Source organism: Castanea sativa, chromosome 8 (genome assembly GCF_040712315.1).
Source record: "Castanea sativa cultivar Marrone di Chiusa Pesio chromosome 8, ASM4071231v1".
NCBI lineage: Eukaryota > Viridiplantae > Streptophyta > Magnoliopsida > Fagales > Fagaceae > Castanea > Castanea sativa.
The window spans coordinates 35,121,734-35,193,071 of record NC_134020.1 but is presented as its reverse complement, the minus strand read 5'-3'; the positions used below and the strand labels follow the sequence as shown (position 1 = coordinate 35,193,071).

Genomic DNA, 71,338 nt, shown 5'->3' with positions numbered 1-71,338 from the left:
TTTGTTTGTAATGTTTGGCTAGTTAACATGTATGACACTAACCAACTATCTTGGCAACGCCCCTCTTAAGGCCAGGCCAATAGAATTGACGTTCCATTTCCTCAATTGTTTCGTCTTGGCCAAAATGACCTGCAAGGCCTCCCGCATGTATCTCTCAAACTAGGAAATCTCTCACTGAAAACCGGGGGATACATAACTTGTTGGCTTTGAACAAATAACCATCTTGAAGGGTATAATCATCTAGGATTGGTCGTGAGGCATTACTTAGGCTAGTGTAAAGCTCCCCAAAATCTGGGCATGACTCATAGTCATCCTTGAGTCGCTCAAACCTAGTAACCTTAACACTCATGATTGATAGCAAAGACACCCTTCGAATTAGTGCATCAGCAGCCTTATTCTCAACTCCCGCCCTATGTTTCACCACAAAGTAGTAGCATTGCAGAAATTCAACCCAACTACCATGCCTAAAATTCAGCTTCTTTTAGGAATGGAGATAGCGCAAAGCTTCATGATCAGAGTAGATAACAAATTCTCGAGACAACAGGTAATGGCGCCATTGCCAAAGAGCTCGAATAATGGCATGAAATTCTTTGTCATATGTGAACTACTTTTGCTTAGCATCATTCAACTTCTTACTAAAATAAGCAATTGGGTGGCGCTCTTGACTAAGTACTCCCCCTATACTAATACCTGAGGCATCACATACAGGTAGACGCATGACAGGTGCCTCAGTAATCTTTTGTTTTACCTCAATGAAAGCCTTAGTAGCAGCCTTTGTCCAAATAAACTCCCCTTGTTTCATGCAGTCAGTGATGGGAGACATAATGGTACTAAACTCTTTGATGAATTGACGATAAAAGGAAGCAAGCCCATGAAAGCTTTGAATTTCATGGATATTTTTGGGCTTAGGCCAATCCACAATCGCTTGAACCTTTTAGAGGTCCGCAGAAACTCCCTCGGAGGATACTATGAAACCTAGGAAGACGACTTTATCGGTAAAGAAAGAGCACTTCTTGAGGTTACCATATAAACTTTCCTTCCTAAGGGTAGTATAAACTTGAGTTAGGTGGTCTAAGTGTTTCTCCCTAGACTTACTATAGATGAGGATGTTATCAAAGTACACAACTAAGAATTTCCCCATAAAAGGCTTAAGCACTTGAGTCATTACTCTCATAAAGGTACTATGAGCATTAGACAATCCAATAGGCATGACCATCCACTCATATAAACCATCTTTCGTCTTGAAGGCAGTTTTCCATTCATCACCAGGACGAACCCTAATTTGATGATAGCCACTTTTCAAGTCTATCTTGGAGAAGATTGTTGCTCCAGCCATCATATCCAACATGGCATCTAACCGAGAGATAGGAAAACGATATTTCACAGTGATCTTGTTGATTGCACAACTATGAACACACATTCTCCAAGTTCCATCTTTTTTTGGAGTTAAAAGTGCAGGGATTGCACAAGGACTTATGTTTTCACGAACAAAACCCTTCTTAAGTAGTTCTTCTACTTGCCTTTGCAACTCAGCATGTTCTGCAAGACTCATCCTATAGTGAGGCAAGTTAGGTAGGGTCGCTCCGGGCACAAAATCTATGGCATGTTGTATGTCATGCATTTGCAGTAAATGATCGGGGAGTTCCTCAGGGAAAACATCCTTAAATTCCTGGAGCACTCACTTCACTTCTTTAGGTTGCTCCTCACGGGTTTCTCCATGAAGTTCCCTGGTAACTAAAAGACAAACACAATGAATTCTTGAACTGCTACCCTTTCAAATGCCTTTGGGCTTATGATGTTCAGGCCTTTCACCTTTGGTGCTTCTGTCTTCTTGCTCATGTTAATTGGCTTGGGTTTCAAAGGATTGAGCACAATCTTCTTACCTTCAAATATAAATGAGCAAGAATTGGATTGCCTATAAAGGGTGACATCCAAATCATAAAGCCAAGGTCTACCTAAGATAATATGCCCTACATCCATGGGAATTACGTCACACCATATTTCAGCCTTGTAGGTGAGGAATTGAAGTGGGACAACACATCTCTCTTTTATGGCTATGGAGAAAGTATCCACCCAAGAAACTTTATATGGGTTAGAGTGTGAGATTAATTTCAAGCCTAGGTGGGAAATAACATTAGAGAACACCGCATTAATGCAACTCCTACTATCTATAATAACCTTGTAAGTTTTGTCTCCACACTTAGTGTAAGTTTGGAAGATGGCACTCCTTCGCCAATCATCAATGTCCCTCTGCGCTACCAAAACACACCTTACCACAATCATTCTAGGGTCACCAAAGTTGTCCTTGGAATCATCAACTTGGGGAGAGATGGCTCTAATGCACACGAGGTAGCTAGGATCATCTTCCTATTCTGCCTCAACATCTTGGATTTCTTCAACATTTGGATCATACACCAGCTCCTTAACATCTTCTACCTTTTCATCATGCTCTTGAATGACAAGGGTCCTAGAGGGACATCTTGCTGTGATATGTCTAACCCCATTGCATTTGAAGCATTGGAGGCGAGAGCCTAATCTTGAAGGCTCGTTGATCACACATTTTTCCTTGTCTTCTTTTTCTATTGGGATGCTATTGGGGTTGACCTTAGGGGGTAGGGTAAGTCTAGATTTGCTACCAAAAGGTTGAGGGTTGGTAGAAACACTCTGGAGCTCAGAATGTCGCCAAAAGATAGATTTGGATGCTAACTCACAATTCTTAGTAAGGTCATATGCTTCTCCTAAGGTAGTGACTCCTCGGGTGATAATCTCGCCTTGTAGGTTAGCATTTAAACCTTTCTTGAACCTATTGAGTGTGACAACCTCTTCCTTGACTATTCGAATTCACCTCTTAAATTCCTTGAATTTCTCTATATATTCAGCCATAGGAGCAGTGCCTTGTTTGAGGCGATCCCGTTCCTCAAGGAGAGAGCTCCTATAAGTTGGAGGAAGATATTTCCTTAAAAGTGCATCATTCATCTCAAGCCAATCAGTAATGAAGGGCTCACGTCGTCGCCTAAGGGTATCCTCAAGGTCTTCCCAAAAAAGGTCGACTCTTCCAATTAACTTCATCCTGGCATACCTCACTTTCTTATTCTTAGCCCAATGGTAATAGGCAAAGAATTTATCCATCTGACGTAACCAATCAGTGAAAACCCATGGGCCTAGGCAGCCATCAAAGGTGGGTGCTTCTATCTTTTCCTTGGACATCCTATCATCATAATCCCTAGGACCATTGTGATTATAGTGATCATGTTCAAAGTTTGGAGCCCTATTAAAGTAACCGTGGTTATTTTGCCTAAGCATGTTATCTCCATCATGGTTAATAGTCTCTCTTTGAGATGCTTCAATTCGCTCTATCCTATTTAGTAAAGCATGAACACTTTTTGCTAAGTCCCCTATGGTTTGCTCTAAGGAAGGCCTAAGCTTAGAAGTGGATTGATGCTCAGGGTTTGACATGATGTGACCACTACGTAGATGCATGCAACACTATATTTATTAATGCAATTAAGATTCCCAAAAATTCAAATAACCAATTCTCAATATAAAATCAAGGTCAAGCAAGAGTACATGTAGAGACTAGATCAAAGAATCAAAGGGATAAATTGCAGTCAAGTAGTGACAGTGTTCACAATATTGAGAGATAACCCAAATAAAAGTCAAATTCCGATAGGCTCCACAATTAATAATGAGAATCAGATATTTCAAAGAAATTGGATTATGTCTTTTTTTTTTTTTGGAATTTTAGAGTGGGTACTGAAAGAATACACAAATAATAAAATAGTTAATTTGAGCACAAAATGGGTAGACCAGTGGGGTATGGTGGGATATGCACATAAAAAAAGTATATAGATAATATTTTTCAATGAGACAAAATTGAACCCACCAATAAGAAAGTAAGAGTTGTACCCTGGTCAGTGGCCAACTTATTGCACTAGATAGTCATGGGCTTGGCTCCTCAAGCAAGTGGATCTGACGTGGTCAGAGTGGACCTGTGGAGAACAATTTAAGGCCCAATACATGCAATGGACACAACAACAATAATTTCTTTCTTTTCCTTCCTTTTGATTTTTTTTTTAATGAAAAATAGCAAAATACAAGGGTCAGACATGATAACTTAAAGGACAATAGAAACTCAAAACAAACAAACTCAAAAGAATGGAAAGGGCTGTCCCTGCAATGAATCTTCGACCTATGTAGGGAACCGAAGCCTGGCGGCGACGCAAAGGAGTCACAGATAGCAGCGGAGCGAAACATGGAGGACCAGTGGCAGCTTGTCTTGAGTTGACTCCAAGTAGCTCTTAGGTGCTGACTCCTAGGGTTTACTTTGTTGTTTATTTGTCTCATCGAAAAATTGTGGTTGTCCTACATCAAAAGTCCTTGCAGTTAACTCCTGCTTTGATTTTGAGTAGAGATTGTTCTGTGAAATCCCAAGGATATTGATAGCAGCATAAAAGGGAAAGGATTGGCTATTCAAATACTTTGTTTTGGAGTAGAGAGAATTAAAATAAGAGACAACGAACATTAGACATAAACTTAAAATTATAAGGACCAAAATGAAACATTTCAAAGCCTGAGGACAATTTTAAATCATGGGGAGAAGATTCAGGACTAAATGTGAAACTAAACCAGTAATATATTGTTTAACCCAAAAGCAGCCTCCTCAACCAAGAAATGAAAGGGAGATGGGGATGAAGAATTACAATGACCAACATGATATATTTTTTTGATAGGAAAGTTAAATGATAATAGTGAAACCAGCACAATATACTAATGCAATAAAGTTATCCATCGCTACAGACAGGAGTTGAAGATGAGCCAAGTCATAAATTTTGAAGTCTACAGTCTGAGAAAATAAGCCTGACCATCATTGAAGACCAAATGGCAATGGAACATTTTCAACACAATGGTGGCTTCACTTAACAACTCCTGATGCACTCTACCTCTTAATAATATTTTATGAAACTAATTAAAGTTCAATGCGTTTTGTATATATGAAGATGTTAAATACAAACTTCTTTAACAATACAAGATGAGTCAAGACTAATAATACAAGTCAAGGGTACTAAAGATTCAAAGTAACAGCACCTTATATAATCAATTGGGTTTTACAACAGGCTACCAGTAGCTAATAATTCTGTGCCTCTGAAAATTTTGATAACATTAACAGGTTTTGTAGAACAAATGCGTAATTCATAATGCATATTAAATTCACTTTTCAAGGAATAAAAAGTCAAATGATCAACTAAAAAAGCAATTCCAGAACTATCAAATAGAATAACTAGATAATCGGTGCAAATGCATAAAACTGGATGAAAATTAATGGCATTCAAATTCATTAAATCAACAGCATATACCTTGCCAACAATAACTAATGATTAGGGTTGCTTGTTCCAGGTCCAGTGGGACTCCATCTGATAGTATATATCTCCTGCAAAACAATTATTCAATGTTTCTGAGAACAATCCAGTCAGAGCTGAAGTGCATATGCTGGGAGGCAAAGACATTGAGATTAAAAAGAGAAACAAAATCTCCACAGTACCTTAGCATGATCCTTTAAGTCATGAACATACCTCTCTTGCTTCATGCTCCATATCTACAACATTGCTATATATTAGTTGAAATTGAAAACAAAAACACACCAAAAAGAAAAAACCAACAGAACGATATATATTTCGGAGTGACAAGAACCAAGATAAGCCAAGAAGAAATGGGATGAAACTGTATGAAACAGGTCAAATTAATTTAAAGATTGAGATACAAATTGAAGATGGCATACACACACACACACACAGATAATGCTAAGAGCAAACATCTACGTCAAGGGAACATAAGATGCAAATCAATGTACTAATAGTACCATAAACAACCCTTGCAGTGACAAAAGTGCAGACACACAAACACGCACATATATAATGTCAACAGTGAAAATCTATGTCAATGGAACATAAGATGCAGGGGGCGGGGTGGGGCGGGGCCGGGGGGGTTGGTGGTCTAATTCTGTGCAGGGGCCCTACAGAGTTTGTCTTTGGAAGAGGATCAGGAAAGGGTGCAACACTTTTTATCGTTTTGTTAACTTTAAGGCGGGAGATGACTCTTCTATAAAATTCTGGCATGACCCTTGGTGTACAGGGCTTCCTTTGAAAGACAACTTTCCTGAACTTTATGGCTTTGCTTGTAACAGGTATGCTTCAGTGGCAGACTTGTTATCTCTTTCAGAGGATAGTTATCATTGGAATGTCAGTTTTGTTAAACCAGCACAAGATTGGGAATTGGAATTGGTTGTCTCCTTTATGGATTGGATCTATTCTGGCCCGAGGAGAAAGAATGTAGTGGATGAGCTTTGCTGGATCCCCTCCTCCAAGCATACTTTTGATGTTAGATCCTTTTATAGGCCTTACATTCTTCTACTCAACTCTCTTTTCCTTGGAAGTCTATATGGAAGCCGAAAGCACCTACAAAGGTTAGTTTCTTTCTTTGGACTGTGGCATTGGGGAGGATTTAAGTAGTATAATTTGAGGAGGTGTAGAGTAATGGTGATCAATTGGTGTTGAATGTATAAGAGAGATGAGGAGACTATTGATCATTTACTTATGCACTGCCCTGTTGCTAGAGAGTTGTGGAATTTGGTGTTTTCTCTATTTGGCGTTCTGTGGGTTATGCCAATGGGGTTGTGGATTATCTAGCAAGCTGGCCAAGTAAGTTTAACAGATATAGATATGCAGCGATTTGGGGCCATGATCCCTCATTGTCCCATGTGGTGTATTTGGTGGGAAATGAATACTTGCACTTTTGAAGGAAGCAAGAGGTTGATTCATGATTTGAAGCTGCTATTCTTCCAGACTTTATCTGAAAGGAAAAATGCCGGTTTTTTCACTTTTAACTCTTTGGCTGATTTACTTGATAGCTGTAATTTTCTTGCTTTATAATTTTGTTTTCTTTGTTGGCCCATAGCACACTGCCTGTGTGCTCTGGTCCCTTCTGTGCTTTTGTTTTTTATTTGATGAAGCAGTAATTACTTATAAAAATAAAAATAAAATATAAGATGTAAATCAATTTCTTAAAAGGAAGGAATAGCATGAACAACCTTTGCAGTGATATCATCAGAGCAAGAGGCCAACAAAGAACCTGTTGGACCCCATTTGACACAGTTAACTTCACCCTGAAATCGCACAAAGTTCATAATTAGCATTAAAAAAAGAAAACCTTACAATGAAATCACTTTATAAGTCAATGCACATAGTTTGATCTAATGCTTTCCAAACATTCAGAAGCCAACAGGTTTTGCTACTTGATAGTCAAAGTGAACAGATTTAGACACAATGAGGCAATTCTAGTAACTACTACCACTAATGTAGGCACTAAGCTGGTAAATACATGTTTTGCTACTTGATTAATCTTAGGGTCGATGCATAAATTTTGAGTAAACTGAAACATTCCTAAAGGTGGAGCTGGCAATTCCCAGCAAAAATCCACACTAAGCCCCAAGGTTGGCCATGAATAGAAAAATATACAAGCAATACTTAGGGAGCAATATGAGCAGTAGAATTCAAGAACAAACCTCATGCCCAGAAAAAGTTTTGATAGGACGGTTTTCTCCAATCTTGCAAACATATGTCATATTGTCTGTGGAACTTGTTGCAAATGAAACATTGTTGCGCCAGTCAACATCAAGTGTTGGACCTAAATGATACAAAAATATTCAAGTTTAAACCCAAACAAAGGAAATTGTTGCACAAGACAAACACTGATGAGTATCAATATTCATTCAAATGTAACAACCTGTATGAAATTCAAATTGTTGTTTCGATTCCTCTGCCTTCACATCCCATACAATTGCAGTTTTATCACAACTGCCTATAAGAAGATAATCACCCTTCTTGTTCCACTTCAGAGAGAATATGGGTCTTTTTATGTTTGCTCAGAGTACTCCTAATTTACCTGAACAATGATAATAACAAAAATCAGTACACCAAATAAATTTGTGCGATGCAATGAAGACTAGCATACAATTACGATTCCAAGTTCCCATATAAATATGACACGCATCACATGAAAGATATCAAACCGACCAAGAAAAAAATTTGCTTAAATATTTGGCCTAGTCCATACATGCAGATATTATATGCTTAGGTTATGTATGTGTGTATGTATGGACATGTATATTTTGGGAAAAGAGATATCCATATAATTATAACAGATTGAGATATTATACATAATATTAACAACACAACAAAACAGGAGAAAATAACATTACATCTGCCCTACTGTAAAAGAGAAAACTGGATCTTTGGAAATGGAATAAAAGTCCCATGCCTGTCCCATGCATCTGCCATTCAGTTTATTTGGACTATGTACAACTTAAAAAAAAAGAAATAAATAAAGGATACAATTGTACTTTTTCCTAGCTTATCTTTTAAGCCAAATAAACCAATGAAAATATGCTATCCCAAACGAACAAAAAAAACACCAAGAATGACTAAAATAACCAAAGCTCAAATTGAGTGTTTTTTTTTTTTTTTGGAGGGGGGTTGAACACAGGACAACCAGAACAAAAGTAAAACAGCAATAAAATAAAAGGATATGACCCAAGAGTTAGCACCTAGGCCTTGCTTGGAGTCAGCACCAAGCGGGAAAACTACTAAGAGTCAGCACCTAGGGTAGACCTAGAGTCAACACCAGACCAAAGAAAGACCAAACGACCATTTTTTCATTCATCAAAATATCAACTATCTCTTCAAGGAGTACAATAGGTTGCTTATAAAGGATTACTAAACCTTAGTTCTAATTGGCTAGGAAACCCTAATTGTCTTATTATGAAAATAACCTTGCTTCCAAATTAAAATATTAATAACCTAATAAACTACTAGGACCTAAAACATAGAAATACAATCGACTTGCAAACATAAATAATACTAAATAAAAATCTTCTTACGTCTCCTGCATCAGGAGTGGTAAGTAAAAATATTATATTAGAAGAAAAAGGAAAAACTATAATCCCCAATGTTCTTTAACAAATCAAAAGAAATCTAAGAAAAAAGAACTTCAATTGAAAATTCTCTAACCATATATCCTATTTACTATAAATAAAATATTCCTCCAACCACACACTAGAAATAACTCAAAAAAAAAGAACTAGTGAAAATTCGCCAACCACATATAATATCTGTGCAAGGAACTCAACTTTGTGTAAATCAAATCTCCACGATGCTTTCGTAATTCACTTATTCTATCCACAATCTTCTCTCACATCCTTTTGAGATACTGATCTTTTAGCAAATAGCAAGTTAGTTTGGTGACCAGGGTATGTCTAAGGTAAGATTTCTAGCACAAACATATATATACATGTGTTTGAGAAATAATTAATTCTTATAATCGGATGTGTAATTTTTGAAGACAACAAAAATTAATTAAGAAATTTATTTATTAAATTATTGATATGGTAAGAAATAATTAAGAAATTTATTTCAACTGAGCTTAAAAAAAAATTTAGGTCCAGGGGTTCAAAATTTTAGTTTAGGAGTGTCAAATTAAAAAAGAAAATTATATATATATATATATATAAATTTATTTTTGGCCCAGCTCAGGGGTTCATTTGAACCCCTGAACTGTTCCTAGAGCCGCCCATGATATGGTATAATTGATATTCATTATCATTTTATAATAAAATTAGTAAACTTAAAGGCATTTTTTGTTTTCTATATAGGAAACCTCTTTTATACCCAACTATTGAATATATATAAAAGCCTATAAGATTAGGCTTGTGATAAAGTATGTAGTGCTCAAGTATTAATAAAATTAGTCCAAACCCGTGTGACGCACGGGAAAATAACTTTGCATAAAGGTATAATTTAATCATGCTTATCTCAAACTACTTTGTTTCAATAGGTTTTTGATCTTCACTATTTTCATCAACAATTGATAAAACATTACTCCTCTTTATTGTTTTTTTTTTTTTTTAAAGATAATTACAACATGCTGTTAACCCTGCAATTCGAACCCTTTCCTTCCTAGACCCCAAGCACTTTGTGCATGGGGAGGTGTCAATTCAGCTATAAGGCCTTTGCCAATCTAATCTAAATATTTTTTAATTATTTCAAAGTTCAGCAATGAAGCCTTCATGAGATCTAATAGAATCATTTTGAAAACCCATGAAATTGTTAAAAATTCAAGAAAGGCAGCTTCAAAAAATTCGTGTTAATTAGTGTACTTTTGTAACTAGGCTTTGACAGTTTCACAAAAGATAGTCACACAATTTCCATCAGAATAAACTTAACCAAAAATAATAATCATAAACTATTCAAAATGGTATTTCTCATGAAAGTAGACGACCAAGTTCTAAATAAAATCTAAATTATGTAATATTTATCAATTAGGCTTTAAGTCTTCCACATGCAAGTAATGCCTGATATCATGCTTCTCTTCTACCCAATTAGATAATGATTGACATATATGCGAGAAGGAAAATAGGTACTTGAACAAAGAGAGAGATGGATTATAAAAATAAAAATAAAATACTCATAAGAAATTGCAACTTCTTCCAGGTAATAAGAGTGAGCTATAGGTGAGGATTATACTAAACTCATAAGAATTTTTTTTCTTTTTTAATATCACCATTTCCAAGCCTCTCCAAGTGCCATCATCAATTGGGAAAAACTGGAGCTTGAGGTTCATATAAGTGAATATCTTTTTATCAAGAAATAGAATTTGCAAGAAAGGTAGGCAAAATGTTCCAACAGGATTACAATCCTTTTGGCCTAGAAATTAGATTGGGACCAAATCATACTGTCAAAACCTTCAGGTGTCTAGAGCTTAAATCCTTTCAGGAATATGGAAAGAACAATTACGTACCGACCTGGAGCATCCAGGTGATGTTCAACCTATTTATCTGTCGCAACCCACTCCAAATGCTGAGCAGCATCTGCAACCAAAAAAATCTCAGAAATTGCAGGTTTTTCCCATTTCTTATATGCAGCTAATAAGGTGACATCTACTAATCATCCATTATAATGGCCATTATGAAATATTAACACTGTGATGTTGCAGACAGCAAGATTAAAGATGGTTGGTCATTGTGGGGCTTTTGTCAATCACAGCAACATGGTGATAAGTATGCATTATCATCACCAAAGGAAACACCTTCATTACCAAACCAAATATAAAATTTCCAAATAATAAAAGAAAAGGCAAAAAACTTTTAAACTAAATAAGCATGTCACATGAATGAAATTATATGCAGCCGACTGCAGCAATAATAGTAGACCAATTTGCGCACAGGAAAATAAGTAATTAACTTACACCTTCAAAAGAAAAACTAATTAACATACTGAGAAAAATAAGTTTTTGTTGAAAATTTTTTCCAAGGATAATTTTCCCCTGAAACACATTGAAGCTCATTTTGCAAACAAATGTCCTTGGGAAAGCTTGCAAGATGCAGTTGTAATGGAAGGAGTAGCCCACTTTATCATTGAAGAAAGGCCAGAGGAAATCAATCCTAATCTGAGATAGAGGCACACAATCCTGATCTAAGGGATCCTTACATGAGGCTACAATTGGAGAAACTATGACCAAAAAAACAACAGCAAAAAATTTTATTTTTATTTTAGGCGACTGATATATATATATATATATATATATATATTAAATAAAGCCCTTGGGAAATGTTATGATATTAGCCAACATGATGCCATAGTGGACATTGTCAACATAGCTAAATTCAGCAATTCTACTCATATTGGAGTGGGGAGAATTATGTCAAATGAATCTTCTTCTCAAATACAAGACAAAGATTTTTCTAGTTCCCAGTTATATAGGTTCTTCTCATCTCATAAATTGAGACCCATAAAAAGAAAAGGTAAAAATCTCATTTAGCTCTGCATAACATAATATGTAAATTCTTCAAATAACATACTAAATACAAAGTTAGTACATTCTTTTGGAGCTAAAAACAACATAAAAAAAGAAGAATTGAGAAAGAAATCTAACAAAACAGAATATGTACGAATGGGGAGAGAATATATGGAACCTTATGAATTTTTTATCATATGGGGAGAATCTTTTTCATCATAAATCTAGCCTAATAGATTAGTTTTGAAACTAACTAAATAAAATGGTTTAGATTGTGAAATAATACTGTATAAAATAACCTGTCTTTAGGTCTGTAACAGGAATAGCTTATTGGAATTCTTGGTTACCTGTTAGGATACTAGCTGTATCAGCTGTATTTACCGAAGCTACCATGTGTTGTATTGTATGCTAGTATTGTTAGCACAGTAATACAGTTAGTTACAGTAATGCAGCTAGTTAGTTAGTTAGCTTTTGGGTGGGAATTGGTTAAGCAGAGATTGCATTGTATATAAGCTGCTAAGATGATCAATTAGAGGTTATCCAGAGAAATTAACCCAAGTTTGTGCCTATCTTCTTCTTTCTTTGCTTAGGAGGTTGGTTACCCTCAAAGTAACTGTGATTTTCTTCCTTAATCCTCATTCCTTCCTTCTCAAATCTCTGAACTACCAGGAACTTAACATTACCCTTATACCGAAGAACCAATCACCAACTGCTCCTATAATGGTCCAGCAGACTAGCACAGATAAGTGTAGATTATACTAACAATGCAAATAGCAGAAATTGGTATATGACACAGTCCTCAAATTTCTTGCATTAAGCAATCACATACTATGTTCACTTTAGCATTGTTAATAATTTAAATTGAACAAAGTATGATAACACAGCATCAAAGCAGAAACAAAAAGCATGACAAAATTTAGATTTATAAGTCAATAAGGCTGAGTTTATAGTTGTATTTTACGCAATCATGGTTCAGATTATTGTATGATCGGGTTAATGGGTTCAGATTGTTGAGTTTTGAAACTATAAAAGCAGAAATTCACGCACCCAACAGCTGATGATGAGTTTTGGTGGTGGGAACTTTGGTTCACGCATTTGTCCAAACAGTTTGAGGAGGACTACCACACACGCAGCTGTTCCAATCATCCATGACCAATTCCGCTATTGTCAACTCCCATACGGTCCTGTTATACCTCCTAACCTCCTCGGGTTGGAGTAAGTTGAATACGGATGCTTTGGTCACTCCCAACTCCGCCTATGTTGGAGGTGGTGGGCTCATTCGTAATTCCAATAGCAATTGGGACTTCTTTCATCCTTATGGCAAAATCTCTTAGGATTGAAAAGCTCAGTATCAATGAATGTGGACGCCGCGGATATAACATCACTTGTTTCCAGTTCAAATTCTATATATAGACTAGCCCTGTCTCTAGTGGCTGACTGCAGGGCTATTCTTCAAGCTTTCCACTAGGTGAAAATCGTGCATTACTTTAGAGAGGCTAACAGAGCTACAGATTCTCTTGCTTCAAGCTTTCCACCGGTTGTGCTTTGCTCCCAAAAATTGCCTTTGAACACGTAGCAGCTCTCCCGGGCCAAAATTGCTTACTCACTCTTAGCAATAATGTTTTTTAAACAATATTACGCTTATTTTTATGCACTTTTTCACCTATAGATATTTTTAAAAATATTAGAAACAGTTGTTTAAATACATATACCAAATGGGCCCATAATTCTTGGAGTACACGTCGCACCACAAGGAGCAAGACAAATTCAAAGATAATATAATCAAACAACAATTTGGGTGAAGAAGAAAAGTATTTTTGCTTAGTGATTGTTAACAAGGATAATAATAAAAACTTATTTAAATTAATAATGTAAATACTATGACATCGGTTGTTTCCTTATGTCGATATGAAATTCTTTATAATATTTAATAAAATATATATTCCATAATTGATTGTTTTTGTACAAATAAAAACTTGTGATTCGGTTGAACTGAGACAATTAAAAAACACATGATAACCTAGATTAATAATGCGGTTAGAATAGTTTTCAGAAAAAACCTATTCACTTTAAAACATAATTTCTATTTGAAACTATTAAAAATTCATCTAAACAATAAGAAAAACATGATTGAACTTATTGAAAGCATGGAAGAACTAATACATCAAAAGAAATCTAACTAAACAATCAAATATGTTATTATCAAAAATTTTAGAAAGAATCACATTAAATATTCATACCGTATAGAAGAGTCTAGATGCTCATTTTGTGACGAGCCCAATAGAGAGGAAGGCCCAAAGTCATGGGCTATAGAAAGTATTGTGGAAATACCATTAAGCGAGTGGCAGGAACAACGAATAGTGGGTCTAACAAGCAAATAAATGAATCCTGAGGAAGTAAGTGGGCCTAAAAAGGCTCGGAAGAAAGTAATCACGAACCCATGGACTGTATAGATTTGGAAAAGCGAGAATGGGCTATAGCTGCTACGGCAGACCAAAAGTAGTGCAAGTAAAGAAAGTAGGGGACTGTGGAAAACCCATAACCCCCAAAGGAAAAGTGAGAAATGCTTGGGCCGAGGAGGCCTAAGAAGTTAGTAAAAGCCCATGGGAGACGTAGAATTGAAAAAGGGCCAAGGACGCCCGAAAGAGTAAATGGGCCAAGGACGCCTAAATGGAAATAAGTGAGACAATAGGAGCCTGCGAGTAGCAAAAGGGCTTAAAGGGATCATTGGGCATTCGAAGAAAGAATAAATAGAAAATGTTCAAAGTGGCCCAACAGGCTTAGGATCAAGAAGGCCTCATGGCAGGCACGACAAAATTGTGTGGCAGGAAACAAGTAACAGGGGCCGGGTATGAAAGGCTTGGAACGGCCCACAAATTAGTATGACCCAATCCTTAGAAGATGCAAGCCACAAAAGAAAGGTCGGGCAAAATAACCCATGCCAAAAGAAACCAAAAATGAGCAGCAGGCTGAGCAGTTTAACGTTCAGACTGCGGCAGACAGGTGAGCAGTAGGCAAGATTTGAACAAAGCACGGAGGTAAGGCACGCGCAAAGCCCAGGCACCACCAGCCTGTACCCAGCCAATACAGGAAATGGTGAGGTCATGGGTCAGAGGTAAGGGGGTATGGTCTAGCGGTGGGGAGGGGGAAAAATCCATTTTTGTGCTTCCCGCTTAAGTTCTTTTGGAAGCGATGTCCTGCTGGAGAGGCATGCGAACCAAAAGAAGCAAGAATGAGTGGGAACCACCAGGTGCATGCCGTAAGGGGTAAAGGGAAGGAGAGTATTCATCCCGTGGCAAGTAGGGATGTCGCAGGGAGTGAGCAAAATAAGAAAGTCTTCTTTGACTGAGGCAGGGTAGCACTGGCTGGGTGACTGACCAGTCAGTGACGGTCGGCAAAGGAGCCAAGGCCAGACAAAAACGGTTAAGGGCTAAAAGGGTAAAAAGCCAAGCGTGGCTGACCTTATATAAGGAGTTCTACAGTGAACGGAGAGGAGGAGGAAAAGAGGGGAGAAAGGGAACCTCTATAAAATAGTAAGAAAAATTATAGAAAACAGGGGATTCGAAGGGGAAAAGAGGGGAGAAAGGGAACCTCTGTAAAATAGTAAGAAAAAATTATAGAAAACAGGGGATTAGAGGGCGCAGAGAGGAAAGGAGAAAAAAGATAAAAGAAAGAGGGAAAGAAAGTAAAAGCAAAAAGAAAACAGAAACAAGAAAGAAACAGAGTGAATGGAGTGATTAGCATGCATCGAATGGATTGATCTTCCTCTCCCCCTCTAACTCATGCTCCCTGTTAACCAAACAAAGAACCTTGATCAGCCAAAGTCACTTAGGCCCGTTCCTTCAAAGCAGCTAATTTCCCCTCCGAGAAATTAGCCGCATTGAGGGAGTGGTTCCCTTTCTTGATGCGAGCTCTATGAAACAGCCCATCGCTGCAGGCTAACGTTTATTTACTTAATGCGCTCTTGACTCTCATCTGACATTTTATTATTCTGATATTGTATTGTAAAGCGGCCACCCTTCATTAAGGCCCACTGACTGTGTTACTTAAATCTCTATTATTTCCTGTCCTCCTTTATCATATTTGCCTGCTGTAACTAACGTGACAGTTCTGCCTGCCGTAAAGATCTGATCACCAAAAGGCATTTTTTGTGCACAAGCCGAACCAGAAAGGTTTGTTCTTGGACCGGTCTCAACTCTTCAACTCAGAAAAAAATCTTGGGCCCAGTCTAGCAGCAGGCAGCCCAGCCTGACATTGCAAAAAAGGCCCACACAAAGAGTTTAGACTGCCATTAGAGAAAGGAAAATACAAGATTTTTTTCTACCAAATTCGTTCTACACCGTCTCCATTCAAGCTCCTAACCTAAAAGTGTCCAAACAAAATAAAACTTTTAATATTTTAATTTTCGTCTAGATTTATAGCAGTAACTTGTGCGTTAATTTTGACCTTCAAAAATTGTGAATTTCGAAAAACTCAAAACTGGAAAGTTGTAGATATTTAAGTCACGGTTCCAACCCATTTGGCCTTGTGTCAATTGGATTTTTGGGGAGAGATATACGCTCAAAATTTTGATCAGTGCTTAAATCTGATTTTTCTTTTTCAGATTCTACCTCTTTGATTTCTTTCCTTATTTGAAGCTTCCAAACATGGGAGATGACCCAAGCACTTCAGTTGCACCTCCTTATACATTTAAGCACGGTTCTTTAGCTCCACTTTACTTCTAGTTTGGCCTCCATTCTCTCACAAACTCTTGTAAACTCATCTTTCTCACATGATTTCTTGAAAGTAGAAAATTGCATACAATGAATGACATCTTATTCAAAAAATTATGCAAAGATAAATAATAGAGACTAATGCAAGTCACAACTTTATTATACAAATCAAGTATAGTTATAAGGAGATAACACCTACATAAATATATAACAAATATACATTTAAAAGCGTTATCAATTGGTGGCAGGGGCTACTTCCCATGTCCCTAACTTCTTTAACTTGGATCTGTGTGAATGGCTAAAAGTAAACTCACAAGTAAAGAAGTTTCCAAAGTGAAGCTACTGCCTTGAAGAATATTCTTTACCTTTGGCATCTGGAGGTTATGGCTCAACAGGAACAATAGTGTGTTTAAGGAGAAAGCCCCTAGCCAAAATACCCTTTGGACATCGATGCACATGGCTACAGCTTTCTACTTCTACATTGGGAAGACATTTTCTAAGAAGTCTAGAGCTGAAGCTACTGTATACTGGGAGAAACCTGAGGTGAATTGGTTTAAGCTCAACACAGATGGGTCATCTACAGGAAAACCGGGGAAGGCAAGTGAGGGGGGCCTTATTCGTGACCTTTGAGGGTACTGAATTTTTAGATTTGCTTGTGGCATAAGGAAGCCACAAGTGTTGTTGCTGACTTATGGGCTCTCCAGGATGAACTTCATAGATGTATGGAGCTAAATATTCAGGCTGTGTAAGTGGAGTTAGACACAAAAGTTGTTTTTTTTGGTTTCCCACAGTGTTCTTCAAAGTTTTCAACCAGAGACTAATTACTGTTCGCACTGGTTGAGCCTACGAAGAGGTAAAGTGTTAGCCTAGGAAATTCTTTTTCAAAATGCAGGTAGCAGAACTCGAACTAGGGAGAACACCCAGTCAAGCCCAGTACAAGCACCTTGAGACCGAGAGCCCAACCAACTCGGCCAACCCCCTGGGCTAGACGCAAAAGCTGTGGTTGATTGGGTTGGTGGCTCAAACTGTCCCAATAATTCCCACTCTTCTCTTATTGCGAACTATAGGTACCTCCTTAATCAGCTGCCCCGTGTGAGGATCAAGCGCAGCTTTAGGGAAGCCAACCAATGTGCTAACACGCTTGCCAAATATAGTGCCCTTGAACTGGAAGATCTATCTATTTTTGACTCCCCACCCAGAAAAATCACTTTACTCTTGTATTTTGATTCTGTCGGTGTACATTTTGCAAGGTCTTGGCCCAACTCTTAGTTTTTATTAATGCATCCTTTTTACCAAAAAAGAAGAAGAGGTGAGCACTTTTGGAGTGATTCCTTGATTAAGTAAGAGAGATAAAAATCTAACTTGAACTTTGAAGAGTTGGTCAATTAGATGAGGATATTATATGGCTGGAAGCATCGCCACTATCAGCCCTAGAGGCATTGTACTTAGATTCTATTTCAATGAAAGAATGAATGATGCTCCTTTCGTTTTCAAAAAATAAAACTTTGAAGCGTCGGTGGTTAATCACCAAGCTGGTATTCTATATTTACTTATTTTATTTCATAGAGCTACCTTCGTAAGGTTATTTTATTTACAGTAAGTTTTTTGTTTTTTGGAAAAGAATTATATTTACAATAAGTGAGGCAAAGATATCTGAAGTTATAAACCTAAATTCTCATAAGAATTGAATGATGTTTACTTGATACCAAATTTTGATTTTTAATTGGACAGATTATGATTTATTTATAAAGGATATTATTTTGAATTTTATATTGCTACGCCGTCCACCTCTAGATTAATGGGAAAGAAAGAGGTGAACCTTTCTTTTCGCTGCTGCTTGTAAGCCAAAGCCATTGAACATGCAGATATTAATACCCAATAAAACCGCTAACGCCCAAGGAAACATAACTGCTTTTTTGAGAGAACAAGGAAACAGAATTTCATTCTTAAATCATGGTAACGTTTGTTTTTTTATCCTATCCTATCCACTTGCCAATAGTAAAAGACACAATAAAAATAAAACAAATTACTTTTTACAATGCACAATAGTGACATCAAAACGACGTCGTGGGAATTGGAAAATTGGAAACTAAACCAAAACAGAACCAAACCAAACCAAACCTCACGTTTAACGTTGTAAAAACCTTAACTGTGGTCTTTTCGTTCAGTAATTCAGTCAGTCCCTTGACTTTCAATAATAACAGTATATAAAACCCTACTCCAAAGTCCTAATTCCTCGCTCGCTCAGATCTCAGATTCACTCCTCACATCACCAACAAAAAAAAAAATGCCGAGTCGACTCGTTCTCCTTCTCTCTCTCACCGCTTTGCTTCTCTTCTCCTCACTCTCTGTAACACTCTCTTCCGAAGCTGTTGAAAATGACATTGATGAAGAAGAAGACCTGAGCTTCCTCGAGGAACCCGAGGACAAAAGCGACGCCGCACACTTCTCAGATCCAGACCATTACGACGAAGACTTCGCCGGCGACGAAGACTTCGAAAACTACGCCGATCTCGACGAGTCGGCTTTCCAGGACGAAGACGAGGGCTACAAGGTCCCCGATGTGGACGAAAAGGACGTCGTCGTTTTGAGGGAAGGGAATTTCAGCGACTTCATCGAGAAGAACCAGTTCGTGATGGTTGAATTCTACGCGCCGTGGTGCGGCCATTGCCAAGCTCTGGCTCCCGAGTACGCCGCCGCCGCGACTGAGCTCAAGGGCGAGAACGTGGTTTTGGCCAAGGTCGATGCGTCTGAAGAGAACGATTTGGCTCAGCAATACGATGTTCAGGGATTTCCTACTGTGTATTTCTTCATAGATGGTGTTCATAAGCCTTATACTGGACAGAGAACAAAGTAATCAAACCCTTTTTCTCTTCCTTATTCTTTTTGAATCAATAGCTTTTATTATCGATCATTGACTTGTTTGTTTGAATTTCAGAGAGTCTATAGTGACATGGATCAAGAAGAAGACTGGACCTGGATTAAACAATATAACAACATTGGAGGATGCTGAGCGCATTTTGACCTCTGAGAGTAAAGTTGTTTTGGGATACCTCAGCTCTTTGGTGGTATGTCTTTTTCAATGTCTTAATTATCTTGATTTTGTCTTTGCTCGATTTGATTGGTTGATCACATATACATATTTGATTGTGCAATGCGGATTCGGAAAGATTACTGCCTGATTTTTGTACAAGTAGATATAAAGCAGCAGTAAGCTTTGTCTTGGTAGAAAACATTAAGCCTATTAGTTTAAATAATAGCTAACTACCGGCGCGGATTCTTGCGAATTTGCTTTCTTAGATGAGTATTGCAACTGGCACCTCCTTTCTTTTTCAGAGTACATGCACAATGATCTATTCTAGATCAATCTTCTTTCAAATAGGTGACAGCTCTTTTCACGATGGCTGATGTGGCCTGTTGTGATTGGTGCATGGTATAAGTAGTGTCGTTGTGTGAAAGTGGTGTTGCACCAATCACAACTTTTCGCCTTAGCAAGTTGTGAAAAATGTTGTAAAAATAGTTGTGTTTGTAGCATTGCTCTTGAATATGTGGTAGATTACTAGCAGGGTTCGATTAGACACAGGACATGGTGGCTCAGCTGCCATGTGGCATTATAAAATAATTTTGGGAAACTCATGGTATGATATGCTTTTTCTTTTCTTTTTTTGGTTATGGAGGCTAAAATCATGTTGCAATAAGCTCTTACAGTTAACTCTTGTATTTGGTTACATTGCCTTTTCTTATGATCCTATGAATAAATGCGACCATCCTAATGATGCAGGGTCCTGATAGTGAGGAGCTTTCAGCTGCTTCAAAGCTTGATGATGATGTCAGCTTTTACCAAACTGTGAATCCTGATGTTGCAAAGCTTTTCCATTTTGATCCTGAAGTTAAACGACCTGCTTTGGTTCTGCTCAAGAAGGAGGTTGAGAAATTGAGCTACTTTGGTTAGTGTCTTCATGTTTATCATATTCATTGCAAATTGAATTTGTGTGGGTGATCTCTTTGACATCTGGTTTTTCATTTTTGCAGATGGTAAATTTGCGAAGTCTGCAATAGCTGAGTTTGTATTTGCAAACAAGCTTCCTTTGGTTAATCTCTTTACTAGGGAAAGTGCCTCTACAATTTTTGAAAGTCCCATTAAGAAACAGGTATATGTGCTCTACAGGTCTTAAGTGTTAATTTTGACACTAGGGTAAAATGTACTTTGGAATCTTTCCGTCGCTCTCTCATAGTTAATTGATTTTAACAATCTTATGCTATCTTGTTGACATATCTGTAAAATTTTTATTCTCAGTTGTTGCTATTTGCTGCATCAAAAGACACAGAGAAGGTTTTGCCAATATTTCAGGAGGCAGCAAAACTATTCAAGGGAAAGGTATAATTATTAACAACAAAAGCCTTTATCTTAATACCGTGTTCATGATTTTAGAGAAAATGCAAGGGAGAATTTTGTGTGACAAGGATCTCAGATCCACTCTTTAGGGGTTCTTCATTAATTATATGATTTAAATATAAAGGACAGTTGGAGTGAATTTATGTTAAGCTTTAATTTTAATTAAAATAATAGCCATTTGTGTAGATTTTTTTAAAAAAAAAAAAAAGAAAAGAAAGAAAAAGAAAAAAGAAATGGATTAAGAAATCCTATCAATTTTGTGGAGGTTGAGTATTGAAAATGATTTGAAGGAATGAACTGGAATCAAAGGATTTGATGGTGAAAGTTAACTCGTTGATGTATGAATAGCATCTGAAGTGATCCTTTCTTTTTCCTGCTAAATTTCAGTCTAGTTAATTACTTCATTGGTTGATTGCAGCTTATCTTTGTGCATGTGGAAATGGATAACGAAGATGTTGGAAAGCCTGTTTCAGAGTATTTTGGTGTCAGTGGAGATGATCCCCAAGTAATCCTTTCCGTACTTTCTTTAAAAAAAAATTTCTCTCCTTATTTCTAATTTTGTTTTATTAAAGTGGTTGCTATTTGTTAGTAGTGCATTGGTTTTGAAACATTTGTTTGTACAGGTTATTGCGTACACAGGAAATGAGGATGCCAAGAAATTTGTGTTTGATGGGGAAGTGGCCTTGGATAAACTTAAGGTTAAAACTCTCTCTCTCTCTCTCTCCCCCTCCCCCCCCCCCCCCTCTCTTGAGATCCCATTCTATATGTATCAATGTTGCTATCTTGTATCTTTTTGCGTGCTTGGAAGAGGCATGGTGTGCTGAACATTGTGAATGTTTGTTCTGCAGGCTTTTGGGGAGGACTTTCTGGAAGACAAGCTAAAACCTTTCTTTAAGTCGGATCCAATTCCTGAGACTGTAAGTTTGTTTTGTTTTTTTTGTTTTTTTTTTTTGTTCCCTTCTCATTTTCCAGATGATTTATTTTTTGCCATTTTGCACTACTCTAACTTAAAAGTTTGATTTCTAATTGACTCAGAATGATGGGGATGTGAAAATAGTGGTCGGGAATAACTTCGATGAAATTGTTTTGGATGAGTCAAAGGATGTTCTCCTTGAGGTATCATCAGAGCTTAAATAACCAATATATAAATTTTTTTTCCTTTATATGGGGCTCATTGTAGTTTATAAATTGCACAACCAGATTTATGCTCCTTGGTGTGGGCATTGCCAATCACTGGAGCCAACATACAACAAGCTCGCCAAACATCTACGTTCCATTGATTCTCTTGTCATAGCCAAGATGGATGGAACAACAAATGAGCATCCCAGGGCAAAGGTAATCCCAAAATCAAATTTTGTGTTGGTCAAGGACTACAGAATGTCAGAATCATTGATTTACATTACCTCAAACTCACCATTTTGAACCTTATTTGCAATTGCCTACTGAAATACTTGGTACTGATGAAAAAAAATAAATACTTGGGACTTGTAGGGACTTCTTTGTTTTAAAATTAAAGCAATAGGCTCTTGTTCCCTGGTGATTTAACAAGCATGTGCATTTAAATCGTCCCAGCTTTAATATGTAAATGCCATGCCATGCAAGGACATTTTTTCAAGTCAAGAGCGTCATGTCTATATTGTGGTCATTGGATGAAAATTCAAGGCCCAAAGGAAGAGAAACTTTGTTGTTAATGGTTGTGCAAATGTTTTTGCAGGCGGATGGGTTCCCCACACTTCTCTTCTTCCCAGCTGGAAACAAGAGCTTTGATCCAGTGAGTGGCGTTCAAAGTTATAATACATATATTTTCTCTGTTTTGCTTGTGTAGATTACATGTGACACACACAAAAATCACACATGTATATACATTCTCCCTTCTTCTTTTTTTTTTTTTTTTTTTGGTGTTATATATAGATCTCTGTAGATATGAAGAATATTTGGTTCCTTTGTGTTGGCAGGTTACTGTAGATACTGATCGCACAGTGGTTGCCTTGTATAAATTCATCAAGAAAAATGCATCAATCCCTTTCAAGCTCCAGAAACCAACGTCAGCACCAAAATCAGAGAGTTCTGATGCCAAAGAGAGCAAAGAAAGCAGCACCAGTGATTTGAAGGACGAATTGTGAGGATGTTTAATGTAATGATGAGTATCTTTTATCTGTCATCAGAGAGTTAGACAAGAAATAGTTGTCAAATAGATGGAGATAGAGTGACTAGAGAAAATATCAGGATTCAATCCTCACCCCCCAAACCCAAAAAAAAAAAAAAAAAGGAAAAGGAAAAATGAATTAATGTTAATTTTTGCACCTGCTATGTATGTTCCGGAGTTCTGACTGAGAATTCAATAAAAAGGTCCTATCTTTAATCATATTTTGATTAGTGTACCAATGTTTTTCATTTGCCCTTAGCTTTTGTAATACCAAAAAAGTACAATACCATACCATGGATTGTATATAGATAATGTTTGTGATGAAATTCTTCAGCCTGGCTGGAAAATTAAGGTCAGAAAAGTGGAGGATCTTGATCCTTGATCCAAAGAACTGACTGAACCCGCTTCATCAAGTCTACCGCTTCTAAACCCAACGATACCACTTCTAAACTCAACAACGAAACCGTCTTTATATTTATCCATACCATCCCAAGTAATTTGGATTGAATTGGTTTTGTTCTCAGGTAATCAAGTTACTGAACCTGATATGATGACCTAGGGAAACCAATAAAACAACTCGTTTCATAATAAAAAAAACCTAGGGAAAATTATCTTTACAGAACAATCCACTATATCAAATTGAGATTTACAGTCAAAAATACCAATTTGTAGTAAATCTAACACAATTACCAAACTTGGCTTTGAACTCCTCAATCTTCTTTGATCTTGAACTTGCTCTTACATGAACCTCTAGTTAATGTCTTGATCTTTAGTACACATGATAGCTGAAGGCTTGACTGCAACTTTACTCCACCGGTACTAGCAATATGAGTTTGATCTCCGATGGGTGCTTGATTGAGTTAGAAGGTACAAAACTTCACCAATCTCACAAGAGTAACTCTCAAGACTTGAAAAACACATATTATGGTATTCCTTTTATACCTAGCAGTGTTAGGCTCAAAGCCTAAACATTTCGCAAGCTGTTGGGCATTTTTTAAAATTCTGCAGATTAACAGTTCGATCGGTCGAGCTTTCACTTCGATTGATCAAGCTTGACAAATTTTGAATTATTCTTTCTGCAAATTTTGATTGTTAGGACTACTAGCTTATAATTTAATGCATATTGAAAAAATGAGATACGTTAGTTCAGCCAAAAACAATAGGAGAATTGAGCTTTCATAACTTATGCAAATTTAACGTGGCCATGTTAGCAAATCAAGTTTGGAGATTGTTATATAATATGGATTTCCTGTTTTATCGGGTTTTCAAGGCCAAATATTTGATGTAAAATTGTCTTCGGGTTATTTATGCTTGGAAAATCATTTTAAAAGATAGGTAGGTTATTACATTGGGTTCAAAGTTGAGGGTGGGGGGTGGGTCTTCAGTCCGGATTTACGAGGACAACTGGAAACCAGGTAACCATGAAGGAAGGATCGTCTCTCCTAAACTCAATCTGCCCCACAATGCTACTGTTTCCCACGTAATGGATATGAACTCGGGTTGGTGGAATGTTATGTTGATTGACTAATTTTCTGCCATTTGAAGCTCAGAAAATGAAGGCCATCCCGCTGTGTTCTTTCAACCAACCCGACCATCTATTTTGGCCCTGAAGCAGTAATGGTATGTATCCTGTCAAAATAGGTTATCGGCTTCTTTGTGAGGAAGCCACCAAGGGAGATGTAGCGGTTTCATCCATTGAAAGGGTAAAAAATTTTCTAGAATGGTATATGGAAGCTAAAGGTACTGGGTAAATTGAAGCATTTTATGTGGCGAGCTTGTTCTACAATGCTCCCTACAAGATGCAATCTGAAGAAGTGCAGGTCTTGCAGGATGTTACTTGCTCCCTTTGCTCAGAAGCTCCAGAAACAATTCTCCATGCTTTGTGGGAGTGCGAAGCCAATAGACCTGTGTGGAATCAATATTTCAATTGGGTGAATCGATACACGACAACTCTTGGCTCATTTTCTGATTTGGTATCACTAATCCGAGGCAATCCTGTGTCCATTGAACTATTTGCTGTCACGGCTTGGTGAGGGCCGGCCTAGACAATTTGGGCTTAGGCAAACAATTAAAAATGACCTTTTTTTTATATTTATATATTAAAAAAATTAATATTTTTATATCATAATATATTTATTTAAAATTTGTTTTTCTTACCTTTTAAGACGCAAAATATCCTTCTCAAAAAAGTATGCAAAATATTTAATTAAATTTTTGTATTTAAGTTTTTCTAACATCTCTTTTTTGAGATGCAAAAGGGATCATTTTTCTTTTTCTTTTTTCATTTTTTTAAATCCTTTAATATTATTATTTCCTTTTATTTATTTATTTTTTTTTCTTTTAGTTACACATGTGTTCCAATGTTTTTTTCTGGATTGAAGTCTTTTGTTGTAGTAATACACAACTAAAAGGTCCAAACGCAGCCCCCCCACCCCCTCAAAAAAAAAAAAAAAAAGGTCCAAACGCAGGATTTGGAATAAAAATAAAACTCATCCCATAAAAAATTAAAATAAAACCCAAGTTTAAAAACTATATACAGTAAAAGTAAAACCAAAATGACAGCCCACAAGTCTTATTAACAGCAATGTCAACCATAACCCATATTTAAAATATTGAATTAAAGAAAAAAGCAATGAACCCAAAACACAGGAGTCAAGACTAGTGGCAGCAAAGAGAGCGTGTCAAAGAAAGAGATATCAGATCTTAGATCATAGAAAAGAGAGGAAAATAAACTCATATTAGAGAGGAGAAGACCATACCTCAGCCAATTCTACTAGTGTGTTTGTGTGAAAATAGATCAAATAGAGAAGAAGTGGAGGTGCAATGCCAAGCCACCAAAGGAAGGGATTCAAATTAGATCAATAGTGATTAGTGGAGAGGAAGAATGAGGTTATGCAAATGGCTAAGGCAGAGCTAAGAGAGGAAGACAGAGAGAGAAACGGTATGGGTAAAATATTTTGGGATTTGGAATTTTTGATTTGTAATTGTTTTGTGTGTAATTTTTTTAGACATAGCTTATAGTTAATGTTGGTTTGTCTAGAGGTTAAATGACTTTATTTTTGGGAGAAGTCTATTAGTTTAGGGTTTACTCTACTATATATACACATATTATTGTTCATTTTAACACAGAATTTGTATTACACTCTGATATATTATTGATGTAGCCCTTTAGGGTTTACTCCGTGGATGTAGGCCGTTAGGCTGAACCACGTAATCCTCGTATTCTAGACTTTATGCTTTCGCTTCCGCATATATACTAGCATATTCAACATGATATATCAATGCTAATATTTAACATGGCATCAAAGCTACCTTCCTCTGGCCATCGTTTTCTGTCCTTACGATGTATTAAGAGCAATCTTGACTCCTTGGTGTTTCTTCACTTTGGCTTTCCACTGCTGCCGTCAAAACTCTTCAGTTATAGTCATATCACCGCTAGAAGTCGTATCAACATTGTAAGGCCATTTTCTTCCTCAAACCACCGTCACAAAGCCAAACTTCATTCAAGGGATCTTTTCAACCTTATTAAATCTCAAGGATTCATCAAGCTTCCATCTTGAATTTTGAGAAGGAGTGTTAGAAATATATTAGCTCATTAGCATAAGCTCAAACCTAATTTTACTTTATGTGCAATTCAAGTCCTCTACTTGTACTAGAAGTCTATTAGTTTAGGGTTTAGTCTACTATATATACACATGTTATGGTTCATTATAACATGAGATTTGTACTACGCTCTAATATATTATTGATGTAGCCCTTTAGGGTTTCCTCCGTGGATGTAGGCCATCAGGCTGAACCGCGTAATCCTCGTGTGTTATGTATTCTACACTTTATGATTTCGCTTCCGCATCCATACTAGCATATTCAACATGGTGTATCAATACTAATATTTAACAGAAGGCAACTCAGAGGTGGTGATTAACTCTCTTAATAAAGGTGATATGTTGAATTCAGCTTTTGGTAATCTAGCTAGAGACACTTTAGTGTTATCAAACTCTTTGTAGAGTTTTTCTTTCTCATACTTTAGTTGTATGTCTTAACTCAGAGAGCAAGTTTTTTTTTTCTCTTATTAGTTTGGATGGAATTTGTTCCACCAGACATTACCTCTGTATTTCATGCTGATCTTTCATCCTCTTAAATAAAAAAATGGACTATGTTTGTTTCTTCGAAAAAAAAAAAGAAAAAAAGGTTACTCAAACCCATTTTTCACCTTTAAATATCTATTGGGATTGAACAAAATAAGTGGGTTCCAACTAGCTCAACTGGTAAAGTCTCTGATGGTTGTATAGGAGATCTGGGATTCAATCATTGCCTACACCAAAAACTGATTTGGTGTTTTGGTCTGATGATAAAGAGCTATTATTAGGAGCGGACGTCATAGGTTAAAACTCTCTCAAAAAAAAAATTGAACGGAATAGCTAAACTATTATTAGTAAATTATTTCAAGTTTTTTTTATTGTTATAATAATTAGATGCCAAACGTGAGTTTATAAATGACAAAAATATTATTTTGGGAAAAATACCTATATGGTTAACGGCGTGCACAACTAACACTCTTAATATTATGTGTCCATAACATTTTCATAACAAATTCTAAGTAACAAGTTGTTACAAGTGAGTAAAAAAAGTGATTTCTATTTCAATAAAAAAATAATAATAATTATAGTGGTGAGTTCAAATTAGAACCAATAACAACTTACCACCTATAATTTGTTGCGAAAATATTGTGGACATACTATTTCTCATAAAATAAAATTAATTTTTTTTTATTATTTACAAAAACACCCATCATCATTTGAAATAAAAAATTAAAACAAAAATTGATTTCTTGATTCTAAAGATAGGGAAAAAAAATGCAGCAACATTCTCAGATTTTCTTCCACTTTTTTAGCAACTAAACACAAAAACACAAAAATCAAATTTATCAACCCACATTGGATTTTTTTTTCCATTTAGCGTCATTTTAACAACAATTTCGTTAGTTAGCATGTTTTTGAAACATTTTAGCAAACTAACATCTGGAGTTTGTTAAACTCGATTTCAACAAAGGAAATCGAGTCTAATACACTCGATTGATGCTTTGGAGAAGAAATATCAAATATTACACATCTGATCTGGAGAACACAGAGAAGATGAAGATTGCAAGTGGGTTTTGCAGGTAGAGATGGCAACAAAGGGGTGAATTTGGTTTTGCTGTGGGTGGGTTTGGTTTTGCAGGTGACTTCACAAAGTGAGTTTGGTTTTGCTGTGAGTCTCTTCTTCTTCTTTTCCTTCTTTCTTCTTCTTCTCCTCCTTCTTTCTGCTTCATTCTTCTTCTTCGTTTGTTAGATCAGTAAATCGAGTGCATGAGACTCGAGTTCTACGCGTATAAAAATTTCCAAATCAGCCTTTCAGAACATCAAAATTGAGTGCGTGAGAGTCGATTTCGTTCGTTGAAATCGAGTTTAACAAACTCGAGATGTTAGTTTGCTAAAATGTTTCAAAAACATGCTAACTAACGAAATTGTTACTAAAATGATGCTAAATAGCAAAAAAAATCCACCCACATTGACAAAAATCGTTGGATCGGCCATTAACAAAAAATTTTCACCTCAAAATCATCGGCTATGGCCTATGGGTGCAGACAAACGAGGTGGATTATTCTTCGAGAACACGTGATTTTTGCAGTAGAATTGAAGAGAGAAAGGTGGAAGAGTTGTGATAGGGTGATGAAGTTGCAAATTATGAAGAGGAAGTTAATTTCTCCGATTGTGTGGGATAGAAAGAAGTGAAACTCTTAGCAAATACCAAAGAGTTGAGCTTTTAGACCCAAATGCAGCTCTCTTAGACATGATCTTCTCTGTCAATTAAGAAAGTCCGAATTTTCATTGGGGCATGTTCTTCCACATGCTCCACTGTCTTCTCCTTGTTTGAGGTGCAATTAATTTTCATTTTAATTTTGTTAATGGCGGATCCAATGATTTCGGTAATGAGAGTTGATAAATTTGATTTTTACGTTTGGTTGCTTGGAAAGTGCAAAAAAGAAACCTGGAAATGTTCCTCATTTTTCCTTTTCTGACTTTAAAATTGAGAAATTAATTAATTATGATTCTCAATTTTTTTTAGAAATTAAATAATTTTGGTTTTTTTTTTTCAATTTTAAATGCTAATGTGTCATTTATATATATTAAAAATTTTATTCCTGGATGCACAACTATAGCTCATTCAGATTCATTGCTTCTATAGGCCCAAGTCCAGTAGGTAGGGTGACATTATAGTCACGCCTAATTGGAATTTGGAAGACGCAACTAATTTTTTATTCATCCAAATATATATATATATATATATATATATTATTTTATTAGATACTGTAAGGCCACAAATTGAACCAGGACCCAATAATGTGGAGGGAACCGGCCCAAGAAGCCCAAAAACAATAAAATGTCAAGAGAGTGGGTTATGAATCTAGGTTTAAGGATATTGGATAACATAAAGGTTGGGCTCAATTGCTACACTCATGTATCATAAAACTTTTACAGACAAATGCCTAGGACAATTTTGTATTACTGTTCAGTGTTCATTACGATGCAAGATGGTTTCTCGTCCCCCCCATCTTTCTGTCCTCCATCCCCCTTTTATATCATCCTTCTCCTCCTTTTCCTTCTTCCACGTGTGGATCAAAGTCTTCATTTAGATACTTGTCTCATTACCCTTTCCCCTGAAGTCTTTGGCGGTAGATGGAAGATTGAATCATGATGTTCAGGCATCACCTCCTCATTAATGCGGCCAGAGAAGTAGTTGCAGAGCCTTCAATCCGGTGGTAGCAGCTTTATCCTAGATATTTCACATCCTCCCTTCATATCTTTTACCCTTACTTCTTTCACCTTTATGCTCTGGATTTTTATGAGTAACACCCCTGAACTACCAGATCACCCTTTCCCACCTCGGCTGCAGGTAGCCGAGAACATTTCCATCCTCGGCTACTGGTAGCCGAGAACATTCCCATCCTCGGACATCATACTTTGGAATGTCTTATCCAACCATGACTTCTTTCTCTTCCCATATGGTCTTATAGACGGGTAATCCTTATCCTCGGGCCAATTAACACTTTCAAGTTGGACTTTTAGCTTTACGAGTACCTTTGGGCCGGCCCAACATAGATTACGGACACATTGACCCTATAGATACATAAGCATTTTTTGATAATAAGTTAATGGTATAATTAAATTGACTGACTCCAAAATGCAAGAATCTTAATATATATATATATATATTTGCAAAAAAATTATTAGTAGAAGTTAACATATGAATAATTGCTAAAAAACTTGTAACTCAACGAATACCTCTTGAAATTTTCAAACAAAACATCTAGAATTCAAATATATATCATATTTTCCCTGACATTAAGGAGGATATTTTTTTCTCATTAAATTAGAGACTTTGATTGAAATTGTGTTAAGTGGGACTGTGCGAGGTGAGCATGTGACTCCATGTGCAATGGAATATAATGGAATCCAGTCATTGCGTTAAGTTTGTTTGCTTATTACATTAGTCGGGGTCTACGCAACTGGGCCTTGTGAAATTCAGACTTTGTGGTGTTTATAAAGTTGTTTCAAAAGTAATCCTTTTACTAGTCTAGTTCTTGTTGTTTGAATATAAAGATCATTTCAAAGCTTTTTCCTCTTGGTGGCCATAGGAAAGACTTTTGTAAGTTTAAACTGGAATGGCGGCGATTCTTGGGCCTCAACTCCCAAAGAACCGATATACATAGGAGAAGCATTTAGTTTTTCTGTCCTGTCTTGTCCTTTTCTTTTTTTTTAATAATATTAAGAAGCAAACACATATACACAAGAGAGAGAAATGAATTCTACCACAAAGTCCCACTACAAACTCTACTTAAAAGTTATGGTAACTTTTAAAATTCCTAGTAATATGGCATTTGGTAAGGAGTAATGTTTTAATATTCCTAGAAATGTTGAAAGATTCACATGTTTGGCTGCAAATCACATCAGGAAATCAAATGTTAGAGGTATCTGAATTCTTATTCAACCCCTTCTTGTAGGAACGTGGATTCTCTTTAGAACAAGTGGGTATCCAGATTCTCACGTTTAAAAAAGATTATATTTGTTATAAATTGTCAATGTTAACCATTTTTACTTATCGTTTTAAAAAAAAAAAATTTATCAATATCTCTTCCCGCCAAAGTAACATAAACTAGAAAGCTAACCCTATTGATATAGTTTTAATGAAATTGTTAGACTATACTTTTAATGAAATTGTTAGAATTTATAGTTTATATTTTGTTTGTTATTATTTATTTGGAGTAAGATTTTTTTTTTTAAACAATTAGTGATTTGATATTGGGTTTACAAATCAAAGGATAGCATAGGAAAAATAAATAATTCATCTAAGATTCATAGGAATAGACTAAACATAATAATCTCACATTCTTGGGAATCTAATGTTAAACTAAACATAGGAATATTTACATTCCTATGCATCTAGATTGCAAGACATCACATTTCTAGTAATCTAAATATCGAAAGTAATGTGGATTACTCTGTACTAATTGTCACCTAAGGAAGTGTGGGGCAAGTTATATTACACACAACACGCTCTTTAAAGTAATATGAGACAATGACCCTTATTTTTTTTAAGAAACAAACATACACACACAAAAGAGATGGAAAGGGGTTCTAACACAAAATGCACACCACAAACTCCACTCAAAAGTCCCATAATAACTTTTTAAGGGATTCTGACTTGTCTTCTAAACACTTTCCGAATCAAGAAACAACTGTATTTTTTTTATACTACATTGTTAAGCAATGTACTAAGTTGGCCTTTGGTGCACCGAAAATGTTGCTCTAATTTATTCAACCCAAGATTACTTGCAAGCTAAGTGAAGTGTGAAAACTCCGAAAAAAAAAAAATAAAAAGATTTTTAATCAGTACACAGTGTACACTTATTGTTTTATTTAATGATAAATTAACTCAAGCACCAATACACAAGATCCTTGGTATATTAGTATATACATATACACACACAAACTCCACTTAAAAGTCCTTTTAAGTCCCATGATAACTTTTAAGGGATTCTGACTTGTCTTCTAAACCCTTTCTGAGTCAAGAAACAACTGTATTTTTTTATACTACATTGTTATATAATATACTAAGTTGGCCTTTGGTGCACCCAAAATGTTGCTCTAATTTATTCAACCCAAGATTACTTGCAAGCTAAATGAAAGTGTGAAAACTCCGAAAAAAAAAAAAAAAGATTTTTAATCAGTGCACTTATTGTTTTATTTAATGATAAATTAACTCGAGCACCAATGCACAAGATCATTGGTATATTAGTATATATATGGCCGAAATGAGGGGCATAAACCATAATAGATACTCTCAAAGGCACACATTCAAATATTCTATTGATGCTTACTCGAAGAGTCGAAGGTAAATATTAATTGATAAAAGCCAAACCTTTGACTTCGATTTTTTTTTTTGTAAAATTATTTTATAATCTATAATCATCGTATCATATCATATAGTATTATATAGTAAAAGTTGAACTTAGAAGTCATGGTTTTGCCAAATAGTTTCATCAAATTACAAAAATATTTTGGATAAAAACATTTTTTAGATAAAACAATAAGTTATTTGTTCTTATTAATTTCTTTAGATAAAGTAATAATTAATGTTTTAAAAAACCATGCAACATGCAACACGCATTTTAGATAATTTAACAATAAGTGTTTTAACAAAACATGCAATATGCATCTAAGTTTCAGTTGATAGAGGCAACAGCTTATTCGTTCTTATCAATTTTTTAAAATAAATTAACAATAAGTGTTTTAACAAAACATGCAATATGTATCTAAGTTTTAGAAATTTAAATCCCACTCCAACTAAAAATCTATTATCAAAATTTCAAAACGTATATGTATTCAACAATGGTCTTTCCGTAAAATCTCTCTTGCACCCTTTTATTTTCAAGTTCCAATTTACGCATATGTATTTTAATTGGAAAGATATGCATATTGTATAGATTCATAGGAGTTGATAAATTTATTTGATACTCTCTCTTTAACAATTTTTTTCCCTAATAAACAACTACTCTCATTAATTATTAAATTAATTTTTTTATTAATTGTTAGGATATATTTCCTCAAATTAAGGGATAAAATTAACAATAGTTAAATTTACGTAAAATTCTATCATTTAATTTTTAACAAATTTAAATTCTATTCAAACTAAAAGTAACTTTAAAATCTATGTTTCAGAAATTCAAATTTTATTCCAACCAAAAATCTATTATCAAAATTTCAAAACTTATATATCACTAATGGTCTTTCCATAGAATCCTTCTTGCTCCCCGCATTATTTTTTTGTTTTTTGTTCTTTTCAACTTGCAACTTATTGATAACGTCTTAAAATGTATACTTTTTATATATTTATGTGGGGGTTATCTCCTTATTACTATACTTTTTTTTAGAAGTCCTTATTTCTATACTTAATTTGTAAATTATGCCATGATTTGCATTAGTCCCTACCATTTATCTTTACAAAATTTCTTGAATAAGATGTCATTTATTGCGTGTAATTTTCTACTTTTAGGAAATCATGTGAAAAAGATGAGTTTACAGGAATTTGTGAGAAAATGGAGGCCAAACTAGAATTAAAGTGGAGCTAAAGGATCGTGCTTAAATGTCTAAGGAGGTGCAGCTGGAGTACTTGGGTCGTCTACCATGTTTGGAAGCTTCAATAAGGAAAGAAATCAAAGAGGTAGAATTTGAAAAAGAAAAATCAGATTTAGGCACTGATCAGTATTTTGGGTGTATTTCTCTTCTCAAAAATCCAATTGACACAAGACTAGATGGGTTGAAACCGTGACTTAAATATCCACAAATTTTCAGTTTTAAGTTTTTCGAAATTCACAATTTTTGACGGCCAAAATTAACTCACAATTTACTGTTGTAAATCTGGACGAAAATTAAAATTATAAAAGTTTTATTTTCTTTAGACACTTTGACGTTAGGGTTTTGAAGGAAGGCTGAGCAGAACAAATTTTGGAGAAAAAACCTTGTATTTTCCTTTCTCTAATGGCAGCCTAAACTCTTTGCTAGGGTTAGGGGTTATGTTTCTTCTATACGGTATTGTAAGGACACGTTTTGCTCTCAAAGCCCAAAAGAAAGGTCAATGGCCAAAGAGCCCAAATCAATGAATTTGTAGAGAGTGGGCTTGAAACTGAACTTTCAATGAGTTAGATTGGCAACAATCATAGTAGGCTGATCGTTAGTATAAAGTATAAACAAATAGTTTGGGTAAGGAAAATCCTCCTTGGCAAAGTCCGAGGAAAGTTGTTCTTATATATTTCTCTTAAACTTAACCACAATTACAGTTCTTGAGTGTACAGTGATTTTTCTACAGATTATCTTATCCCCCCTTGTAAAGGGGTTTTTCTTCTTTATATTCCCCTTCTTCACTCCATCTCAGCCCTCCATGTGTAGATCAAATTGTTGACTTTGATACTTGTCCCATCAGTAACTTCCTGAAGTCTTTGTGGGTAACTGTAAGGCTGAATGTTACAATTCAAGTATCACCTCCACGTTGATGCGGCCAGGGAGTTAGCTGCAAAGCATTCAATGTGGTGGTAGTAGCTTTCTTCTTAGATATTTCTCAACTCTTTTTTATCTTATCCCCACCTGATATTTATCCTTGCCAGTATGATCGTTTGGTGCCTTGTTCTTGACAAAAGGTCGAACTTATGACCTCTACTCTGTTTAGCCAATGAGGTACTTCTCCTCGGACAACATTTCCAGTCTCTCATGACCAAACTCTTTCCACGGACCACTATCCTGTAGGTCTTCATCACTATTACCTGTCCTCGGACTACTTGATGTCCTTAGACACGGCCCACGACCCAATACTCATATTTGGGCCCTTTATCCCTACAGGTATGAATATTCAGGGGTTGTTTGGATTTACTGTTTTCATAACTCATAACTATGTTTCCATCACCCGTAACTCAAAATAAGTGGGACCCACTCCAAGAAAGCTTGTTTGGCTGTGTTTCCTGTTTTTGTTTCCATTACTCAATTTTCTAATTTTTGAGTGATGAGTTATAGAAACTGAAAACACATTTTAGGTGTTTTCAGTTTCCAAAACTCGGTTTTCAATGGCATTTTCGTAATTAAACACACATGGAGGGACCCACTCTCAGAGCAACACATGTGAGGCACTGCTTTTGATGGTCTCAAACGCTGCTTTCTTCTCCACTTTTCTTTCTTTTTTCTCTCCTTTCTCTGGTCTTCGCTGCCTTCAATTCTTTTTTCTTTCTTTTGATGGTCTCAAGCGCTTTTTTTTTTTCTTAATCACAGAACCCATTTGGTTTTCGCCGCCAGTGGTGACGGTGGAGATCGTCGTAGGTCCAATCGTCTCTACATTAGTTCGTCGTTTGTGCAGGTCTGATCGTTGCTGCATAAATTCTGGGTTTATGCAGGTCCAATCGTCACTGCAGGTTCGAACGTCGTTGTGGGTATTGGGGGTTAAGGGAAAAAAAAGGGAATGCCTGGTGTCGCTGCTGGTGACGGTGGAGATCGTCACAGAGGAAGAGAAATGTGAGAAAATGTGAGAAAAGTTTGCTGGGCTTCATTTGCTCAGTTCTTCACGCATCTGGGTCCGGGTTTTTTTTTTTTTTTTTTTCTTTGCCAAAGCTGGTATGGTATTTTATGAGAGGTGGAGTGAGAGCTTAAGATTGGATCAAGGCAGAGTGTGGCGGAGTGAGGCGAGTAGGCTAACAAAAATCATGTATAGGTCTCTAACCAAATGCTCAAGTATGGGACCCACAAAAAGGTGGAAATATTTGAGTGATGTGAAGTGAAAACAAAAACCAAACGGGTGGATATTAGAAATTGGGGTATTTTAAGTGATGAGTGAAGAATGATGAGTGACGAAAATTGAGTGAGAAGTGATGAGTGATGAAAAAAAAATCCAAACAGGGCCTTAATGTGATTCTTTCTAGGATTTTATCAACAACATATTTGATTGGTCAATGAGATTTTTTTTGATGTATTAGTTCTTCCATACTTTCAATAAGTTCAATCATGTTTTTCTTATTGTTTAGATGAATTTCTAATAGTTTCAAATAGAAATCAAGTTTTAAAGTGAATGGATTTTTCTGAAAACTTTTCTAACCGCATTATTAATCTAGGTTATCATGCATTCTTGAATTATCTCAGTTCAACCGAATCATAAGTATTTAATTGTATAAGAACAATCAATTATGAAATATATAATTTCTTAGACCACAAAGAATTTCATATTGATATAGGGAAACACCTTGATGCCCTAGTATTTACATTATTGACTTAAATCAGTTATCATTATTATTTTTATTAACAATCACCTTGCAAAAGTACTTTTCTTCTTCACCCAAATTGTTGTTTAATAATATTGTCTTCGAATTTACCCCGCTCCTTATGGTTGGACCTCAGTACTCTGAGAACTGTATTGCTACAATCTGCTACATTTGGGAGTGAGCAAGCACTTACGTATATGTATTTTTATATGATAGTTTTGATTAAATAAATTCATCTACTTATTGTTATTTGTTTCTAAATTTTCATGTATGGATATTATGTTAAAGGAAGTCTATTATATAAAAGCAAAACTAGGGACACCCATTTAAGTTCTTGATTTATCTTAGGTAATTTTTTTTTTTTAATTCTCAACTTTTGAATGATTTTTTGCGTTTTAAGGTTTTGGTTATTCTATGTATTTAGTTTGTAAGTGTTTTCAATTATTCAATTGACTATCATTGCAAAAACTTTGGTTCAAAACATGTCTTTCATGTGTTGTAGTTCAATCGGATTCCAAGCTACTTTTACTTATTGATTGTTAAGACTTTATCAATATCTATCTATTTTTATATTTCAAAATTATGCTTGTGCTTTGTGTTAATTTCTTAGTATGCTAAATTCTTCCCATATTTCATAAAAAGTCTAACTAAATTAAATTTAGAATTCCTCCTATATTTTTTTAGATCATAGATAATATTTGGCTAAATTACATTCATTGGTCCAATTTTCTATGTAAGTCTATCTTTACTTAACTTATTTTTCTTTTTTCTTTTTTAGTTCAGAGATTTGGATTTTTTTTCATGTGTAATATTAACATATGTGTTCTTAAAGGCTAAAACACAATATAGTAGAGACATTTCTCAAGTTGTATAAGTTAGGGTGTTAACCATTTGAATAAAAACAACACTATAAAAGATTATTTAAATATCAAAATAAGATTTAAAAATGAAATTTCTTCTAGGTGTACAAATAAAATTATTTTTCAATCTTAAGTTTCGAATTAATTATTTTAGGATAACCTTATGTATATAAGTATTAGAATAGATTTAACTGCTTGAGTTCAAATCACCCTCTTCATTAATAAATAAGGAATTAGAAAAAAATAATTAGAAAATTTTTTATTAACAATTTTAATTAGAGATATTATATATAAAGATAAATATACAACATTATGCATTTTATATAATACTAATCATTCATTTAGTAGAAATGAGTTCTAAAATTATGTAATAATAACTCATTTAGTTATTATTGCTCAAATATATATATATATATATATATATATATATATATATATAAGAAAATTCATAATTAAAGCCATGCAACGCACAAGACTTTTACTAGTAATCTATATAAAACTAAAGATGTTTGTATTTTTTATATTAAGATCATAATATTTTGTCACATAAGTTTTTGTTATTCACAATTTACACATCAATACTCTTATATATATATATATTAATTGAATTTAAAATTTTATTTTATATTTAAGCCATCAATTAAAATCTTGTATTATTATTATTTTTAATTAATAGAATAAAGAGTTTGATATACAAATATAATCAAAATAAATGTTGTTGAGGTCTAAAAAAAAAATATATATATATATATATATATATATATATATATATATATATAAACATGATAAAAGGCCCAAGGAGGTGGCACATTGGGCCAATCCGTGGGAAATAAAAATTGGAAAAAAGAAGAGAAAGATTGGGGTTACAAAAGAAAGAGGGATGATGGACCTGAGGTTCAAAAGGGAGAGAGGAGTCCATAGGAAGACAGAGAGGGGAAAGAAAAGAATTCAGCCCGCCAGGACCAGAGAAAGAAAAGGAGCTGGGGAAGGATGCCGGGGGGGTTGCCTGGGACCTTTGGATATACGGCACGGTTAAAGGAGGATGAAGACAGTTCAAAAGGTACCAGGAACAAGAAACAGATGGGCCTTTTCTTGAAGCAACCAGTAATACAGCGCAAGACCTAAGGATTTGGAAAGCAACGACTCAAGGGTAGGAAGTCGGTGTCTCGAGAACCCAGAATAAGAAATCCACAAAAGGAAATGACTGGGGAAACCTTCGGTTTCCCAGAAGAAGACTTCACTTACTGGGAAAAATGACAAAAGGAAGGGGCGGCTAACAGGAGGTAAGCCTGAAAAGAGAAGACAGATAAAAAAGGAACTTGGAAGGCAAAAACGTCTCAGAGTAGGAAGTCAGCAAGATACTTTCAAGGAAAAAAAACATTAAAAGAAGGAAGCTATGGAAAATAAGGAAAGGAGCAGTTGTCAGAAGAGCTGAGATAAACAAGGGGCTCTAGTACCCAGGAGGCCAAAGGGGGAAGAATCAATGGTACCCCGAAACCCTGATGTGACACTATAAAAGGGAGGCGCAGCCAACGTTGAGAGGCATTCAATAGGAAAAAGAACAGATAGAATCATCAAGAAAAAGCTTTGTAAGACTCAAAGAAAACAGGAAAATACCTCCCGGTATCCTAGAAATAGCCACCAGAGCACCTGCTTGGATTCAAAAGGATTCAAATTTTGCAAGTCTTGGAGACCTAAAAGAGTTGTCTAAGTCTGTAATTTTTGAGCTTGTTTGAACCTTGCATTAAGTCTTAGTGAGCTCATTGTAATCCATAACTAAGAAAATCAATGAAGTATTCCCCAACTGATTTCAGGATCCCGAGCAATTATTTCATTTTTTCCTTTATTACATTTGTCTACCCTGCTGTTTTCTTGCTGATCAATATGTATATTCTCGATTGCTAGTGTATGTGTATTGCAGGAGTCTCACCATGTGCACCACTTGGTCTTTAAACAGCCCATTTAGCTACAGTAGACCAAGCCCAATCCCTTCAAACTACAATTAGGGAGTCTGGGGTCCTTATTTAAACTTGGGTCTGGATATCGTTCAAAAAGGGACTCCCACATTTGGGCGACTTCACTAGGGATTGGGAAAATGAGAGGGAAGAAACAGGCCCTCCGCAGAGCATGGCTCCAAGAGCAAGGAACAGCAAAGGTACCAATGTACCACCTGTAGCATCTGAACCTGTGGGAGAAAACGAGGTGGCCTCCAGACAAAGGAACGAGGTGCCCCTGGTAGAACAAGAGGTTGTATTAGGACAAAGGCACGCAGGACAGGAGCCAAACCCTGTGGCTCGAATGACAGAAATGCTGAAGGATTTGCAGCAAGAGATCCGCCTCCTTAAAGAGGGCAGGACACAGGAGATCAGGGATAATGTTCCCCCTGTGGTCAACCAGGACAGAGCCCAGCCGGAAGGAAGGGCAGCAATAGGAGGGGGAACTAACCCCCAGTATCTGACGATGGCAGATGTCAATGCCCTGCTGGAGTAGGAAAGGGAAAAGCTCTCAAGTATTCCCAAACAATTTTCTCAGGACCCTCCATTCCCGCCAGAGCTCCTCGGCAAGCCATATCTCAAAGGATATGAACCCCCGAAGTTCCATCCTTTTGATGGAAGGAGTGGAAGCGCTGTGGAACATGTGAGCAGGTTTATACACACTATGGGCCCCTACGCAGGAGACTAAGAGCTGTGTCTAAGGGAGTTTGCTAAGTCCCTAGTGGACAGAGCATACACGTGGTACACCACCCTGAAGCCTGGGTCCATTAGAACCTGGGACGAAATGATGGAAAGGTTTTGCGTGAAGTATTACCTATGAAAGGACAAGATCACCTTCCAAAGCCTCCAAATCGTGTAGCAAAGGCCAGGGGAAGACCCTGTCCAGTTCATCAAAAGATTTAAAGATGTGTCTCTGGACTGCTATGAAGACCATGAAGAGAAAGAGCTCGTGGAGACCTGCATATCCAACATGCTCTTTGATTACAGGCTCAATCTCGAAAATCTATGCATAACTCAGTTTATTGACCTACTATAGAGAACCGAAGAACAGCACAGACTATGAGAACAAAGAGGGTGCCAGTACCTCAAGCCATGACAGCATCAGTAGGAGAGAAAAGGAAGAAGCCTGACGGGAAAATATTCGAGGAACCACCAATGATCCCATGTACCGTGGAAGAACTAAACGAAGTCTTGGACAAATGGATTGGAGATGGAGTGGTCAGGCCATTTACTGTGTCCAGGCCAACAACTAAAGAAGAGAGGAAGAACCCCTTGTTTTGCAGAATTCACAACTATGTCAAGCACTCCACCAAAGATTACTGGACCCTCCGTAGACTTTTTCACAAGAAGCTAAGGGAGGGAACCTTGGAACTCACTCAAAAGGAACCAGAGGTACAAAGGAACCCTTTACCCAACCACAAAGGAAAAGGTGTGGTGGCCGTAGTAATTCATGGGAACCCAACAAAAGCAGAAGAACCTGAGGGATCTTTCCATCCAAGCACGGTCAGGACTCTCCAAAAGAACCCCAAGTTCAGATCGCTATTCAACCAGTTAGGATTTGGACCAAAAGCAAGAAGGGTAGCCATAAGAGTCCCTCATAAACATAGTAGCGGACTCAGGAATGGAATGCTTCACAACAGAGTCCTATGCCAGTCGGGCTTACTTGGAAACAACCAACGCAATAACCTTCACTGACGAGGACATGGAAGTTGAGCATCCTGACCATCGCAAACCCCTTTACTTGATGGCCACTATAAATGGTGTCCAAGTTAGAAAAGCATTGGTAGACACGGGGGCGTCACTCAACCTCATCACTCTGAGCACCTTGGAGGCCGTCGACCTAACAGGTAGAAGGATCCTAGGAGCCCCCATGGAGATAACAGGATTTGGAGGATCGGCGGAATCAACTGAAAGATATGTGCAGCTGGCTCTAAGGGTAGAACCCATAGTGGCCCGGACAAGATTCCATGCGATTAATTCGGAAGTATCCTACCATGTACTGTTGGGACGCCCTGGCTCCACAAGTACCACCTCATTCCCTCCACCTACCATCAATGTGTTAAGGGGAGATTGAATGGGAAGCCGGTAAGGATCTCTGCCAACCATAATCCTTTCAGCCAAGGAGAGGTGAACTTTGTGGAAACCATGTTCTATGATGAGTTGGAGCCAGATGACGAGAGCCCCACGCCAGGGACCCTAGGAGCGCTTGTCCTAGAAGAAGAGGAAGGAGAAAGTACCTATGATCTGAGAAACCTTTTGGAGAGAAAGAGACAAAAGAGGGAGCCCAGCTCCTCGAGATCCCAAAAATGTGTTGTAGTACGAGAACCTGGAGGAAGGATGATTTTTCGTTCATGAAGATACGCGGGACCTGAATGCTTTACGCAGGAGGGTCCCGGACCACCAAACTGCATGGTCACCCAATAAGAAATCCCCAAGGAACCAGTTCAGGAGGCCCAAATTCAGCCTGAAGAGGAGTTAACAGAAATAAACTTGGAAACTATGCTGGGATCCCAAAAGCCTGTTTTCATCAACAGCTAGCTAACAAAGCATGAAAAGGAGCAGTTAATAGCCCTACTCCAGAGGTACATGGACGTGTTTGCATGGACCTATGACGAAATGCCCGGTCTAGATTTAGAATTGGTGGTCCATGCTCTCAATGTGGGTCCAGGGGTTAAGCTAATGGTCCAGCCAACAAGGGTCTCTCACACTGATGTGGAAGCTCAGATAACCCAAGAAGTCAAGAAACTGCTGGCAGCTGGGTTCATCATGCCCATTAAACATCCCAAGTGGCTTTCCAACATAGTACCTGTGAAGAAAAAGAATGGCCAAATCTGTTGCTGTGTGGATTTCCGCAACCTAAATAAGGCATGCCCAAAAGATGAGTTCCCTCTGGCCAATATTGATCTCCTTGTGGACTCAGCCGCGGGGAGCTCCATGTTCTCGTTTATGGATGGGTATAGTGGATACAATCAAATTCACATGGCCACCAAGGATGCAGAAAAGATAGCTTTTAGAACCCCAATTGGGAATTTTTATTACACTGTGATGCCCTTTGGCCTCAAAAATGCAGGGGCCACATACCAGCGAACCATGACAACCATCTTCCATGACATGATGCACAAGGAGATGGAAGATTATGTGGATGACATCGTGGTGAAATAAAAAACAAGGGCAGGACACCTTTAGGTACTCGAACAAGTTTTTTGAGAGATGTAGGAAATACAAATTACGCATGAATTCCATGAAGTGTGCCTTCAGGGTGTCTGTTGGGAAATTCCTTGGGTTCCTAGTACACCATAAAGGCATAAGTGTGGATCCAGCAAAAGCCATGGCAATTGCCACAATGAAGAGGCCTACAACTACAAGGGAGCTCAAAAGCTTCCTGGGGAGGGCCTCCTACATCAGAAGGTTCGTGCCAGGATTAGCTTCGGTCACGAGTGGCTTATCCAAACTGTTGAAAAAGGGGACCGAGTTTACTTGGGGAGCTGAGCAACAGGAAGCCTTCCGGAGGATCCAGCAAATCATGAACTGCCTCCCCACCCTCCAAGCACCAGTACGTGGGCGGCCCCTGTTGCTGTACTTAGCGTCAAACTCCCAAGCTATAGGAGCCCTACTAGCGCAAGAAGATGATGACGGGAACGAACAACCCATTTATTACGTGAGTAGGACACTTAAGGATGTTGAGACCAGGTACCCCAGGATAAAGAAGGCCTGCCTAGTAGTTATCTACGTGTCCCAAAGGCTGAAACGATATTTCTCGGCCCATCAGATCCTTTTGGTGACTAAGTCTCACCCTATAAGGGCACTTCTCCATCAGCCCCTCTTGACAGGAAGGATAGCGCAATGGTTGGTTTTACTCTCTCAGTACAACATAGGTATCAGGACCCTCAAGGTTGTCAAAAGTCAAGCCATAGCAAACCTGCTAGCCCAGTTCCCCGGGAATGTTCACTAAGTGAAGAAATCCCTAGGGAGGTGGCAGTGATAGAACTCCCGGGAAAAAAGTGGACAATGAGGTTCAATGGGTCAGCAACGGCAACCTCAAATGGACTGGGAATTGTATTAACTTGTGAAGATGGGGATACCCTACCCTTATCTTTCAAACTAAGGTTCTCCTGCTCAAACAACGCCGCTAAATATGAGGCGTATCTGACTAGGCTAACCATAGCAATCGCTATAGGAGTAAAGCACATGAGGGTTTTAGGAGACTCCAATCTTGTAGTCTCTCAAGTAAAAGGCAACTTTGCATTAAGGGAACAAAGTTTGGCAGCCTACAGGACCTGGGCGCAAAGGCTGGAGCAGGAATTCCAAACCTTCAGCATCAAGTACACCCAGAGGAGTGAAAATAGGTTCGCCGATGCACTAGCCACCTTGGGGTCCCAAATGTCTGTTAAAGGAAAAAACACCTTGATAAGGGTAAGCAAGCAAGAACACTCCATCATAGAAGTCCTCCGAAGAATGTTTTCCGAGGAACTAGAGCAGCAAGACTAGAGAAATGAGGTCAAAGAAAAAATAAAAGGGTCAGGACATGAGGGGAGTATCAAAGAGCTAAAAGACTACATTATGATAGAAGGAGAACTATACAGGAGACTACTCGGAGGGATCCTATCTAGGTGTATCAATGAAAAGGAAGGGAGGCTGAGATTAGAAGAGTTGCATAGCCAAGCCTGTGGGGTTGTAAAAAAGATTAGTCTATACAGAAGAATACATCGCATGGGGTACTATTGGCCCAGCATGAGCAAAGAGGCAGCAACTATACAGGAGAAGTGTCAAAAGTGTCAGCTTTCGATAGACAAAGAGGAAAGCTACACCGTTTTTGCCACGGAAGATTGGAGGACTCCACTTATGGAGTACTTGGCTCAAGGGATCCTACTAACTGAAAAGACTTTAGCCCACCGGCTTAAGAAACTTGTGGTCAGGTACTTCTTACAAAATGGGATCTTATTCAAGAAGGGGTACAATAAGGACCCCCTGAGATGCCTGGGGCCAAAGGAAGCCAGAGAAGTCCATTCCGGTGATGGTGGGAGTCACCCAAGAAAAAGAAGACTTCACAAGCAACTGCTACTATTAGGGTATTATTGGCCAACAATGAAAAGGGACTCTGAGGAACTAGTCAAAACTTGTCATGCCTGCCAAATACTCGGAGATGCAATTCATACTCACCCAAATGTACTACAAGACATGACAACGCCATGGCCTCACCCAAATGTACTGCAAGACATGACAACGCCATGGCCTCACCCAAATGTACTGCAAGACATGACAACGCCATGGCCTTTCCACTCTTAGGGGCTTGACCTCATAGGGCCTATAAACCCTCCTTCCAATGGTTACATATGGATCCTGGCAGCCACTGAGTACTTTACAAAGTGGGTAGAAGCTATCCCTTTAAAAAAGGTCTCAGGAGCAATTGTAGCAAACTTCATTCGAGAGCATATCATTACAAGGTTCGGGATCCCCAGAAAACTGATCAGCGACAATATAACCCCGTTCATAAACAAGGACATGAAGAGCCTGAATGAGGCATACTACATCAAGCATGGAAGGTCTACACCGTATTACCCGCAAGGAAATGGCCAGGCCGAGGCCACTAATAGGGTGATACTGAAAATCCTCAACAAATGAAGCATGAGTATGGTGGAAAATGGAGTGACCACTTGACAGACGTACTCTGGGCATGTAGGAGCTCCATAAAAAGAGCCACAGGGTTCTCACCATTCTCCTTGGTCTATAGGACAGAAGCCATCAGCCCAGTGGAGTTAGTCATCCCTACACCAAGAGTAGTACTTGAAGAAAACCAGGAGGACACTAAGGACACAAGCAACGAAAAGAGGCTGATAGATCTGGAAAGGGTAGAGGAAGAAAGAGAACTAGCTAGAAGGAGGAGCCAGAGGTACCAGCAAAGAATGGTACCCCAAGGGCCTTCGCTGAAGGACAGTTGGTACTAAGGACAGCAGAAAATGTAAGAAGAAACCTTCCAAGACCCTCTAAATTCGCCCCAAAATGGGAAGGACCTTACATCATTAGAGAAGCCCATGATAGTGGGTATTACTACCTCACGAAGGAAGATGGAACAGTCCTGATAGGGCCCATAAATGGGAAGTGGTTGAAACAATACTATGCATAGGAAAACAAGCTCTCAGCGCATCGAGACCTCTTTTCCTTTTTTTTTTTCCGGTCCACCAAGTATTTTTTCGTCTTTCCCTTTTACTTTATCATGAATTTTGTTTAAGAAACGTTATCCAAGAACCCTTGAAAAAAAAAAAACAAAACATTCTAGGTTTCTTACTATGTTAACAACTGTTCTATGTTCTTCAAAATGAACAACCATGTTTTAATTCAATGAAGCCTTTTGTTTATTTCCTTTAAACTATGGTCAGACTAAATATTGTAAAAATCCAAACATGGATAAACTTGAGGAGGATACCTGGACCAATGCAAAAAACTCTAGCATACGATCTAGGACCCACATCACAATTGGTCCAAAATACATGGCCTAGGACCACGGGTAAAAAAAAAAAAGATAATAAGTACCCGGGGTACCTAGCCCAGTATTTGGCAAAAGTAGACCTGCCTGGTCCATAATTTGGGACTTCCCCAAAAGAAAAGAAGAGGGGGAACCCAATGTACCCAATTCAGCACCTGAGCAGTAAAGTAACCACTAGGGTACCTGGTCTAGCCCCTACGGTAAGACCCGCAGGAACCATGGTCCAGGACTCGATATATATGTACAAAAATGAGAAGAGAAAACAACAAAGCAACATACATTTAAAAAAAAAGAAAGCAAAAGAAACAAGCCTATATGCTATTAAGGAACGAAAGCAGTCCAAAAGAGGCAATACAGATGCAGAATCTATGTCAAAAAAAGAGAGAAGAAAAGCCAGAAACAGTGTCTAAGAAAGGTAGATCTTATACAGCCCAAAAAAAAAAAAGATGTATCTAAACTAGCTGAAATAAGCAAAAGAGCTAGAGGAGGAGGCCAGTCAGCAAAGAAACATCTGGAGAAATGGCGGGGACAGCTGGTGGAGGCAGAACCCTTTGCCTTTTAGCCTTCAAATCCTACAGAACCTTATGAGCACGAGCTAGAGCCTCCTCGGCAGCAACAATCTCAGCATCTATACTCCTGGAAACCTGCCTCTGGAATAGGATATAGGTTAATGAACGCAAGTGAGTCAGCAGGAAGGATAGGTTAAACTTGGCCTCTAAAAGATCCTGCACAACTCCTCTCCATTCCAAAAGCTTTTCTTCAGATAAGGAGTCAAGGGAGGAATTCCTTAAGGAGATCAGCACAACACACAGCAACTCCATTAGAATGTTGCCCAGAAACATGCCTCCCCTAAAGCCACTCGTGAAGTCTCCATAGACTTTGAGCAGCCCTTCCAGTAACGGTAGACCCTCCACAAGCACGGAGAAACGTAGGAAGTTTCCATAGGAAGCCCCAAAACTGTGAAAGTGGCTCGCAGGAAGGTTGTTGAACTCCAGAAGATCAAAACGGGCCAGGAAGGCAGGAAGCCCCGAGGCAAAATCTGAAACAACAGCTTCTGAAGCTTCCCCCATCGATACGTCTCCACTCATAGGCGCTGGAGAACTCTCAATCTTCTGGACAGTTTGAGGAGTCCTGGCCTGAGAGTCAGCAATCTGAGCAGTTCCTGCGGCCGCCTCAGGAACCATGAATTGAGAACCCCCAGCACCTGTGCCAGTGCCTACAAGAATAGGCATAACTCAACAGGAAGAACGGAGCCAAGAAAGAAAGAGGCATAAAAAGAAAAAAGAGAAAGTGCAAAAAAGAAGAGAAGTGAGAGTACTTGTGCCGATTTCCTGTGGTGGAACTCCCCCATCTTGCTCTTCTGATTCCCTAGAGGACTCTGTAAAGGAACACGCAGCACATTGAAGAAAGGGTGAGGAAACCTTAGCAAAATAGCTAAAAGAAGGAAGGGATGCTGGGAGCTTCGCTATAGGAGAAAGAGGCAAAGGAAGAGCATAGAAGAAGACAAGAGAAGGTGGTACAATCAAGGGGATCAACACGCACCTTCAGAACCTTTTGATTCCAAAGAAGGAGCAGCCTCAGGGGCAAATCTAGCACTAGTTTGACCTAACAAAGAGAAGAGAAGAAGGGAAGTCTAAAAAGAAAAACATATGTAAATAGGGTCAAGCATTTTATAAAGGAAGAGTGGGGGCTTACCTGCTTGAACGGATGGAGACGCGCCTCCCGAGGGTTCTTTGCTTAACAAAGGATCAGGCAACACAGTTTTGGCAAGATTAGAAGTTTGCCTAAGCTGGGGGTCTTGGGAAGCAAGAGGCTGAGGGGCTTCAGGATCCTAGGTAGCCAGAGGAACAACAGATGGAATAGATAGGATGTCTCGCGTAGGCTGCCTGATTTCCTTAGCTGCATCACCACCAAGAGCTTCCTCTTTCACGCCTGGGAAGCCAACAAAAGAAGTGGCAACCACTACTTCTTCCAAAGTCCTGCCCGCCACAGGAGGGGACACTTCCACCTACAAACATGGGTATAAGTACACAATATAAAATAATAAAAAAAAGGGGGGAAAAGAAGAAGAAAGAGAGAAAGGCACGAAGAGGGACGCACCACATGGGTATAAGTCACCATTTTTGACTCTTGCCTTTCTTGGGGTCTGACTTGCACTTGGACTGCAGGGAAGAAAATGGCCAGGCATCAGTTAAAGGAGAAAGAAAGGCGCTGCAACAACAATGACAAACCACCAAAATAAAAGGAGAGAAGAAGGAAAGAGGCCTTGGACTGGAGAACTCACAGAAACCTGAGAGAGAGAGGACTTTACCTTAGTCTTTACTCGAGGCTTGGGGGCTAAAAAACACCCAACTTCTTTTCCCATTGCAAGGGAACTCACTCTCTTAGGTTCCTAAAAAATTACCAGTTGTTTCTGGGACCTCGCAGTTTTTCTTTTCTTGGTTTTATGGCCCATTTCAACATCTTCAACACCTTCTTCAAGTTCAGCCTACTTAACATTCTCCTGCCTAATCTTTTTCTCTTTGCCCTTACTTACAGGAGTAGCAACCCCAATTGCCTCTACCGACCCTCTTTTAATTCGCACTCGAAAGGAAGCACCAACCACAAGATCACATCCTGGCCACTCTTTCAAAAAATCTTGAGCATAGCACACCCAACCACCCTTGGAAGCATGCCACTCCGCGAAACCTGTCTTGCTACTTATAGCAGCAGAAACAATACCAGCAATAGGGAGAGACAAGCGCCTATTAGAAGTCAGAGCAAAGAGGATAGCGAGGCTAGGCACTCTCCCAACTTTGCCAGAACCCACATAGTCAACAAAGGATTCCTACACTCTTCTCCAATATCCAGTAAAACCACCAGAGGCAAAGACTCCCCTCTGAGAGCTGGGCACCACAAATTGGGAACTTCTGCGCGACCAATACAAGAAGGCCTAAGGTCTCAGGTATGGATCCAAAGAAGGGAGAGAAGGTACTACATCCTTAAACACAGGAGGGATATCCTAGTTAAAGCCAAACTGCCGAAGCACCCAATGTACTAAGTAATGGGTATACCTGGGGCCACTTGAGGAGGGCACCGAAAGCCATGAAGGACTAATACAGGCCAAGTAGGCTAGGCTGCTCTCATCATCAAGACGCAAATCAAAAGTGTTCCCTAGAGAATTAAGAAAAGAAGCTAACACAGAGTCATAAGCAAACCCGTGGTCATACTCCCGAGGAGATCGCCACTTCAAGTGCCCTGCCTGATCAAATAGTTCGACCAGATTAAGACCACCACCTTTCAAACTAGCCCAACGAAAGGCGATGGGGTGACTATCGGTGGAACTACCATATAGACCTTTCACTACATTAGGGGATCCCTCGAATTTATCCTTTACAAATTTCAAATTCCTACATTTGGCTAAAGTAACTGAAGAACAGTCCCACATAAATACTTGGAGGATGGCACAATGGAAGGACGAGGTGATCACATAGCAAGAGTCACCTCAACTTCGTCTCCGTGGAGCAGATCCAGTTGAGTATAAACATGACCCAAAAACATGGGAGCTAAAGGATATCGAACACCCTGGGCCATCCTGATCGCCAAAGGGAAGAAAGCGGATTTAACCCCGTATCTAGGGAACTCATTGAACAGGAACTTACTGAGCCAGAGCACCAAAAACCCAGCTCACCTAATTTCTTTGTCTTTCTCCCGCGAAAGATTCATCACCCATTTACCCATTCTAGCCGGCTTCCCGCCGGGAGAAGCACCACGCCCACAAAAATGAGCATATAACCCATCTTCCACCTCGAGATCCTCATCAGAATGATTAATGGTAAAAGGATTCTCATCCCCAAACACTGGAAGGAGGAAGTTGTTGATCACATCCTCCAAAGTAATTGTAAGCTCACCAACAAAAAAGAAGAAGGTATGAAGGGAAGGACACCAACGATGTACCAAATGCCTGAGACCCTTAGTGTTTCTAAAACCTTCAAGGTTCTTGAAAATTGCCACTACCTTCAGGATCCCGGCACGCTCCTGGCAATCCACGAACTCACCATCAGAAAGTTTTTTGTCTACCCAAATGGGCCAACCAGAGATCCTACCAGGGACAAAATTGAAGAAGATAAGGACCGCCTCGCGAGATCCCTGCCTGATCTGAAGATCTAAAATCTCTCTTGGGTCTGGCACCTGAGCGGAACTAGCAAAATCGGCCTCACCAGAGAACACCCATGTATGAGAAGATGGAGGGGTCTCACCGTGAGGCCACCTAGGGAAGAACAGGCTAGGAGTGTACCATGGGTCCCGTAAAGGGAAGGTCGGACGCTCTGTGGCTCCCTGAGATTCGCCCTGCGCAGAGCTAGAGGAGCCCTCGCCTTCAGAGGGGTTGGGAGTGCGCTCTCTCCTTTTTCGTGATGAAGAAGAAGCCATCGTAACAAAAGGCGTGCTGGGAATAGAGAGGTTGAAGAATGAAGAGCACAGGGATGTAAAAAAGAGAGGAAGGGGAGGAAGGCAACAATTAGCTAAGAAGAAAGAGATAAGTTTGAGAGTGAAAAAGTAAAATATATATATATATATATGTATGAAGCAATCACAATAATGGCACCAAAGGCAGTTAGGGAAGACAATGTGTGGAAAGATGCGCCAATTGCCAAATTTAATTTCAAGGAAGAAAGTTATTAGCAGTTATTAATGGGAGTTGCAGGAAACAAGGAAAGTGGGGGGGGAGTTTTTCTTTCCCCACTCTTTTGAAGAAGAAATAAAATAAAATAAAAAGAGAAGAAGGAGAGGTTAACTGCCACGTCCCGTATGAAGAGGAAGAGAGTTACAACGTGCGAAGAAGACCAGGGTACTCCAAAGTCAAGGAAGTCGGGGCCCCGAATGAACAAAGAGGGAAACTCTACCAGAACTCAAACTCCACGTTACTCACGCGTGGGCTGCAGGCAACCCACAAACTTTGGGGGCTAAATGTTGAGGTCTAAAAAATATATATATATATATATATATATATATATATATATATATATAAGAAAACATGATAAAAGGCCCAAGGAGGTGGCACATTGGGCCAATCCGTGGGAAATAAAAATTGGAAAAAAGAAGAGAAAGGTTGGGGCTACAAAAGAAAGAGGGATGATGGACCTAAGGCCCAAAAGGGAGAGAGGAGTCCATAGGAAGACAGAGAGGGGAAAGAAAAGAATCCAACCCGCCAGGACCAGAGAAAGAAAAGGAGCTGGGGAAGGACGCCGGGGGGGTTGCTTGGGACCTTTGGATATACGGCACGGTTAAAGGAGGATGAAGACAGTTCAAAAGGTACCAGGAACAAGAAACAGATGGACCTTTTCTCAAAGCAACCAGTAATACAATGCAAGGCCTGAGGATTTGGAAAACAACGGCTCAGGGGTAGTAAGTCGGTGTCTTGGGAACCCAGAATAAGAAATCCACAAAAGAAAATGGCTGGAGAAACCTTCGGTTTCCCAGAAGAAGACTTCACTTACTGGGAAAAATGATAAAAGGAAGGGGCGGCTAAAAGGGGGTAAACCTGAAAAGAGAAGACAGACAAAAAAGGGACTTGGAAGGCAAAAGCATCTCAGAGTAGGAAGTCAGCAAGATACTTTCAAGGAAAAAAAAACATCAAAAGAAGGAAGTTATGGAAAATAAGGAAAGGAGTAGTTGTCAGAAAAGCTGAGATAAACAGGGGGTTCTAGTACCCAAGAGGCCAAGGGGGAAAGAATCAATGTGACACTATAAAAAGGGGGAGCAGCCAACGTTGAGAGGCATTCAGCAGGAAAAAGAACAGATAGAATCATTAAGAAAAAGCTCTGTAAGACTCAAAGAAAACAGGGAAATACCTCCCGGTATCCCAGAAACAGCCACTAGAGCACCTGCTTGGATTCAAAAGGATTCAAATTTTGCAAGTCTTGGAGACCTAAAAGAGTCATCTAAGTCTGTAATTTTTTAACTTGTTTGAACCTTGCATTAAGTCTTAGTGAGCTCATTGTAATCCATAACTAAGAAAATCAATGAAGTATTCCCCAACTGATTTCAGGATCCCGAGCAATTATTTCATTTTTTTCCTTTATTACATTTGTCTACCCTGCTGTTTTCTTGCTGATCAATATGTATATTCTCGATTGCTAGTGTATGTGTATTGTAGGAGTCTCGCCCTATGCACCACTTAGTCTTTAAACAGCCCATTTAGCTGCGGTAGACCAAACCCAATCCCTTCAAGCTACAATTAGGAAGTCTGGGGTCCTTGTTTAAACTTGGGCCTGGATACCGTTCAAAAAGGGACTCCCACAAATGTTTATTTATAATTATAAACAAGTCTCAGATTTATATACAAAATAAAAGAGATATAATTTTTTTTCTATAGATGAAAATCATATTTTATTGAACTTTCATTTCATGATGGGCTGATTAGTATTTACAAAGCATGAGACGTTTGACTTTTAATTAACCTCATAATATTTTGTTGTATAAGCTTTTGCACAACATTTTTACAATAAATTCTAAGTGGCAGGTTGTTACTGGTTATTATTGTTGGGGCAAAAAAGTAATCTTAGTATTAGATTAAAATTTGAACCAATAACAGCTAACCAGCTATAATTTGTTGTAAAAATGTTATGGACGTAGCACCTCTCCACAAAAAAAATATTAAATCAATTCAAAAAAAAAATTTGAGATAAATTAATTAAATTATATTATATTCGACATTTACTCTCTCCATTAAGTTATTAACCCAATTAAAATAAACTATTATAATAACTACAATCATAATTCCTATATATACCGTAGTTATTAAATTTTTATATTTAGAAAATAAATAAAATATTATTAATAACTATCTTAATTATCAAATTTCATATTTTGTTACAGGTTTTTGACTAGTTTATAATCTATATTCTATAATTTATTATATAAATTAAATTGAAACTATTTTGACTTTTGATCGACCTCATAATATTGTGTCTTTTTCTTTTATAAGAAGACCACAAATATGATCCAAAGTGAGAATTAATAATTACATCATGGAGAAAATCTTCTTCTAAGAAATAAGGACTCTTTTTTTTGAAAGTCAAACCAGCATAATTTCATTCATTCAAATTCAAACTGTCAAAATACAATTCGTCCACCACTGGAGGAGGAGAGTCTTCCAGCCAATACAACTCTTCTGATACATTTTTAGCAAACCTCGCAAGAGCATGGGCCACCATATTTCCTTCCCTCCTAATACAATTTACATAGACATTTTGCATACCATTCATAAGCCGCTTAACATCATCAATGATTATGCCCAGCGAAGCCTGGTTTAGGAGTGCTAAACAAATATTTTTCATAACATGGGCATTATCACCTTCAATGATCAGCTCCAAAAAACCCACATCCATGGAAAATTCGAGTGCCTTCCTGCAAGCTAATGCTTCTGCTTCATCACTAGATGTCACTGGCGGTCCCTTTGCTGACATGGCAGCCATCACTTTTCCTCTGTAATTTCGGATTACTGCACCAAATCCCGTACAGTTCAGCTAATCGAAGATTGCCACATCAAAGTTAAGTTTGAAGCTTGAATGTGGAGGTGGCTTCCAGTTGGTTCTCCTTCTTGTTGTTGCAGGCAAAGCAAGTTGCCATTGTGCTTGCTGAAACTCCTTTAGATAGTCGCTAGCTCTTTGGTTTAGCCATTTTGGATCCTTAAAGCTTCCTCCATATACGACTGTATTTCTATGGTTCCATATGAACCAGGCTTAGACTAGAAACAACTCAAATTCTGAGTTTTCAAGTCTTTCTATCAGATTCACAAAAAGCTCAATGACATTGCCGTGGCTGTTTGGCATCTTCTGGAGCCTAGGTACACATCCTGCCCAAACATCCTGCGTAGCCCCACATTCCCACAACACATGTGCTTCAGTTTCAGGTTCTCTCCCACAGCACTGACATATATTATCAGAGATGATTTTCCTTTTTGCCAAGTTCACATGGGTTGGTAAAATTTCTTGACAAGCACACCAGCCAAACAACTTAATTTTATTTGGCACTCCAAGCTTCCAAATCTTTTGCCATACTTGCTTTCCTACTGGACCCGTGGAGCATTCAGCCCAAGTAGAGTCCCTTGCAATCCGTCTTACAGTTTGATATCCAGACTTGCAAGAGTATATCCCATCCTTACTATGAAGCCAAAAAATTACATCTGGTGCAGACCTACGGCTCAAAGGAATTCTGCAAATTGCATCAGCATCACCTCTCTAAAATTTGGCATAAATGAGCTTACGATTCCACCAATTAAGGTCTGGGTCAATTAGATCTGCCACATGCCAGTCCTCATCCTCCATCACGACTGGAAATAGGATTTTATTGGTAGGGTGGTTTGGTATCCATTTGTCCTCTGCACCTCTAATCGTTGATCCATCACCCACCCTCCAACAACACCCCGATTTCAGGATAGGCATTGCTGCCAATATACTTCTCCATGTATAAGAGCAGTTTGGAGATACAACTGCATCAAGGAAATTGCAGCGGGGGAAGTATCTAGCCTTAAGACATTGGAATAGGATTGAGTCTTGATCTTGTAGTAGTCTCCACCCTTGTTTAGCAAGCATAGCAAGATTAAAGCTTCTCAAATCTCTAAACCCCATACCACCATCCTTCTTTGGCTTTGATAAAAAATCCCAACTCCGCCAATGTAGAAATAAGGACTCTTAAATCTAAGCAGAGAAATCAATAATGTTTAAAAGCATGTTTTGTTAGTAAATGTGCAAGCCTATTACCTTGCTTACCAATATGAGATGCCTCAACTCTACGGAATTCATGAAAACCTGCCAACATACCATAGATGAAAGGAGTTATTGAGGATGAAGGGGGAGAACTCACAATTATTTCAATTTTTAGATTATGAAACAACCTAACAAAACAAAACAAAACTTAGATCTGCATATTAAACTGTTTGGATTAAAAACAAAAAAACAAAAAAACTAAACTATTCTTTTAAAGTGGACTGAGAAGTTTTTTTTTTCAATTTTTGGATAAATTTGTTTTGAAGACTTGAATTAGTAGAGAATATCCTATATTGTAGGCATTTTATCTAGAATTTGAGATATATTTTTACCGGGTTGTCCCTGTTAAACATAAGGTCTAGGGGTATTTTTAAACCGCATAAAAGTCTAGTACAAAAAGGGGAATCCTCTTGTAGATACTATCTATCTATCTATACTATTAATAAGAGAATTCCCTTGTTTCATCTTCAATTTTTTGGCATACCAAAATATCCTCATACAAATTTTGAAATAACATACCCTTTAGTTTAATTTTTTTTCCCTACAAAAAAGCAAAAAATGTTAAAACAGTAATACTATCTCACGTACAAAAGAAGAAGAAAAAAAAACCGTTATTATCACCACCCATTTGTATTCAAATGTTTTATTCTTATCTGCATTTGTTATCTATTTGAATTCAAATACTTCAATTATCTTTATAAAAAAAAAAACAAAATTACTTTTTTTTTAAAAACCCACTACCTCATGTAAAAACTACTCATTCTTATCCCGATTTTTTAAAAAAATTCTTTAAAACATTCCAAAATTTTTGTTATTTAGATTTTGTATAGTTATCACAAATCCCCATCTATACACACTAACGTATATCATCTTTCTTTTATTCAAATCTCAAATTTTTTTACTTATCAAAATTTTTATCCCAATCAGTAAATTCAAATGTCTTATTGGGTTTTGACTTCTTGTGGTTATTTATATTCCATGTTACCTCACCTCCTTCTTTAAAAAAATAATAATAATAAAATAAAATAAAAAAACACTGTTATTTATATATCACTTTTAAGTATTATTGCACGCGTAAAGCGCGTGTTATGAATCTAGTAGATATATATAGGCAAAAATGCAAAACTGACTCTCTAACTTTCAATCCTCTAACTTTTAGTTTTGTCATTTCAGTTTTCTAACTTTCAATTGCTATCAATTTGGGACTCTGTTAAACCCTAATTATGTCCTGCCGTTATTTTAGAATTTAAAGAAAATTAAAAAAAAACTAATATTAAAAAAAAAAAAAAGAACAATTTAAGGTTTTGAGTAAGGAGGAGGAAGAGGAGAATGGTTATGTATTTCACATACTCTCTCTCTCTCTCTCTCTCTCTCTCTCTCTCTCTCTCTCTCTCTCTCTCTCTCTCTCTCTCTCTCTCTCTCTCTCTCTCTCTCTCTCTCAATGTTTCTTTGGTTTGATTTCAGGGGAAGGTCGTCGTTTCCCTTAAATGTTTTTTTTTAATACATTTTTTTCTTTTAATTCTGAAAAAAAAAATTTTAAAAAAAAGGAAAACGACATCGTTTCAGTGACATTAACAATAGCCATTTAACGGAATCATGCGCATTGACAAAAATTGATAGTTAGAGGACTGAATTGACGAAATTGAAAGTTAGAGAACTAAAATAAAAAAGACTGAAAGTTAGAGGGCTAGTTAACATTTTTGCCACACACACACACACACACACACACACATATATATATATATATATATATATATATATATATATATATCAAAAAAAAAATTAGAATGAAAAGAGAAAGAGGCAACACGAGGACTTCCCAGGACTGAAGAGGTCACTCATCCTAGTACTACTCTCGCCCAAACATATTTTTATCAAACTTAAAATTTTATCTAAATTTAATCCTACAAATTTAAGATAGAATCTTACTATATCATATTTCCTTTAAATGGTATATTATACTAATATTATTTTTTGAGGGAAACATTACACCAATATTAGCTTTAGTCTCTCAAAAAAAAAAAATTAGCTTTAGTATATATAGTTCCTCATAAATCCACTATCATAATAAAAATATAAAATGTCTATAAATAAAAATCATCATTAGCAATTTCTATATTTAAACCCAAAAAAAAAAAATCCATATAACATTAAAATATTTCGTGTAATACACGGGTCATCATCCACTAGTCATTCTTAAATGGCCAAACCTGAATTCACGAAGTATATCCCATAAATAGCGTATAAGTACAAATCTAATCACATTCCACAACGCAGATGGAGCTGGCTTTTGATTGAGAGAAAAGAAAGAAAATCCCAAACCCGTGAAAAGAAATCCAAATACAAAAACAAAAACAAATTTTCCTCACCGATATATACGCACACAAGATTACCACAAAAGAAACCAAGAAAAACCGTAAAAGGGTAAAAATTTGTTTTTCCTCCTCTTCCTCCTCGTCAGTCTCTTTCCCTTCATCTTTACGCCTTATCATCAGTTCATAAACAAACATCACACTCTCTCCCTTTTTTCACTCAAATTCCTCACCTCACGGATTTCGTTTTCTTTCCTCTCATTTTAAATTCCCCCAATTCCCTTCATTTCCAAGAATCCATTTTACCTCGAACTTCCGATCCAGTGCTTCGCCTCTGTTCCCTTCTCTTCTACGCTGCCTACGTGGCCAGATCCATTTCCGTTCCCGTCAATCTAGGCCCCCTCCGCTTTTCTCTCCGCCCGAGAAGTTTAGATCTACATCTACTCCTCAGTACTACATTTTGCTTCAAAGTTTGAAACCGTTTTGTTTATATTCTGCTCAACCACACTGTTATACTCAATACAACTTTCTCAGATCCACTAATGGCGAAACTCGCACAATTCTACGTCGTTTTACTCTTGGCGGTTTCCTTGGTTGGATTCTCCGTGTCTCAATCTTCGCCGCCGCCGGCATCTCCGTCTCCGGGTCCTCAACTCGGATCCGACTCGCCGTCTTCTCCGCCGGCTCCTGCTCCGGCTTCGGGTGCGGCGCCGGCGCATTCTCCAACGGATCAGTCTCCGAGTCCGTCTCCTCCGTCGCCTCCTCTGGCACCAGGCTCGTCTCCGACTCCGACTCCGACTCCAGCACCGTCTGCCGATGATGCGGCGAGCGAGGTCCACAGCAATGAGAGTTCCGATTCGAACCACTCGTCCGGCGGCGGAATGAGCGGTGGGAAGAAGGTGGGGATCGCGATCGGAGTGATATTCGCTTTCGCTTTGGTGGCGGTGGGAGGCATGGTGTACAAGAAGCGCAAGGACAACATTCAGCGAGCTCAGTACGGATACGGAGCCAGGAGAGAGATTCTCTGAAACTCTTCTTCATTCTCATATTCTCTCAACAATGAAATTCAACTTCATACACTACACAAAAAATTTCTTGATGATTTAGAGGTCTATTATTACTGCTATAAATTTCTTTTATAGTAATTAATTGCTTTATAGTTTATATCAGATCATTGCGGTAGTTTTTTTTTTTTTTTTTTTGGGTTAAAATGATTGGTACATTATTTTGAGATGGTGAATTGGTGTTTAGGAGTTAATTGAATTTTCATGCTTCATTCTTTTGGATTTAATATTTGGAGTTAATATGTTTTTTTTTTAGTCGATAATGTCTTTTCAATTACAGATATTGAGTTTAGTTTTAGTGTTCAAAATTATTGTTATACAGAAAGTCTACTTTTGCTTCTTTTCTTTTCTTTTTCTTTTTTTTTTTATTTATTGTGGTTGGTTTATGCTATTAATTTTAATTTTTACGCTACTTTAGATTCTTCTGTTTTGGTTGGTGGAGGAAAAGGGACTGCCAAAACGTAAGTAAATTGTGGCTGATTAATAGAAAAAAAAAATCACATTTTAGTTAATCAAGTCCAAAATTAACCAACATTAAGCTAAGTAAAATTGTGTAAGAATACATAGTTACTATAGTAATGAAGTAAATTTACACTTGCACAATTTACTTTACATTTAGTCTTATTCTTCTTTTACATATCCGAAACCTGATTGACATTTTAGTGAAATATAATATAATGCTAAGTCAAATGTCACTAATCTGATATTTTAGTGAAATATAATTTGATGTTAGGTGTCACTAATCTGATCTGAGGTATTTAAAAATGTGCATATATATAAAATAGATAAAATTAATTTTTTATGAAATTTTTGAATAATTGGAATCAACATATTATTATAGTCCTTCCTTCAAAAAAAAAAATTATTATAGTCTTTAAAAGAAAATTTTATTATAGTGTCTCTTGACCCTAATTATTTTTGTTAATAATGAATTGGATGATTGAGTTCTTGTGATGTTAGAAATTTCTAAATGCGAATACGAAGGATTCTTACCTCTATTATTATTGGGAATTTTGTCATATCTTGGAATATGGTGCGTTGGTAATGAAAAATGGAGAACAATTTTAATGTGCGACTTGCGAGTACCTGTCAAAAGTGTCATGCACATGCACATGCACATGCACATGCACATGCACATGCACATGCACATGCACATGCACATGCGGTAGAAGTAGTAGAACATGACCTGACCCCCATACCATACGTAAAAACGTTGTACGTGGGACCATTTTTAATTACGTGAGAGCCCCACAAAGCAGCGTTGTTCTTTATTATTGTGTTAAAGCGTTGTATTTTTTTTTCTTTTCCTGCAAACTGTTTTTGGCTGTCCCTGACAAGGGCCAGCTATGTTCATTCACTCTCAAAGGTGGAACTGAAAAAGGTGTCTGAAATCTGACTTTTGATGAGGGTTTGTTTGAGGTGAGAGAAATTATACAACTTGCTGCGCACACGTTTACACACGCTACGACTGCTTTCAAATTATGACCTCAACAAGTCAAAAATTCCTAGTTTGGAGCAATTTCGCATTTGTGTAAAAATGTGTGAAATAAAGTATTTCCTGTTATAAAAGAGCATGAATCTTGCCTACTTATTAGAAGGGTTTCTTTCAAAAGTATGAAATGTGAGTTTTTATGAAACAGACATTTGATGTAACTAGCACATATGATAAGCAATTTGGTTATCTAGGCTTTAATAATGCTCTTTGTTGTTGTTTTCATAGTCATTAAACCCTGGTTTATGAGTCGGGTCATCGGTTCAACCAATGGGTTATCGTTCGAACTATAACATCAAACAAAACTTTTTAAAAAATAAATATTTATGAAAATAAGTTTAAGAAATTATATCATAAATATGTAAATTAAACAAAAATTGACATGTTCCTAAATTAAACTAACAATTATAATTCAAAATCAATGTTTCATAACAACATAGTACTCTTTTGATAGAATGAGAGTCTTGGAAATAAGTAGACAAACAAAGAAGTGCATTTTTTAAATTAAAAAAAAAATTATTTTTAAGTTTTCTCTTTTTTAAATTACCATATTATAATACATTAAACAGTAAAAAAAAAGTCGATAAAATATACCTATAAATGTAATTTATAAATTTCACAAACCCAATCGAGTTATTTAAACCCATTCGGGTTACTCAAGAGGCCACAAACCTGCCTGGTTTGACTGGGTCTCATGCAGAAATGACTTATTTTTAAACATCGGATTGGTTTATACTGCATCGTCGTGTTTTAAGTCTGACTAATGGGGTCAGCTTGACCTTTTTGTTTTCAGTTTCATTCTTATTATTAATTCATTAATATAATTAGTTGAAATTTAATATTTTTGCTATTGCTATGCCCATTGGGTAATAGTTCAATTTTTTTTTTTTTTTGGGATGAATACGCTAATTGTTCAACTTTCCCATATGTTTACTCAATTAATAAAAAGAAAATTTGGTAACCAATATCATATGCATGTCAGTCTCAAAGTGATCTAAAACAAAAAGAAAATTACCAAAAATTTGTTTCCGTTTCTTCTCCACTGAGTAGATTGGAAAGAGAGTTTACTTTAAAAATTGTGTCATGCTTAAAAGGCTCCGGTTAAGGCCCTATGAAAAAAGCTATGGGGCACCAGAATTTTTCAAAAGAAAGAGCTATGGGGCAGCAAGTGACAGCAACTATCCACTTTTCTTTGGTCAGACAAAAATGCTGGGCTTCATAAAGGTTGTGTGAAAAGTGAAGAAAGGATGGTTCAGTCCATCATGATTGCTGTGAGATTCCAACTTGTTAAAAATAAAATTACGAAAGAATGATGCTCTAATATTTGACACGACCCTTTTTATATTTGAAATTTTACTGTGGTGCAACCGTGCAAGAATTATGGAAGAAGGGTGCATATAGTGTCCTAGGGAAGGTAATGATTACGATTGGTGAGGTGGGAATTCTTTAAAAATGGTGTTGATGGAGGTGGAGCTTTCTAATCATTGGGTTAGCCTCATCATGAACTAAGTTGCTTCTTTAAGTATGGTTCTTATGTGGAAATGGAGAAAAAGACAGATTTTTTTACAATCATAGAGTTGCATCAAAGGGATCCACAGATATCAGGGAAAATATGCAGCTTGAATTTATTTCTAATGATGGAAGTATTACACGGATGTTTGCATAGCAATTGATGAACATATATTGCATATGCTAAGCTTACATGTAGTTTCTCTTCTATTTATCCTGTATTGACTACGACTTTGGGGAGTGGAGTTAAATAACAGGATTGGGACAGTGGTTTCCCTTTGACAGTCTCTTACTTCCTATCAGCCAGCCGGAACTGCTTGTGCTAGCGCTTACTCTTCTGCAGGAGGGTCAACCCAGCGGCCATGATCTTTTATAAGCTGGATCAAGGCATCAGTTGCACGCTCCATCTCAATTGCACGCTTCACCACCGTCTGAAATACAATCCAACTTTCGTCAAGTTCACACAATTGTTGAGATTGTGAACCACGTTATCATGAATACAACAAAGTACTGGTACTGCAGATGATATGCCAACTACTCAAAGATGTCTTAGTACTATCTTCTGATTTAAGAAAACAAAGTACTTTTAAGAATAACCATTCCACTTTATCACTAAATGGGAAAAAGTGGTCATGAATTAAATGTTCCAGGGAAATTCCCAACTGAGCTATGAAGATACATTCAGTCTCATGATTAATTGACAAAGGATCTGGGGAACTTACTTGCGTTTACATCATTTACAAGCCCCTGTCAAGTCCCACAGTGTGGTTTAGGATTCTAAAGGATGAAAGGGATTAAATGCCAACAATGTATAGCATCAATATGGTTTAACAAATTTGTGTTCAAGAAAAGAAATATAGTTTCTTTCTTGTTCTTGTTTTTTTTACTGAAAATTTTCCTCATTGTTCTATTGATAATTTTTGGATTTTTATGTTCCTAACAAATGACAAACAAAGCAACGATACTCAGTCTGTTTTTATAAGAGCACAGGGATTGATTCCACAACTATTCACTCATTCCTACAATTTCCAAGCTCCATTACAAGTGGTTCATAATTAACATTTGACCAGATCATATCAGTAATTGACAATCACATGATAACTATCTTGGTCCCCAAATCTGGCATGTTATTGATCTCTATTAACAGCATGATTTTATAACATCATTCAACAGGCAGTGACCAAATAAAATCTTACGGTCATATGCACATGAAGGTCAGCAATATTGAAGTTCCAGGTTGCTTCCTGGTCATAATGAAGACATGCTGTGTCCTTGTATCACAGTATCCCCACTCTACTGAAGTTTGGCTGTTAGACACCTTGACTTAGAGGGCAAAATGTACAGGTTTAATTCAGAAACTTGATAACTTTTATACTTATTATTAACTACAACTTAATAATTAAACTAATAAGTTTTAATTAAGTACACTAGATTCATAGAACAGTATTTAAAAGGAAAAAAAATTAATTATGCATAGAACCGTATTTAAAAGGGAAAATTTTTTTAATTATGCATGCAAGTCGTATCATAGGTTGCAATTGAGAGTGGCATGTATCCTAGCTCAATTTTTCTATAGGATGCAAAATTTATTAAAAAACATTTCAGTTAAATCCACAAAAAGATTTCAAACCTTCCCAACATATAGGTCAATCTTTCCAGGAGCACCACCAACATATCCAAAGTCTGCATCAGCCATCTCTCCTGGTCCATTTACAATGCAACCCATGATTGCAATCTGGCACAGTAAAGAAAGAAAACGTTTAGATCAATGACAAGAAATTACATTATATAACATGGTAACTTGGAACAGGAAGTTGATATTCAATATCATCTGATAACAGAACAAAAGGATTAAGTAATTACTGAAACACCAGGCAAGTGTGATGTCTTTTCCCGTATTTGTGCACTTATTTCTTGAAGGTCAAACAAAGTTCTTCCACAGGATGGGCATGAGACATACTCCTGAAACAATGTTTAGGCATATTAAGAAATAGTACAATAGTGTCATTTATTCCTCAGATGTTAAATCCTTTTCTTTTCAGCATAGAAACTACATACTGTCTTCGTATTCCGCATTCTGCAACCTTGTAGTAAATTGAAAGATGTATTCCGAAGAAAATCAAAATCTTTATCTGGGGCTTCTAATAGGACACCATCTCCAAGTCCATCTACTAGAAGTGCTCCAGCATTTGTACCAGCACCAATGACCAAGTCATCCCTGCAAGCAGAAGAAAAGTACCATGATAAAAAAACTACTCATTAGTCCATCTGCCTGAACAAGTGTGGACTAAATTACCTGTGAATCCCATTTGGAAACTGGATATGGTGAATAACAGGGAAGTTCAGAGAATTGTCTCCTAGGTACTCAAATAGCCTGCAGATAAAAGTAAAATTATCAGGATAGGAAAGATTTGTACAATTTTGTGATGAATCCTGTTAAAATTTGAAACTAAGCACCCTGATAGAAAGGGAGACAACTTCTTCAAATATAGTCTATCTGCTGCCTAAAGCCAATGCTTCATTGGGTCACACCAGACACCGGTTTTAGAATCTTATAGGTAATTTTTAAAGGAAAAATGTCTAGGTCACTGGAGCCAAACCAATAGACAATAGAGGTGGACCCTATGATGAATACAAGAAGACTGATTCAAGAATGGTTTTATACTTGAACTCAGGTACTAAAAACGTGACTCCATGTTTGATGTAACTCTCTCTCCACGAGCATATATATAACTTTATGCATAAAATAAATCATCATTTCAGCACCAAGGGGAATCCAATCGGTGTTCTGAACAGACATGGGTCATCTGAACCTACGAAAAGCCAAAGGGGAATGTTTGTCTGAACTTGGTATTCCCTGCAATCCCTACAAGTGCATTTATGTTCCTTTTTTCTTTCAATAATTTGTAAATAAACCTAGTTAGAAAAATAAGAAGAAGTAAATAAACTAAACAATTGGCCTTGAACTACTTGCCAATTGCCTTGGGTTACCATATTTCTTCAATTGACTTATTTGTGGAATTTATAAATAACGTTATCAGTTATTACCTCCTTGCTGCATGCACTCTGCTGATTTTTTCTTCAGTAAAGGGTAGTTCATGAAGAAGCATGGCAGCATCAATGTCTTTGAGGATTTCTAGCTCTTCATAGGGCTCATCGCCACGTAAAGACAAAACCAAACGTGAACCTAGGAGGCAATCAATGAAATATAAAACAAGATATAAAAGTGAAGGCTGTAATGGAATGTGCTCAACTTAGGGAAATGAAAAGAAAAAGGATGCGTTCATGGAAGAACTTGATACTAGTAAAATGCTAAGTGGCACCTTCTGGCAAAAGCTTGTATGCTCCAGTTGATAATTCCTTAAGGTTTACCAAAACCAAGGCATTGGGCAATGGCTTTGTTAACTGCTCTGACAAGGGAGTTATAACCCCCATACTTATATCTATCAGTCTTTTGAGAGCTAGCCGCTGTTCATGATACAAAGAATAATATCATAACATTCCGAAATTGTTTCAATGACTTAAATAATAATGCAGCAAAATGGTTTAATGATATGCTAAGGCAGAACTGATGAATTGAGTGTGTGTGAGAGAGAGAGAGAGACAGAGAGAGAGAGCATATGGAATTCTTTTCCTAAAGTAATGAAGCCAAAGAGAAGTAGGTTTCTTACAGCATCATCATCATCAATTGATGGAAGTTCTCTCAATAAAATTGAGTCCACTGTCGCCAAATCCTAAATCAAAATCAATGTGTCACTAAAATTATACATATAAATTCCACAGACTGTAAAGCTCAACAATCTTTTATGCAACCACATGGAGAAAGAATAGACCTTAAATGGCATGCCAACAACAAGCTTAGCTGCAAGTGACTTGTAAAGGAGTTCTGGCATCTGTATTTGAAAAAATAAAATAAGAGAAAAGAAAAAGGATTTATTAGACTGTTCTTCAGAATCAAACCCCTGCCCCTCTTTCTTTCAAGAAAAAGATTGATAGGAAAAAAAATAAAAGTACTTATACAAGGAAACAAGGTAACCGCAGTCCAAGTAGTACCTTCAACTGATCCAGGGAAACTGACATGAGAACAGAGCCATCACGGTGCAGGACACCTCTATAATCCACCTCCTCACCCTGTACTTAAAATTTTAAATCTGTTAGAAAACTGTAAATAAAGCAATATGAATGCACAATTCTATAACAATTTCCAAAAAATTTAAGATGTACCTCCTTTTGGATTGGCAATTGACCAGTTCGGCGTTGGAAATCAAAATAATGTCTGTGCTTTTCTTCAAATGGTGCCTGATGGAAATAGTGTCATAAAGACCAATTTCAAAGGATCATCTTAATATCACTATTGAGGTGCTTAAGCAAGTTAATTTAATCTTTTAGAGGATATTGAAGTATCCTACCACCCCTTTCTGAAGTTCAGCTGCTCTCATACCAAGGTTGGCCAATCTTCTGCAGGGGTCTATCTCCTCTTCTGGTGGTTCTGTGAGAGAAACTCTAATTGTATCACCCAGACCATCCTGCATATCCAACAGTGTGTTTAAATTTCCAACTACAGTAATTATATGGCTTTGAAAACTTGATGCTTTTGAAGATGTAAAATTTACTACTAAACATTTTTAAAAAGAAAAAAGGATTTTATAAGTGTAGGATCCCACACATGCATATGTGCCAACTAATTTCAATTAAGTTATGTTTGGATGAAAAATTTAAGAAATTTATAGAATTATCAAAATGAAAGAATTTCAATTGATGGGTTTGAAATCCACAGAAAATTAAGTTCACATTGTTTGGATAAGTTCAAAATCAGCACAAGCCTACAACATTATTGAAGTTTGAAGAACAACATATTACCAATAATCCTAGATAGCATAATTCATACTTGACAGCAAATGAACACATCACAACATAACAACAGTATAAGAATTCAAAATGATCATCCATTTCATTGAATATCCAGTTAAACCAGACCTGAAGAAGGGTCCCTATGCCAATTGCAGATTTCATTCGCCCATCCTCACCTTCTCCAGCTTCAGTAACTCCCAAGTGTAATGGATAATCCCAGCCCTGAACATACATTTCAGCTACAAGCAGTCGGTATGCCTGGACCATGACAACCGGATTGCTCGCTTTCATTGAGAAGACAAAATTGTGATAGTCCAAATTCCGGCATATCCTTGCAAACTCAAATGCAGATTCAACCTGTTCAAGGAATGCTGAATAGTATGGCATCACTGAGTTTATATTTATTTATTTAATTATTTTTCAGTGAGGTATGTCATCACTGAACTTGAAAGTAGAAGAAAAAAGCACAAAAGTTTTGCTTGGCAGAACTATAAATAAAAATAACTATTCACCATTCCCCTAGGAGAATCCCCATAGTAGCTCATTATACGATCTGAAAGACTCCCATGGTTGGTTCCGATACGCATTGCTCTTCCATACTTCTTACATTTTTCAACCAATGGAGTAAAAACCTGGTGCAATTGAAAGCCAAAAAAAAAAAAGTTTCAGTACATTCTCAATTACATTGTTGAACAGTTGATATTGACTGACCCCCATTTTGACCATGACAGCTTTACTTTTGGACAAGATAAACTTTCTACAAACATGAATACAGCTAAAGAATAGATGGCAGCATGGTAGAAGAATAATAGCTTTAATCTTTGAGTTCCATCTGGCCCACTGAAGTGAAAAAATGTGCTTGTAAATAACATAAATAACTTCTACACTTCACTGGTTCTGGGCTTAAAAGTTAAAGCCATAAAGAAATTAGAGTATTATCAGGATTTACACACAAAAAATGCGTCAAATTTTGTAGAAGACCATAAAGGTTGTAACATATGTAGGGTCACTTTAAGAAGAACATAAGGGTAGAAATTTGAAAACAGAGACACAGCATTTTTTCATTTCCCCTATTACATGTTCTCAGTCACGTAGCCATCCATGCTTGTAATTAAAAACAATTTAGGAGTTCCCATAAAATCAAAAGATAAGTGGCTTGACCTGCTCTATGTGCTCAAGTTCTTTCTGATAGTCCTCTTCTGTGTACTCTAGCTGCTCAAATTGAGCCCGCCTATCAGCTGCAGTGAATCACCTTATTATATTCAGAATACTTGTCTTCAAGCATCTGAAAACAAAATTAATGAATGGCAAACTGCGTACCAAAATTTCCAGGGTTGACACGTATCTTGTCAAAGCATTCTGCAACCCGCAGTGCAACTGAGGGAGCAAAATGAATATCTGCCACCAGAGGTATATTGTAACTGCCCAGATATGTAGTTAGTCACTAGTTGATCTTTTTATCAAATATGAATATACAGTTTCAAATAATGCCCAACATTCCTTACAATAATTCAGACCTACTTTTTCTGCACAAGCGAGTTTTTGATTTCAAAACATGCATCTGCTTCTTTCTTCCCTTGGACTGTTATCCGAACAATATCTGCTCCTTTGTCAGCTATTCTCATTACCTACCAGCAGATTGGCATTTGGTTCAATGAAAGTTTCCCAGAAAATGAAATGAATGAGAATCATAGAAGACATTTTTTTTTTGGGATAAGTAATCATATAAGACATTTTTTGTTTGAACTCTTCTGCCACTTTCACCTATTTTACTTCTATTTAGTTCAAGTAGTTTATGATATTTAATAAGATGTTAATTGGACACAAAACCATTGTGTCATACCCTGCAAAATTTGAAATTTAGAACCTAGTACTGAGAACAAAAGCACTTTTGGGTGCTGTTGATTCAGACCCGTCATGCTGCTCCAGCGGTAAAACCTAAATTTCCTCATTATTGCCTGGCTTAATCAAATAGACAGCAACATGGGCCATTCAGTAATAATTCTACCAACATAAACATCGCTTTATAAATATAAATAATTGTCATCCAGTTCCCAACACAAATTACATCATATGCCAGTCACCTATATCACATCTGCAGATACGGAACGAAATGTACTTGGTCCAAATCCTTTTGCTATCTTAGAAATACATAGCAATTTTTTACATCGATAAGAATGGCTCAATCAGGAAAGTAAAAGAACCTGTTCAACTGTTGCGGCAACATCTTTAGTGTCAGTTGTGGTCATTGTTTGAATCCTTATAGGATGCTCACTACCAAGAGCCACATTTCCCACCATCACTGTTCGTGTTTTCCTCCTGACAGTTTTGTGTATGGATTCACAATACTTTTGCCTAGGAACTACATTCACATAATTATTCATCCATCATGAACAAAACTAGCCACAAAGACAAAACAGATATACTTATCAATTAGATATTGAGCGTTTTAAATAACATGCATAAAAAACGGTGAACAAAAAGTAATTAAAAAAATTTATCACCACTCAACTGAGGTAAACAAAATTGAGTTTAGTACAACCTTTTGGCTTAGTTGATTATAGAAACCAAAATTACTTTCTGTAATTACACTCCTTTTTTTAAAAAAATTAGAAACTCCATTTGAATTCTCGAACAAAAAATTAATTAATTGAAATCGTGAATCCAATTATAGGAAACCCAAAAAATTTATTAAAAGGAAAAAAAACAAGAAGCTTCTGTTCATGTTTTGAATGATTTCCTGATCTAATCAAAATATAAAAAATATATATATTAGTGCTTAATGGGGGAAACATTTTTCCGGTAATTGGATTATGGGAAAGCTATAACAACATCACATGCCTATTTAATTACTTCTAACAATATCTATCACCAATTCACCCAACATAGTAGCCTCAAAACTGTTGCATTCCTTTTTCAAATATTCGAAGGAACATGAAGCCAAGACATTGACAAATATAACAGAGAGCATCAAAGACTAAACATAACATATGCATTAAGTAATTATACCTAATAGAGGGCTTCCCTCTGATGCCTGCTGAAGCTCAGCAATATCCGAGCCTGGATTTGAGTTCCTTATCATCAAGACCTTTCTTTTACTAGCCTTAACCTTTCTCATATCAGAAACTCTCACAAAATCCATACTTTTCGTGAACCCCAAACTCAGGTCCCTGCTCTTGAGACCCGTAAACGAAGCCGGTACAGCAGCTCCGGTAGCCATTTCTGTTCACCTTCAGAGTCTCAAAAAGGTAATTCAACATTAATTCAGCTCATCAAAATTACTACTTGCAAATTTGAAATTGTACACCCCGTTTAGTTGCCGAGAAAATTGATAAATCATTAACCAATTTTCCTTCAAAATCATCATTCTTTTCGTTCCCTAAACTTTCTCAGCAACCAAACGGGAAAAAAAAAAAGTTTCCTACTTTAGCAGAAAATATTCACAAAAGATAGTAATAATAATAACTAACAAAATTTACCTTTTTTTAGTCTTTTTAACTAATTGGGTATTGATCACTCTATACTATATGATCAGAAGCAGAACTCTCAAATTGTAAACAAAACACTTAAAAACACCAAAACAGAAACAAACACTTGTTTTGATTACAAATTCAAAGTGCTTTTCAGATAAGCCAGAATTGTTTACAAAAATGAATTGAGCTTTATAGACAAAGCTTAAACATGTGGACCTGTGGTTGTAGTTTACCTTAAAAGCTGAGCTAGAAGTGGGCTTTTCAAGGAGAGTGAAAGGGAAGGATCTAGAGGAGGAACCAAAACTAGTGGTAGATGGAGTTTCACTTCCTAGGCCTCTGTTTTTAACGATTTTCTGAATAATGTTTTTCTGAATTTTGGTTTTTTTTTTTTTTTTTTGAACAGTTAGGTGAAAGCAATGTTAGGGAAGAAGACAATAACGTTTTTCTTAGCATCTCTTATCCGTACCATACAAAAGATGCAATTTTTTGCCCACAATATTATAACTTTTTGGCCTTTAGCCTTTTCATTAGTCGAAGTTCTGCTTTTTGGCCACAATATTTTAGAACCTTTTCACTTTGCTATATATATATATATATATATATATATATATATATATATGTGTGTGTGTGTGTGTGTGTGTGTGTGTGTGTGTGTGGAGAAATAGAGGGTTCAAGTTTCATACGGTGTAATATAAATTTTGACAAATTTATGATTGGATTACATTATTTCTGTATATTTTTCGTACTTGTAAAATTTTAAGGTGATCAAAGATCAATAGCAGTGGCATTGATCAACTTTTTAAATTCAAGTTTTTGTAATTTAAAATAATGTATAAAAGACGACTTTATAAATTGAATAATAAATAATATCCAATTGGCATGAAAATTGATGTGTATGTTAAGAACATATAATCCAACAATGCAATTTTCAAAATTATGAATTTAGTAACAAATTATTAGATAATCTAATATTATTTAAAATTACACTAGATATAACTTTAAACTATTCTTAAATGTGTTTTTTTTTTTTTTTCTTCTTTTTCATTAAAGATAAAGTAACTAACGAAAATAGGTGAAAATTTCAATATGAAGATAGAATTAAATATAAAGAACTAAAATAAAAATTTTAAAGGCCAAAATAAAAACTACCTTAATCTTTAAGAATTACAAGAGAACTGTAGTCTATTTTAAAGTTTTGTTAAAAAGTCCCTACCGTTAATCGTTGCTTTAATTTTTTTTCATTCTCCAAACAAACATAAAAGAAAAAAAAAATTGAATAATCAATCTCTTTTCGTCTTGGACACCATCCAAAATCAAATCTTTGGGCTTTCTTTGGACAATCCCAACTCAAAATCAAAACACAAGTTTAAACGGTAGAGACATTTTTTATACAAATTTAAAGTATAAAGACTAAAATAAACATTTCAAATGTTATAAATCATTTTGAAATATGAGAAAAATATTGAAGACTAAATGAGTAATTAAATCAAAAAAATTTAAACCATATTTCTTTTTAGAGATACGAATAAATAGTTTCCTAATAAGTTTAAAGAAAAAACTACTCATGAACCCAATCTAGATGTCCTAAAAAAATAAAAAAATAAAAAGAACCAAAATTAAAGAAAAAGATGAAGAATGTGGACTGAGTGGAGTTGTACCATAATACAATGGTCAAGTGCAAACTATTTTTGTTGCTTCACGTATTGTGAAAGGAAGTGCCTAGATATTTTAGGGGCATTTGGTATAAGAATTCAAACACATGTTTTCAATTTTTAAACAACATTATACGTATTTTTACACATATTTTTACATATATTTTCACACACTTTTTCAACCACAAATATTTTTAAAAAATACCATCAACGTTATTAAAACAACATTACTAAATCACCCCTTATTATTTTAGAATTGGAATCTTTTGAATATCCCTTTGCAGTATTTTGTAGTGGGAACAGTGAAACACAACGTACCCACCATTTGATGTGTAGCCTTTCCATGCATTTACTCACTTGGTGCCACATCAAGCCAAGCCTACCCTACCACCACGTAGAAGTTGTATTTTTTTTTTTCTTTTTTTTTTTTTTTCAGGATCATATTTGATTATGCTTGACAATT

At 36.9% G+C, this 71,338-nt stretch overlaps 5 protein-coding genes across 7 annotated transcripts; 3 read left to right on the top strand and 2 right to left on the bottom strand.

Moving 5' to 3' along the window:
- Positions 1–5,326: 5,326 nt before the first annotated feature.
- Positions 5,327–13,347, bottom strand: LOC142605530 (WD40 repeat-containing protein HOS15-like). The gene is made up of 7 exons (XM_075776931.1): positions 12,892–13,347; positions 10,853–10,918; positions 7,780–7,929; positions 7,559–7,680; positions 7,085–7,159; positions 5,540–5,593; positions 5,327–5,428 (listed from the first exon to the last, which is right to left on the bottom strand). The coding sequence occupies exons 4-7, from the start codon at positions 7,616–7,618 to the stop codon at positions 5,369–5,371; spliced, it is 249 nt and encodes an 82-aa protein (XP_075633046.1). The 5' UTR covers positions 7,619–7,680; positions 7,780–7,929; positions 10,853–10,918; positions 12,892–13,347; the 3' UTR covers positions 5,327–5,368.
- Positions 13,348–18,779: 5,432 nt separating this feature from the next.
- On the top strand, positions 18,780–23,317 carry LOC142607118 (protein disulfide isomerase-like 1-4). Its single transcript, XM_075778542.1, has 12 exons — positions 18,780–19,409; positions 19,495–19,624; positions 20,338–20,503; positions 20,589–20,707; positions 20,854–20,934; positions 21,371–21,457; positions 21,576–21,650; positions 21,801–21,869; positions 21,988–22,068; positions 22,153–22,287; positions 22,667–22,723; positions 22,908–23,317. The coding sequence occupies exons 1-12, from the start codon at positions 18,844–18,846 to the stop codon at positions 23,073–23,075; spliced, it is 1,734 nt and encodes a 577-aa protein (XP_075634657.1). The 5' UTR covers positions 18,780–18,843; the 3' UTR covers positions 23,076–23,317.
- Positions 23,318–42,520: 19,203 nt separating this feature from the next.
- Positions 42,521–43,776, top strand: LOC142606246 (uncharacterized). The gene is made up of 2 exons (XM_075777629.1): positions 42,521–42,978; positions 43,119–43,776. Exons 1-2 carry the CDS (start codon positions 42,521–42,523, stop codon positions 43,774–43,776), a joined length of 1,116 nt encoding a protein of 371 aa, XP_075633744.1.
- A 13,009-nt stretch (positions 43,777–56,785) lies between these two features.
- On the top strand, positions 56,786–58,247 carry LOC142606913 (uncharacterized). Its single transcript, XM_075778281.1, has one exon. It carries the CDS (start codon positions 57,377–57,379, stop codon positions 57,860–57,862), a length of 486 nt encoding a protein of 161 aa, XP_075634396.1. The 5' UTR covers positions 56,786–57,376; the 3' UTR covers positions 57,863–58,247.
- A 2,744-nt stretch (positions 58,248–60,991) lies between these two features.
- Positions 60,992–69,595, bottom strand: LOC142607346 (4-hydroxy-3-methylbut-2-en-1-yl diphosphate synthase (ferredoxin), chloroplastic). Of its 3 annotated transcripts, none has more exons than XM_075778796.1 (20): positions 69,457–69,595; positions 68,760–68,980; positions 67,955–68,112; positions 67,272–67,378; positions 67,071–67,171; positions 66,912–66,988; positions 66,263–66,382; positions 65,877–66,107; positions 65,309–65,425; positions 65,124–65,198; positions 64,953–65,030; positions 64,733–64,792; positions 64,571–64,633; positions 64,223–64,367; positions 63,948–64,086; positions 63,196–63,273; positions 62,958–63,117; positions 62,763–62,861; positions 62,530–62,634; positions 60,992–61,330 (listed from the first exon to the last, which is right to left on the bottom strand). In XM_075778796.1, exons 2-20 carry the CDS (start codon positions 68,968–68,970, stop codon positions 61,229–61,231), a joined length of 2,226 nt encoding a protein of 741 aa, XP_075634911.1. In that variant the 5' UTR covers positions 68,971–68,980; positions 69,457–69,595; the 3' UTR covers positions 60,992–61,228. The 3 variants fall into 3 exon arrangements, with proteins under 3 accessions (XP_075634911.1, XP_075634913.1, XP_075634912.1); XM_075778798.1 differs by having other exon boundaries at positions 68,760–68,989; positions 69,457–69,567; XM_075778797.1 differs by lacking the exon at positions 69,457–69,595 and adding an exon at positions 69,230–69,433.
- Positions 69,596–71,338: the final 1,743 nt, after the last annotated feature.

Coding starts and splice junctions, on each gene's coding strand:
- LOC142606246 (XM_075777629.1), top strand. CDS start 42,521: ATGAATTCCATGAAGTGTGCCTTCAGGGTGTCTGTTGGGAAATTCCTT. Junction 42,979..43,118: donor CTTAAGGATGTTGAGACCAG/GTACCCCAGGAT, acceptor CCCTCTTGACAG/GAAGGATAGCGCAATGGTTG.
- LOC142607346 (XM_075778796.1), bottom strand. CDS start 68,970: ATGGCTACCGGAGCTGCTGTACCGGCTTCGTTTACGGGTCTCAAGAGC. Junction 68,113..68,759: donor AGAGGGAAGCCCTCTATTAG/GTATAATTACTT, acceptor ATGTGAATGTAG/TTCCTAGGCAAAAGTATTGT. Junction 65,199..65,308: donor CTGAACTTCAGAAAGGGGTG/GTAGGATACTTC, acceptor TATTTCCATCAG/GCACCATTTGAAGAAAAGCA.
- LOC142605530 (XM_075776931.1), bottom strand. CDS start 7,618: ATGACATATGTTTGCAAGATTGGAGAAAACCGTCCTATCAAAACTTTT. Junction 7,160..7,558: donor AAACTTTTTCTGGGCATGAG/GTTTGTTCTTGA, acceptor GTGCGATTTCAG/GGTGAAGTTAACTGTGTCAA. Junction 5,594..7,084: donor CTGATGATATCACTGCAAAG/GTTGTTCATGCT, acceptor GCAATGTTGTAG/ATATGGAGCATGAAGCAAGA.
- LOC142606913 (XM_075778281.1), top strand. CDS start 57,377: ATGGCGAAACTCGCACAATTCTACGTCGTTTTACTCTTGGCGGTTTCC.
- LOC142607118 (XM_075778542.1), top strand. CDS start 18,844: ATGCCGAGTCGACTCGTTCTCCTTCTCTCTCTCACCGCTTTGCTTCTC. Junction 19,410..19,494: donor TATACTGGACAGAGAACAAA/GTAATCAAACCC, acceptor TTTGAATTTCAG/AGAGTCTATAGTGACATGGA. Junction 21,870..21,987: donor CGGATCCAATTCCTGAGACT/GTAAGTTTGTTT, acceptor TAATTGACTCAG/AATGATGGGGATGTGAAAAT.